Here is a 72,089-nt window from a genome sequence, read left to right on the forward strand (position 1 = left end):
GTCGCTGCAAGGTGAGATCGGCTCTGATGATGGGTGACTTTAGCTGTAAATCTCCTTCAGAATCCAAATGGGGAATAAAGAGCGTAAATGGCAAGAAGGGAGTCAGAGGGGGGAGGAAAACTGGATGATGTGAAGAAGATGTGTTTCTTTCCTTCAGGAGAGAGAGATGCTCGAGAGGAACGCACACAGGAAACGAGGGCCGAATTTCATCGAAGCCTGACCCCTTCTCTTGCACCCCTTTTTATTGAGGGAAGATGATGGATTGGGAAGGTGGGGAGGCCGTTAGGCATCAATGGTTGAGATCATGGCGCGGGAAGGAGTCCATTGTAAATTTTCTTCTTTTTCAAAAAAAGGGTCCCTTTTAAAAAACAAATTTTAAAATGGTTTTAAAATGAGGTTTTTAGCAAAATTAACTTTTAGAAAGCTTTAAAACCATTTGTTTTTCTCGTAAATTTTCGATTTTTTTTTTTGGAGTTTTGTGTTATTTTTTCCATTTTTTGTGTTTTTAGAATAATATCCTAAAGTTTTACGAGAAAATAAAAATTAAAAACTATTTTTTTTTTGTATTTTTGCAAAATATTTACAAAAGGGAGTTTTTCTGAAAACTCAAGGCGATTTTTGGGAAAATTTCTTCAGAAAATGGGTTCATATCCGGATTTTTTTTTAGGAAATATTTGAGGTTTACAACCTCGAACTGAGAAATATAGGGTTGTGGATCCAACAGAGTGCCGGATGAACTGCCCGAGCCATTTAGAACCATTTTTTGGTATTTTTGTAATTTCACTTTGGAAATCGGACAACGAGGCTCAGATTTGGATTTAAAACACTAGGTTCGGATCCGGAATTGAATTTGAATATATCAATAGGGAATTCAATCCAGAAAATCTGAAAAATGACTGAAATTTAGATTTAGTTCTCTCAAAAAATGGAACCAGAGGCAAAAAGGTCATTTTTACAAACCTTTAAAAAAAAATTGGGGTGTTCACAGATGCCCCTCTTTGCTACTAAGCCGGTTTGAAAGCCGAGTTTAGTGGCAAAGATAACACTCCAAATTTTGAAAATGCCCCAGTCAGCAGATCTGAACTGGGTGTGGAAGAATTATTTTGAAAAATATGGCTCTTTAGGCTTAAAACCTTATCCTGAATGGTTTTTGGGAGACAAAATCCTCGAAAATGACATGACTGAATAATAGAGGAGGAGGAAATTGTGATGGGACTTTCGGTGAAGATCCCGAGATGGTGAAAGATAAGAATTTTGATTCAGTCTCATGGGTGAGACAAGATACATTTTTTTTGGAATGGTTCAGATTTAGCCCTTAACCTGGATGTGACAAAGATGTATCAAAATGAATTTGAATGAGGAAAGAAATATATGAGGACCTTAATGGGACATTTTTGAGAAAATGCCTCGTGAGATGAAGCTCAAGTAAAAATCCTTTCTTGGATGGATATATGAAGCATGGATTCCTCGATGCGAAGAACCATGATGGGACTGAAAGAAAATCATCCTGCCAAAATAAGGAATTTTGTAGGAACAAGACTCAGGTTTTATCCAAACCTGAAAAAGGAAGAAACCTTGTGGGGCAAGGTTCAGGCTTAACCCTTAACCTGAAGGGGTCGACCAAAATGGAATCCTCAAATGGAAAAACCATGATGGGACCTTCGGAGTTTGGACAAATAAATCCGAAAGGGGTTTGCGAAAGGAGGAAAATAGGGTTCCCTAAAGCTTTGAAAAGGGGACGAAACGGGGCGTCTCTTTGCTGAGACTGAAATAACTTTTGAAATCAATGACCTCTCACAGAAAATACAGGTTTGACCCTTAATCTAAGTGGGTAATCTACCATACGGATTTCTCAAATGGAGAAACCATGATGGGACAGGAAGAGATACTTCAACTAAATGAGACAACTTTTCCTGGAAGATATAAACAACGCTAGGTTGCATCAAAATGGATATCGAATTTTATTTCATCCTTGGAATAGCTAGAAAATTTTGCCAATAAGATAAAATTATAGTTGGCTCGGACGCTTGAAAAAAAAATGTGCACGTATGTGCAAAAAGATATTCCCTCTTTTACCTAGAGTATTCCCTCCATCGAGGTTAACTCCTTGGTTTTAAGAGTAAAAATTCAAAATTTTAGCACTGATGATTTTCTTCAAGGAAGCTATCCATTTCTCTGATATGAGAAGGAAAGAAAATATTCTTAATTTCATAAAAGCAAGTAATGAAAATATATTGCTAAAAGAATTTTGTATGAGAAAAGATGACTTCTGGAAACTTTGGCGGTCTGATATCTGGGTGTTTTCCCATGATGATCTTTTTGCACTCTTTTTGAGTCATTGCACTTTTCTCGGTTTTTTTTAACATCATCCTTCATTTGGATGTGTCCTGACTTTTCTCTCTTTTTCAGAGAAGGGTAGGTCACAAACTCATTCATCTTGGAGATGTTTTGTTCCTTTTATTGCAGGTATTCTATTGATGATATTGGCTCAAAAGGTCTTTAAATGATAGCAGAAATCAAATATCATTTGGGGTTTGTCGGTAGGTTCATCACACTCGCCTTCATCTTGACGGTGATCTGAACTTTCCCTGGAAGGATCCTTCACAAACTTCTTTATCTCATCTATTTGTCTTCATCTTGACGACAGTTGGCCCCGGGGGTCTAACTCATCTATTTGTCTTCATCTTGACGACAGTTGAGAGATCCCTTTTGCAGATATTTGATTGCTGCTTAAATGGATAAGAAGATATGAGATTGAGTGGATTCTTTTATGGTTAAAGATATTTCCACTGCCTGATTCCCGGATAGTCGTCTTTAAACATGCACCATAGCCATGATCAATATCAATTCACTTCCGGCTTTTCAACATCATTGACTATTTCTTTCACAAATCATATCGAGGACATTTCTTACATCCTTTTGGTTTGATCAACAGGAAAAGATTTGAATTTTATCTCTTTTTCGCAAAAAGTTTCACCTTTTTGGAAAGAATACTAGAGGTAATCTAAGGTAATTCTTTTGGTGCAATAAGAATATTGGAGTCAACAACTGTTTTGAGCAAAGTGGCATGATGCTCCAGAATTCTTTTGTGAAATAATCACTCAATATGAACTTTTGATGAGACCTTTAGTTGAATCTTAGAGAAATGGTGTAAAAATCAGACTTGATTGATGAAAGACATTAGATTTTGGAAATCCCGACCAGTTATGAGAAACTGGATTTTGATAATTCCGACCAGTTATAAGAAACTGGATTTTGAAAATCCCGACCAGTGAAAATACTGAATTTGAAAATCCCGACCAGTTATGAAAACTGGATTTTGAAAATCCCGACCAGTAAAAACACTGGATTTTAAATCCCGACCAGTTATGAAAAACTGAATTTGAATTTGAAAAGGTTTTTTAAAGGTTTGAAAATGATTGAAATTGAGAGATTATGAAATGTTGGGAAACTAATGAATTTGAGAGATTAAAGATTTTGAAGGTTTGGAAATGATAAATTTGAGAAGCTTTCACTCTGAAGGTTTGGAAATGAGAGAATGGAGAAATCGCACCTTGAAGGTTTGATTTGTGGAACAGATTGATTTGGGAGCTCGACACTTGTGAGCTGGGATTTTTTGAAATACATGACCAGCGAGATGCTGGGTCCTTTTGGAATACATGACCAACGGGAGCTGGATCTTTTGGAAGACATGACCAACGAATGTTGGATCCTTTTGGAAATATATGACCGACGAGATGCTGGATCCTTTTGAAAATACATGACCAGCGAGATGCTGGATCCTTTGGAAATACATGATTAGCGAGATGCTGGATCCTTTGGAAATATATGACCGGCAAGATGCTGGATCCTTTTGAAAATACATGACCAGCGAGATGTTGTATCCTTTTGGAAATACATGACCAACGAGATGTTGGATCATTTGGAAGACATGACCAACGAGTGTTGGATCCTTTTGAGAAATACATGACCAACGAGGGTTGGATCCTTTTGAAAATACATGACCAGCGAGATGCTAGATCCTTTGGAAATATATGACCAGCGAGATGCTGGATCTTTTGAAAATACATCAAATTTTGGGAAATTCAAGTCAAAATTTGAATTTTGCAGAAGGAAGGTCTTTGATCAGAAGACTGAATTTAGAAAGTAACCGGTGCGAGGACTAGAATTTTCAAATGAGCTCAATATATGATTGAAAAGTTTTGAGAAATAACCAGTGCGAGGATCAGGTTTTAAAGATGACCTCGATTTTCAAGAAGAATTTAGAAAGCAAAGATTCTTGGTGAAAATTTTGAATTCAATGGGCCATCATAGTTTCACTGTATGTGGTCCGCTTTTAGGATCTATCCCCTTATCTCGAACGGGGAGAATAATAAAAGAATATCTCATTGAAAGGAGGCATCAGGTTTATCCCTTATCTTGAAAGTGTATTTTCTTAAAGATGAAGGTAGATAGAAAATAAGATTGATGAAAAATTGTTAACACTTGACAAGTATTGACAATAATTTGATAAAAACTTGATTTAAGTGAGAAAATAAACCATATGAATGAAATTGGTTTAAAATTACAAGATCATTCAAAAATTAGTAGAATTTGAGAAAAGAGTTTTGTCTAATCCTGCCTACATATGATAAAGGAAGATGATTATAGATCACAAATAAAAATGCCCCAGTATCATGGAGAAGAATGTAAGATTTGATAGAAGATCATTGTTTTATTGAAATGGCTCTTTGAATAGTACAAAAGGCTTTTAGAATGAAAATTCTAAGTATAAAATTTCTTTAGATGCAGAGCGTTGACAGGGTCTGACATTTCCACCCCATCTGCGTTGATTAGACGATATGAATTGCGAGGCAATGCTTCCTTAACCACATAAGGGCCTTCTCAATTGGGTGACCACTTGCCCCGTGGTCGATGCTTGAGATGAGCCATTGATCTGAGCACCAAATCATTAACTCAAAGTTTTCTCTCAATGACGGACTTGGCATAATGTCAGGCTATCCTTTGTCGATAAGCTTGAGCATGCTCTGCTGCCTTGAGCCTCTTTTCATCCAGTAAATCTAACTGCACCAATCTCTGCTGTTGATACTGATCAAGTGACAATTCTATAAGAGAAGCAAATTTGAGAGCGGGATTCTGGACATGAAGAGGCAACGCTACTTCAGTTCCGTAAACAAGTTCTGAAGGAGTGGCATTGGTTGGAGTCCAAATAGTGGTTCGGTAAGCCCAAAACGCATCATGAATTTTCTCATGCCAATCTCGACCTGTTCTCACAGTCCGTTCCAGAATACGAATCAGAATCTTATTGGTAGCCTCTGCTTGGCCATTCCCTTGAGAATAATAGAGAGCTGAGAAATGATGGCAAATTTTGAATTTAGAACAGAAGGTTTTTCATCCTCTCATTTTTAAAATGGCTTCCATTGTCTGAAACAATATCATGTGGTATGCCGAAGCGGCAAAGATTGTTTTTGTGAATGAAAGAAACCACATGGCAGCCTTCTATTATGCGTAGAGTAACAACTTCAACCCATTTGGTGAAATATTCTGTCGCAGCCAGAAAGTATTTGTGGTCGCTTGAAGCAGAAGGGGTAATTGGGCCTACGACGTCGAGCGCCCACATAGAGAACGACCAGGGAGAAACAACTGATTGTAGATAAGTGGCTGGCGCATGAATGGAGGGCGCATGCATTTGGCACTTGACGCACTTCTTCACAAATCGATGACAGTCCTGCTGCATGGTATTCCAGTAGTACCCTGCTCGGACGATCTGCTTGACGAGGGTTTGATAGCCGACATGGCCACCACAAATCCCTTTATGTGCCTCTTGGATAATTTCCATAGCTTCTTCTTTGTCTAAGCATCTTGAATACTCAGAACTGAACCTACAGCGGTAGAGGACATTGGCAAGAATGAAATAACGGGTAGACATATGCTGAATCACACGTTGTTCCCTTTTTGGCATTTCTGGTGGAAATTCACCAGTCTCAATGAAATTTTTGATACTTTGATACCAAGGCTTCTCCTTTTGATTGACCTGGTTTATTTGCATGGTTGAAATGAAAGCAGGTTGCTCAAGTCTGCCAACTTCAAAAGAACGACATGATTCACTGCCTTTAAATGATAAAATGGAGCCCAGACTGGCTAAACCATCAACTATCTGATTGTGCTCTCTTCTGATGTGATTGAGCTGAAATTCCTCAAAGCTGTCTACAAGAGCTAGGACGATCTTCTGATATGGAATCAATTTGGAATCTTTCACCTGCCATTCAGTGTTAACTTGATTGACAACAAGTAATGAATCGCCAAAGGCATGCACTCTCTTGATATTGAAATTTTGGAGAATTTTAAGGCCTTGTATTAGAGCTTCATACTCGGCCATATTATGAGTGCATTGAAAACCAAGTTTGAGAGAATAAGGGATCATTTCTTTTTCTTGAGTGATTAACAAGACTCCAATCACTATGCCAGACATATTTTTAGATCCATCGAAGAATAGTGTGATCATCGCAAAAATTTTCCTCTCTCTTGTGGTTTCTCTCTCTTCCTTCTCTTTTCCTTTTCTAACCTCTATTCTCCTCCTTTTTGAAGGGAGAAGAATAAAAGAAAGAAAAGAAAGAGAGAAGAGAAAAGAAAGAAAGAGAAAGAGAAGAGGAACTCTTTTGCGGGTTTTCACTTGACCTTGATTTGAAAAACATTTAGAAATTTAACTCGCCTCCATTTTGAAAATTTGCGGGAAAATGGAGAGACGGGATTCGCTCGTCGGTACGAGGTTCGACCGTTCCTGACGCCTTTACCAGGGGTAATCGAACCAAGGATCGAATCTATGCCTTTTACTTTGCCTAAATATAATCTAAGAATTTATTCTAACTCTAAAAGATCTAAATGCACAAAAAATCATGCTTGTGCAATGCAAGGATGTATGCTCTTTTTTTTTTTAAATTTGATTTGGAAATTTCCAAGTATTCTGAGAAAAATTTGATAAGGGAGTGAAGAAATGATTAAATCTGACTTAGAACTTGAGATAGATCAGAGAAGTTCTAAGTCTTTGAAGAAAATCAGAGTTTAGGAGAATAAATCTTGATTTTGAGAAAAGAATGATTTGAAGCTTTGAAATGAAAGGAAATGAAGTTTCAAAGTCGGAAATGGACTTTGAATTTAATCATGAATTTAGGAGAAGAAGATGAAATTGTGAAGTGATATTGAATTTGAATCTTAGAATGGATTTGAGAAAATCAAGTGGTATTTAAGAATGGAAATGGATTTAAGAGATTCAAATTAGATCCAAAAATGGATTTGAAATCTAGAATTAGAATTGGATTCCGGATCCTAAACAGAATGGGATCCGAGATTTTAGAATCCAAGATGGACTTGGGTTCTGGATCCTAAAATGGAGTGGATCTGAAGTCTTAGATCCAAATGTAGAACTGGGTTCTGGATCCTAAGATGGATTTGGATCTGAAGTCTGGGATCCAATATAGAGTTGGACTCTGGATCCTAAGATGGATTTGGATCTGAAGTCTGAGATCCAAAGTGAATTTGGAGTCTGGATCCTAAAGAGGAATTGGATCTGAAGTGTGAGATCCATGGTAGAATTGGACTCTGGATCCTAAAATTGGATTTGGATCTGAAGTCTGAGATCCAAGGTAGAATTGTATTTGGAAAACTGGATCAAAATTGATCTAATTTTGGATTTGGAATTTCCAAAATTGACTTGAGAATTGAATTGGGACTATACAAAATGGATTTCAAAGTCAAATGGGACTTTGAATTTGAAGCTTGAATCTGGAATTTAGAAGATGAATCAAGAATTTCCAAATATTTGGAAAATGAGATTTAGAAATTGAATCTTGAATATACAAATGAATCCCAAAGTCAAATTAGACCTCGGATTTGAAGTTTGAATTTGGAATTTAGAAGATGAATCAAGAATTTTCAAGGTTTAATTTGAACTTTTGAAATTTGATTTGAATTAAATATAAGAAATGAATTTGGAATTTAGAAGATGAAAAGAATCTCAAAGTTAAATTGAACTTTGGATTTGATTGAAGTTTTGAATATAAATCAAATATGGAATTTCAAAGTCAAATTGAACTTTGAAATCTGATTTGAATGGGAATTTTTGAATATAAAATGAATTTTAAATCTCAAAGTTAAATTGGATTTTGAGATTGAAAATGAAATAGAATTGAAAATGAACAGATAAATCAGATTATACAAGGATTGAAGATTGATTGAAGAAGATATTAACATCACTTGGATTTTGGAAAAGAATTTTGAAAATATGATATTGTTCTATCTTAAATGATGAATGAATTTAAATAACTTTGAAATTGAATTTTGAAAATCATATTTCATTCTTCAAATGAATTAAAATAAGATTGAAAATATAATACATCCTTGACTATGGTCATTGAATGTATTATATAATTATCTATATTTAGATTCAAGAGAAGAATGAGATACATTTGGTGCTTTTATAGAATTTAAAATGAAATGAACCTTCAATATACCCTGACTATGGCCATTGGTGTATATTTTGAGTTAATTTTAAGTTAAATTCTGATAAAAGGAGAAAATATTTGAGGAAAATATGATGGATTTTGAAAACGGGTCCAGTGTGGATCCAGTATTATTTCTTAAAAGATAAAAACCCTAAGTTTTGTTTACATCCTGACTGTGGCCATTGATGTAAATCATCAACTTAGAATTAATTTACCTCAAATGAAATGGTGCACGTGCCATTCGTGTTCCCATTTGTGAATTTTTGAAAATAAAGGAGAAAATATAAGAACAAGCGATTTATGATATTTATAATGCTCATTCATTCTATCTAAAGCAGAAAATGTAAATTTTCTTTGAGATATAACTATTACAATACATGAAATTGAATTTACAACTCACAATAATGGTCTTCTCCACACATTCCCCTGCAAGACACTCGATTAGTATGAAAAGAGAAAATTTGTACTTATCCTATGGGTGTTAAAGGTAAAAGGATGCTCACATGCCGAGGTATCTAAGATCTAAAAGTGTGGAAACATGATATATACTTATGTACACATATACCTGTATATATATATATACTTATATACATGAATGTATATATATATAGGTGGAATGGTATGGAGTTGGGATGCAACAAAGACTGCAAAAATTATAAAATTTGCAAAATGGTATTACAGCTGTGTATGGATAGTGTGGAGTATTGTATATATGTGGAAGTATGGGCACAAAGTATATGTGACAATGATATGAATGCCTAAGTGGATTGTGTAGTATATAAATGTGATGCTGAACCTAGCAGATGTAACAATAGTGAGTGAAAGTGTGCTGAGGATACATGCAGGGTGGATGACAGGGGATAATCCCCTGCAAAATGGCAACAATAATGTTGCAGTAAAAAGTGGAATTGGTACAGATGGAGAATGGAGGTACTCTAACTGAGATTACATCTGCAGCTGCATCGATCCTTTCGGCTGGGCTTGCTCTCTTCGTTCGGCATGGGACCAACTCCCTGGATCGCTGGATGATGGTAAAAGTAGGTGAAGGTTGTGTTGCAGGACTGGTGACACACATGTGTTATGTGATTTCCACAAAACAGATGGGTTTTGATCTATAGCTTCCTCAACGCCAACCCTTAGAAGTAACAGTGTCACTTATGCCAGAGATTATACCAACAAAAACTTCAGGTGGGAGAGACATTCTGCTTTCAGCACATTGATGCTGTGAAGAAACTGATTTTTAGGAGTTGCCTTGATCTCATGGAAGAGATCGAGCCAACAGCTGGAGATGGAGTTGCTGAAGCAACTGGAGTATACTTCCAGCAACAAGATTTGACATAGTTTGTCCACAAGCAATGATATCTAAAGATGATGTAGGTGCTGGAGTTGTAATGCACAACCCATAGATGGGTACTATCCTGCTACAGTGAGTGTCAAACTGCGGTAGATGGAGCATAACATGGGTGGGATATGGGGCTGGCGCAGCGAGGTATTGATGTGGCTTATGCTGATGCAGAGTGGCATGATGTGCAAGGATTGAAGCTAAAAGATATGCCAGGTGGTGTCGAGATGATGAAGATGCAGGGGTGACTCTAAATCAGATGATGACGTAGAGCCTGTGTAACCTATATGATGAAACAAAACATGCCATGAATAATGCAGATACAGACCAAAGCAGACTTTAGATATCAAGGCATGACGTATGATTACAGTCATCAGATATTTTGAGGTAGAACAGAAGATCATCAGTCAGGAAGAAATATACACAAACAATTGAGTTACACGTTGACTGTCTAAAATAAACTAAAATAGTTACTAAAAAAAAAATAAAAATTAATGAGAGATCTAGAAACATTGGAACTAATGTTATATGACAAAGTCAATACTTTGAAAAGAAACTATCTGATGATACGTAATGTCAAAGATATGAACTCCTGTGGATACAATGGTTAAGACTAACAAGAGAAGGATATTTCTAATTTAAACAGAAGAATCAAAGACATTTTGCAAAATATGATTCCCAACCTTGGAACTACTTACCTTCCGGCCACGCCATAACCAGCCAGATCAGAGAGCAAGATTTCTTGAAGTGATATTCACACGATCCAACGGACCACCATTTCTCCTTTTATATACAGGAACAATGCGCAGAAAATAGACATAAGCTCTTGATATATCCCTGAATAAATTTCCTTATTCCACAGAAATTTTACGATTGCCACAAGATCCAACTGATGAAATTTCCTCTGAATAAGTTTGAAAAAGTCTGGAATCCCTTCTCCAGATATGTAGCCTTTAAATCCAAAACAGCAACATTCAGTATTTGTCATTCTACTAATTCAATCAATTTATGGGCAATATTTTTAAAACAATGAGATGGCCTTAAGATATGACCAAGGGTAGATATGATAGAATCTAAATTAGTGAGGATAGCCTCACACTAATGCCCTGACATGCTATTTCTCAACAGATTTTAGATACAGGTCGCAGGCACTATGAAGCTGTATGGTTAGAAACGGTGGTAGCTGATACAAGTTAAGTGAAGGACATAAGTTGAAGGAACCTGAAAAAAAAAATGTGAGGATGCATACACTAATAATATTGCACAAGCATAGGCATTAACAGGGGAGTTTACTACCAGCGAAATGGCTCCTTGTTTTGCTTGATCTGTTTAGACCATTCGCAATTCTTATGCTGGTTTGGAAATGGCTTTCTGAAGTATTCTCAGAATAGTCATTTTTCATTTTGATCATTTCACTTGACCTCACAATTTTGACTTTGGAATCTGAAGATGAAAGATCGAGTTCCAGCTAAATCGAGAAGCAAGCTGAATGCACCCTTATCTGTAATAAGGGTTGATGCTGGTATGTTTTCCACATAGAACCTCCTTGATGGTCGAGTGGCTTCTGCAAGCTGAACAACATCTTCTGAGGAATTATTTTTCACTGAGGATGCAACATTTGTAATAAATCCATTATGACTGGGTATGAAACAGGAAGAACTCGTTGCCATGGTTGAGAGAATTGTGGGGGCTTTGATGCCCAATGATAGTTTAAACAGACGCCTCTATTGCAAATCCACCTGTAATATAAAATGTCCAATTCACTTAATAAATTCAATTATAGGAATCATTTGAATAGAACAGAATCATACCTGACAGAATTCATTAGTCATCAGTAAGAGTTCTTACTCAAGGCAGCATCTTCTAAACTTGTAGGAAATTGCATTTTCTCTCAGTTCAGCGTCATCCTCAAATCACCAGTACGAACTAAAGAGCATTTTGCCCCTTTCATATGATACAAGTTTTCCAGCAAATTCTTTTTCGAACATAAGAGCTCTAGATTCTCACAGGATTTGACTAAAATGAACATGATTAAGCTGAAACTATTGTGGAATATGAGTTTTGTTACTGCAACCAACAGATTTCTTAGTTGCACTTCATCATTGGTCATTACCATTGGGCGAATGAATTGATCTTGTAACTTCCCGACTAAAATGACTTTTAATGAACAAAATTTTATTCAGGCATATTTAATCTCAAAACTTTTGTTAACTGTGGAAGCCTATTTGAAAAGTGTTACGAGTTTGAGGGTGCTTTTGGAGTATGTGATCTAAAAATTATACCTCAATTTTGAAAATCAATTCGAGAAACAGAACTAACTCGGTTGGTTCTTCGAAGATCTGCAATCTTCAGCAGAGAAGCATATAAATAAATTCACTTGCGCATAGAGATGAAATGGAACAAATGGAAACAAAATCTGGCTATGGTGTAAAATGAAATTAAAAACCTGTTGGTCTCAGCCCTTGCATGAAAGATCTCCAACAACCCATACGGAGCGAGCAAATTAGACTCACTGTGGAATAGTCTTGATACTCTGCTGCTCATTTGACACCAGGGTCGTGGCCCATTACTGCATAATCCCTTTTGCATCGGCAGCATACCTCAATACTGTAATAGAGCAATTTAAAACAGGAAGGGAACACTGATTTGCAATGTAAAACCCAGGAAAACACATTCGACCAGATCATTTATGCGATTCAGAATTTTCCTGTCATAAGCTTTGTCGCATCTTTGAGTAGATGATCATCTTACTCCACAGAATTTTCACCAACACCTTAAAACCCAACTGATGAAGCTTCATCCTCTTCAACATATTGGCCAAGTGCAAGAGATCTTCCACGGTGGACCCCTTTCGTGAATCTAACTAGCTTTAGCAGAGGGGTTCCATCCGCAAAATGAACTTCGGTAATCAATCTTAATTGAAAAGGGTAACTCGACATTGCTTATCGAGCTCTATTTGCACAATGAATGTTTAACATGGATGCCATTTAAATCCTCATTGGATGATATTTTACCAACATCCATGCTCGTATCTATGAGATGCCAGGGAGGAAATATGCATATATGAAAATACAGACACAATGCGATGGTAAACATGAAACAGTAAAATCAAAGATTAGTCAGAAAACTGTATAAATACAGGTAAGCACAATGTTAACGAAGACAGAAGAAAGAAAAGAGAAAAGGGGCATCAAATGACAGTTCAACCAAAATCAAGATGAGACTAAGAGGCAAATGGTGATGAGGCTTAAAATAGAAAGCGAAAATGGGCAAATATGGTGAAGAATCATAAAACAACATTCAAACTAAATATACATAATGTATGAAAACCGAGAAAGAAGCAAAGAAAAAAAGAGAAAAAAAAAATAGAAATATAAAAAGGAAATGTAGGCATGCGAAGATTCCGTCGATATTGCACAGAGGATGGTCGGTGTTGACATAGGCCATCTGACCCTACCTTACGTGCTTTTATAGAATATAGACAGGAAAAGTAGGAAATAAAAAATAAATGATAGAAGAAGGAAGATTACTTACCTTTTTAACTACTGCCGCTGGGGCTGAGCCTCTTTTGATCTTGATTACGTTATTGGACTGAAGCTAAGAAGATGAGGGAGAAGAAGGCGACGTTTTGAAGGAGAGAGCAAGGAGGAAGGGTGGAAATGGTTCTTCGTGAAGGAGAAGAAGGAAAAAGAGGCAGAAGATGGATCTGCTGCTGGAAGAAGAGGGGTGCGGGGGTGAGAAGCGGTCATCTGAAGGAGGAAGAAGAGGTTTTGTTAAATTGGGAAAGAAGGGAGAATTGAGAAGGGGTTTGTTAGCGATGGATGGAGGAGAGCGTGGTGGGCAGAGGAGGTTAGCGATCGGTGGTCGGCCATGGAGGGGCTCAATGAGGGGAAGAATGCCAGAAGCTTCGTGAAGGGTGGCGATGAAGGAACGAGAGTGAGAGAGGGAGAAGCTTCTGGAGTTTGGCCTCCGACCTTTTGCGAGAAAAACCCTAAAAAAATGTTCAGTCCCTCAGATTTACGTAATTTCCAAAAGGAAGGTTCTTTCAACAAGATTTTTTTTGTAAAAAATGGTTTTTAGAATGAGTTTTTTAGCAAAACTTGACTTTAAAACTCATTCATTTTTCTTGTAATTTTTTCAATTTTTTTAGTTTTTATGTTTTTTCATTTTTTTGTATTTTTGGAGTAGAAAACTAAGGTTTTAAAAAGAAAACAAAGTTTTAAACACTAAATTTTTGTATTTTTCTGAGAAATATTTACAAAAGTATTTTTCTGAGAATTTCCAACCATTTTGGAGGAATTTCTTCAGAAGGTGAGTTTGGTCCCAAGTTTTGAGAAAATGTTCGAGTTTTAAAAACTCGAAACGAGGAATTCAACGCAATGGATCCAAACGGATGTCGGATGGACTGTTCGAACTATTTACAAACTATTTTTGATATTTTATGTAATTTTAATTTAAAAACTGGACAACGAGACTCAGATTTGGATCTGGACAATGGATCCAGATCCGAAATCAGTTTAAACATATAAAATGAATTTAATTTCAGTAAAACTTGATAAATGAACTGGAATTTAGATTTAAAAATGACTCGTTTGCTAAAAAAATGAATTTAGGGACAAGAAGGGAATATTTAAAAGATTTTTTAAAAAAAATTGGGGTGTTCACAAATAGGTACCAAACCGACGATTGTTGAATATTGCATATGTGCTCATCTGGAAAATCATCCTCTGCTTTAATTTCTTAGCAAATGATTGAAGGGTTCACATCTCATGGCCAAATTGGAGATGAATATGCAAATAGACTGAATACGCCCTTGAAGGCTTCGCAATTCCCTAAGATTAGTTGGCGGCGACATATCAATAATGGCTTTTGCCTGGGCCGGGTCCACCTCTTTTCTTTTTTTGCTGATAATGGAGCCAAGCAATTTGTCAGACTCAACTCCAAAAATACATTTCTGAGGATTAAGTCTCAACTTGTAGAGAATAAGTCTTTCAAAAACTTGACTAAGGGCATCAAGGTGATCCTCTTCTTCTTTAGACTTGACCAAAATGTCATCCACATATGCATCCATATTTTTGTGCATTTGATCATGGAAAATAATGGCCATTGCCCTTTGGTAAGTTGCCCCAGCATTTTTTAGCCCAAATGACATGACTCTATAGCAGAAGGTTCCCCATGGTGTAGTAAAGGAAGTTTTCGACTGATCGCGAACAACCAGCTTGATATGATTATAGCCTGAGTATCCATCCATGAAAGAAAACATGGCATGACCTGTTGTGCTATCAATCAACAGGTCAATGTTGGGGAGTGGATAATCATCTTTCGGGGTAGCCTTGTTGAGATCTTTGAAATCAATGCAGATCCAAACTTTTCCGTTCTTTTTAGGAACTGCCACGATATTGGCCAACCAATCGGGGTAGTCAATTGCTCGGATGAAGCCTGCTTTCAATAAATCTTCAAGTCCTTCCTTGACTTGCTGCTCAATTCGAGGGTCTAACTTCCTTAGTTTCTGATTGATTTGTCTGGAATCCGGTTTCAACTTGAGTCGATGCTCAACCAGCTTGGGATCTAATCCTGGCATATCTTTATAAGTCCAAGCAAATACTTCTTGATGCTGCTTAAGGAATTTGACGAGTCTTGCCTTTTCAACTTCACTTAGACTCGAACCGATTTTGAGAATTTTCGGATCATCTTCCGAACCAATGTTGATATCCTCGGTTCGATCTTGAACCAAAGACGAGGGTTTATCCTGTTTCTGAATGTGAGCAAATTCTGGCAATTCTTGGATAGTTGAATCAAATTCTGCTAGCTCTTCGGTCTGCTCTACTGACTGGCTAACCTATGCTCTTTTGTCTCAAGAAACCTTGCCAATTTTAAATATTTGGGGTTGATAATGAATTTCTTCATTGATTCAGGAGTTAATGATCCTGAAAACGTCAAGAAAGGTTTTTAAGAGAAAGTACGAGCCAAAACAAATTTTTGTACAAAGCGAAGAATAATGGCATAGACAGTATAAGAAAGAATGATAGATGCCCAAATATGAAGAGAAGATTGATCTTTCATTGATTAAAGTATAATATTTACAAGACATTGACAAAAGATGGGACTGTGTTGTCCCTACAAGTTTTAACTGGAAGAACAGGAATGGAAAAAGCAGGAAAAACTAAGGCATCATCTTCTCATTGGCTTCCTTTGACAAAAACTGTTTCTTGACCGGATGCTTGGCCGGCGAATCTCAACCCTGAATTGTCTGAATGCTGAGTAGGAATGATTGGCTCTACTATGCTATCCTCATTTTTCCCCATGCCTCTGAATGGCTGGTATCCATGTATTATCAATAGATCAAATCTTTTTCTTGCTTTGAAAAATTATGGAAATAAAGGATGATCTCTGAAGGAGGTGTAATTGATGCATCCTCCTAACTTGAAGAAACAAGGTCTCTACCATCGAACCGTGGCTGCAACATTTTCTTCTTCCATGACATCTTTCAACTTCAGCATTTCTAAGCTCTCGCTGAGGTTGATTTCATCCGCTTCCCGGATGCTTGGAATATCTGCTGTAAATGTTGGGCGGGGAATCATAGGTTGTGACAGCTCTCTTCAGGATTTTTGCCTAATATGGTGGTAATCATTCCTCCCTTGGACCATTTTATGCACTGGTGGAGGGTTGATGGAACGGCATTGGCATTATGGATCCATGTTCGTCCTAACAAGAGATTGTAAGTTGGCGTCACATTGACGACATGGAAGAGGACGGTGTGTACTGAGTAGTTAATAAAGATTTCCAAAAAGATTTTGCCCTTGGCAGTATGCCCGTGGTTGTCGAAGCCATAGATAGTAATGGGATCAGGTACGTATTCCTCTTTTTTTAATCTCAGGGCCTTCCCTGTTGTTATCGTCGCGAAATTTTTCCCCGTCTTCCCTTCCTTGTGGAAGAGAAAGAGGAAAATGCTTTCGCGCTTCAAACTTGACCGGATTTTGGAAATTGGTTTTAAAATACTCACCTCCGTTTTGAAAATTGCGGGAAAATCCATGGGATGGGGCTCGACCTGTCGGTACGAGGTTCGACCATTCCTGCCGCCTTTAACAGGGGTAATCGAACCAAGGACCAAAATTGTGCTTGACTTAGCGAAATTATCGAAGTTATGTTCTATCCTATATGCACAGAGAATTCAGGCATGTGCTATGAGATTTTGGAAAATGTAAGTTGGAAAACTATGATGTATGCTTGGAAAATATTTGGAATTGAAATTGAAATCACGAGAAAGTTCATAAAGTTGTGGGAAAATCATGAATGGTTGAAAATCCCGGAAAAATAGAAGTGATTCTTGAGAAAAGGTGAACATTTGAAAAAGGGAAACACTTCTCAAGAAAACTCCAACTTTGAGGATTTTCTTAGGAAAATGATGGAGAATTTATAGGAAAACTCATTTGAGAAGAAAAACTGAACTTGGGAAATTGAAATCCTAGGAATCTTAGCCTTAAACCCCTTTGAAAATTGATTTTTGATTCTCGAGAAAGGTTGGAAGACTCCTTTTGAAAATCTTAAGAAAATAACATTTTCCAAGGAAAACTGTGGGAAACATTGATCTTGGAAATCCAACTTAGAAGTTTCTTGAGAGACTGGTTTCCATGGAAAACTGTGAAAACTTAACTTGGGAAAACCGATTTTGGAAAATACTCATAGTTTCTTGAGAAATCAATTTCTTTGAGAATGAAGTTTTCTTAAGAAAATCATGGGAAAACCAAGGATTTCATGATGCAAATGATATGAGTGAATGAATGCACTTTGAAAGATTTTCTAGGAAAATTGTTGGAAAAGTGTGCATTAAGTCAAAATAAATCCTTCACATATCCTGACTGTGGCCATGAATATGTTCAGAACTTAATTAATTTAATGCGCAATACTTTGAAAATATTAGAAATATGATGTGCATTTTAAGATAGCCTAAGAGTGTAGGCTCAATGTGACTAGTAGAAAGATGATGAATCTGGGTCTCGTCCATATTCTGACTAGGGCCGTAAATATGGATTCCACCGAGTTCATCAACTCCCTAAGAGTTGGTGCACTTTCCATTCGTGAACATCCATAGTGCTTTTGAAATAAAATGCATGAATCACATAAACAGGATATTGCATAAATTTAAACTATATGATATGCATCCTAGTCTAAGTAGGAAATTAAAATCTTATTCCAAGGTTTACATTATTACATCACTAAATAAATGAAATAAAAGAAATTTGCAGACTTCAGCTCCTTCTTTTGAATGTCCCTGCCAAACTTGAAATAGGGTAAGCTCAAATATGTGGGTTTCTCCAAGATTTTTCAATAATATTATGAAATTATTGGATTTAATTGGATATAAACCCTATTCTCATGCTTCCTTGATATTTGAAATTATGAAAATGCAAAACATTCGGTGGAAAATAGTTTGAAATTCGAAATGGTGGTCAAAATGACCAAAATACCCCTATTTATAAAGTTATACCTTTAAAATTAGGGTTTTTTTTTTAAGGAAAACTTGGTGAAATTGAGATTTTGAAATTCAAATTGAATCAAATGATGATGAAATGTAATATGAGGCATAATGACATGCTTCTAACCACATTATGACTGTAAAATCAGAATTTGACATTTTGCAATTTATCCAAAATAACGAATTTCGCTTGTTTTTCGCTTGGATTCGGGTCCTACGGGAACCTGTTTTGATATTATGGCTAAACCGAACCTCAAATGGATTTCAAATTACACCAAATTCGGTATGAAGAATCTACATACTCTGATAAACAGCCTAGAATGCTAAAATTCACGAAATGATATGATTTAATTGCTAAAATTTGAAGGAAAACCTAAAAATGGTGGATTTTGCCTATGGATCCGGACAAAATGCAATGCTTAACATGATAATGCAAGATTTACACCATGAAAACTTTTTATATTTTGCATACTGTTCAAAAACTCAAAATGGAACATTTTTGGTTTTTATAGCTTTGGGATTTGAGCCATGGTGAGTTCGGTAACATGGATTTGGTTCTGACAGAGGTAAAATCGACCTAATCTGCTATAAAATGCTAAAAAACTAGAAAACAGCCATGGAAATTTCTGATATTTAACAGAGCTACTCATGACACCTAAATAAACAACTTTCATGTTTATGACTTTGACATTTGATCAACATAAACACAGATAAAAATATATCTTTTTATGCCTAAAATAATAGAACAGACCAATGTGACAAAACAGAGAACTGACAAGAAAAATTCGAAACAGATATCACAACTATTTTAAAAATAACAGGCTTTCAGATACAAACAGAAGACATCTTGGAAATAACATTCACTTTTTACAGATTTGGATTTGGATCAACACCCAAAGAGAACCCATCGACCTAAGTCGATCCAAAGTCTTAGAGGCCCAAATCAGGCTCTGACACGTGTCCCGCACTCTCGGATTTTTGTCAGACATTAAAAAAAATTCGAAAACTCTGATAAAATCAGGTTAAAAGCTAGACATCCTCCAGAGTTCAGAACATCTTTCGGATTGAAAATCGGATCTTCCATGAGGCAGATATCGATTTTACAAGTTATAAATAAAAATTTAAAATGCATCCCGGGTAGTAAAACCCGACTCACCTTTTTTGAACGTTTACGGCAGTAAACGAATTCAAATGCTTACGAATTTTGGGCACATTTTTAGGGACACCTAAGGGCGCATTCCATGATTTGTTTGAAATTTTTAATAAAACATAAATGCATGAAATGACGTGTGGACTGACTGACAAAAACAGAGAACTACTGAAAATGAGCGGAATTGAAATAAATGCTAAATTAATCCTAATTAATTCATGAAACGTGCTAAATGAATAAAATAAAATGCAAATTAAACCTAGCTAAATGCATGAATGTTAAAAATCATCAAGGAATCATAATCATGTATTTTTATATATGTCATTTTATAAGAATATCTCAATTCATTCCTCGGATGAGCTCTTTCTTCAAACGACAATACGAATCAAATCATGATGAAATCGATTGGAATATGGGCTTACCTTGTGTTCTCCTGCGGTTTTGGAACTCCCGAAATGAACGACTACCTTGACAATGGGCTCCAAAGGGGCATGAATCCAGAGGAAACCAAGAAAGAAAGAAAATGGAATTCTGAAGTTCAATTCTCAAACAGGGCTCTCCCTGAGCTGGGCATGGGCTAGGGTATTTATAGAAATTTTGGAGATTTTCAAGATTCAAACACAGTGAATCTGGACCTTCCATGTGGCGCCATCTCAGAGCATGCCATTTTGATTTTTTGAGAAAATAAAAATAAGAATTTTGTGAGTGAGACACCTCAGCAGGGGAATTTGGAATTTTTCAAAAAGCTTGCTTGATTTTCTCTGCAGGAGTCTCCCAAATGGCGCCACCTCAGAGGATGTCCTCTTGGAGTTTGAAATTCAAAGCTTGGTTTTCCTGGAAGAAGGAGAGATTGCCATGTGGCGCCACCTCAGGGTGGCTCCACACTGCCATGTGTCAAAAGGTAGGAGCAGAAGAAGCAGAAGATGCCACCTCAGAGGGGTTTGAATTCTACTTTTTTTGATGAAAGGAGAGACAGTGGCGCCATCTCAGAGTATCTTCATTGACATGTGTCATAAGGAAAGGCAGAGGATTCAGATGGTGCCACCTTAGAGATAGTTTGAAATTTAAATTTCTGCTTTTTCTAGAGGAAAGAAGAGACTGACATGTGGCGTCATCTCAGGGTGGATCCTACAATGACATGTGGCAAGAGGGAGGAAAAGGAGGGAAAGGGACACGTGGCACCATCTCAAAAAATGAATTTAGGGAGGAGACTTCAGGATTTGCGCCACCTCAGCCTGGAGTTTGAATATTTGAATTGTTGCTTTTTTCTGAAGGAGGCAGAAAATGACATGTGTCATTTGCTTTTTCTAAGAAGAGCAGAGAATGACATGTGTCATTTGTTTTTTTTGAGAAGGGCAGAGAATGACATGTGTCATTTGCTTTTTCTGAGAAGAGCAGAGAATGACATGTGTCGTTTGCTTTTTCTAGGAAGAGCAGAGAATGACATGTGTCATTAGCTTTTTCTGAGAAGAGCAGAGAATGACATGTGTCATTTGCTTTTTCTGAGAAGAGCAGAGAATGACATGTGTCATTTGCTTTTTCTAGGAAGAGCAGAGAATGACGTGTCATTTGCTTTTTGTGAGAAGTGCAGAGAATGACACATGTCACTTGCTTTTCTGAGAAGAGCAGAGGGTGACATGTGTCATCTACTTTTCCTGAGGAAAGGAGAGAGTGACATGTGTCACTTGCAGGAGACATAATTCAAATGGTGCCACCTCAGGGGAGACAAGCTCTACTTTTTGTGAACAGGACAACACATGACACGTGGCATCTCATGGTGACCTTGGAATGACACATGACACAGGGTGAAGATGGTGGACACTGACACATGGCATAAAATGAAGAGGATGTCGAATGACATGTGGAGGCATCTTAAGGTAGCCCCACACTGACACTTGGCGGATAGATGAGAGGAGAGAAAAAAGACAAGTGGCGCCAATCCAGGGGACAAGGCTCCTATATTTTTGGGTTTTTCCAAAATTCAGGTTTTTCAAAAGAAAAGCCTATGTGACACCACCTCAGTGTGGGTCCCACATTGCTTCTTTATTGAAATAAAGACAAGACAATAAACCTCTTTTTAGAATTTTCATAAAATCTGGACTAATTGGTAAAACAGAAATTTTGAAAAGAGTTGGCCCCTGTAGGGCAATTTTGTAAAAGAATGATAGTTGAAATAGCTGACAAAAGGCAAAATCTGAGTTGAAGTGGCTGAAATTCATATTGAAAACTATCCAGATCATTTTCTTGATAAAATATTTTGAAATTCAGAGTCCTGGGGGTATAATGGGAAGAATTGATAATTTTGAAGACCCAGGGTTTTGAAATCAATTTTGAAAAGAGTTGAAATTCAAATCTGGATTGAAAATTTTGAAATCGAGAGTTCTCGACCTCGAAATGACATGCTGTGCAGTGGAGTGCAGTGGTATGAGATGCTCATGCAATGATATGAAATGACATGTCTTATGAAATATAATCTTGAACCAGGACTTGGAGATGTCTCTCTCCTGTCAAGAATAAATTTTTGAACATCTGAGTTAAAAATAGAGAAATTTTGAGAGTTGCAGATGCAATTTAGACTTCTGTAAGGTCCGGGCTCAGAAAATGACCATTTTACCCTTCGGTGATTTCAAAGGCTGAATGATGGTGCTTGGTGGAAATGACGGGGAGGTGAGTAAAAATTTGGGGTGTTTACAGATGCCCCTCTTTGCTACTAAGCCGGCTTGGGGTCGAGCTTAGTGGCAAAGAAAAACACACCAAATTTGGGCTATACGTAAAAAATGCCCCATTTAGAAGGATCTGACTGAGTGTGAAGAAATTAGCCCGAGGAAGATGGTAGATATGGAACAAAGAATGAAGAGGAAAGATTTGCTCTATGAGAGCAAAGTTCAGGTTTATGCCCTTGACCTGGATGGGACAAAAATACCTCGCATGGAACGAAGCTCAGGTTTGACCCTTAACCTGATTGGGGAATGGAATATCTCATCAAAATGAGACTCAGGTTTGTACCCTTAACCTGATCGGGCGGAAAATGAAATAACCTCTTTGAGTGAGGCTCAGGTTTATACCCTTATCCTGATCGGGCGGAAGATGAAATACCCTTTTGAATGAGGCTCAGGTTTATACCCTTATCCTAATCGGGCAGAAAATGGAATACCCCTTAGATTGAGGCTCAGGTTTATACCCTTATCCTGATCGTGCAGAAAATGAAATACCCCTTTGAATGAGGCTCAGGTTTATACCCTTATCCTAATCGGGCAGAAAATGGAATACCCCTTTGATTGAGGCTCAGGTTTATACCCTTATCCTGATCGTGCAGAAAATGGAATACCTCTTTGATTGAGGCTCAGGTTTATACCCTTATCCTGATCGGGCGGAAGATGAAATATTTGGAAGGTGAATAAGACAACTTTTCTTGAAGAGGAACGAGGCGACGGAAATAGAATTGTAAGAGGCAATTTTAGAAGATGATCAAGACGATCTGGTGAATTTTTCATCAGTGTGAAATATGAATAAGGTAAGGAGTACGACGACTCTTTCGACAACGCGAAAGATGGACATGGCAATCTTTTGACTAGAATAAGGTAACTCTTTCGGCAATGCGAAAGGCAGACAAGGCAAACTCTTTCAAAGAAGAGTAAGGCAACTCTTTTGACAACGTGAAAGACAGACAAGGCAAACTCTTTCAGAGAAGAGTAAGACAACTCTTTTGACAACGCAAAAGATGAATAAGGCAACTTTTCCAACGGAGAATAAGGCAACTCTTTCGGCAACGCGAAAGATGAACGCAGGCGATCCAAAGAACAAGGTGATTCTTTCGATAACGTGAAAGATGACAAAGGCAATCCAAAGGAACAAGGCGATTCTTTCGACACCGCGAAAGATGACAAAGGTAATCCAAAGGAATAAGGCGGTTCTTTCGACAACGCGAAAGATGACAAAGGTAATCCAAAAGAACAAGGCGATTCTTTCGACAACGTGAAAGATGATAAGGCAATCCAAAGGAATAAGGTGATTCTTTCGACAATGGAAAAGATGACAAAGGTAATCCGAAGGAACAAGGCGATTCTTTCGACAACACGAAAGATGACAAAGGCAATCCAAAGGAATAAGGCGATTCTTTCGACAATGCGAAAGATGACAAAAGGTAATCCAAAGGAATAAGGCGATTCTTTCGACAACGCGAAAGATGACAAAAGGTAATCCAAAGGAATTAGGCGATTCTTTCGACAACGCGAAAGATGACAAAGGCAATTCAAAGGAATAAGGCGATTATTTCGACAATGCGAAAGATGACAAAAGGTAATCCAAAGGAATAAGGTGATGCTTTCGACAACGCGATAGATGACAAAAGGTAATCCAAAGGAATTAGGCGATTCTTTCGACAACGCGAAAGATGACAAAGGCAATTCAAAGGAATAAGGCGATTCTTTCGACAATGCGAAAGATGACAAAAGGTAATCCAAAGGAATAAGGCGATTCTTTCGACAACGCGAAAGATGACAAAAGGTAATACAAAGGAGCAAGGCAATTCTTTCGACAACGCGAAAGATGATAAAGGCAATCCAAAGGAGTAAGGCGATTCTTTCGACAATGTGAAAGATGACAAAAGGCAATCCAAAGGAACAAGGTGATTCTTTCGACAATGCGAAAGATGATAAAGTCTATCCTTTCGGAGAGAAGGCTAATCTTTCAACAACGTGAAAGATGATAAAGGCTATCCTTTCGGAGATAAGGCTAATCTTTCAACAACGTGAAAGATGATAAAGGAAAATCTCTCGAAGGGGTCAAGATACATCAATATGGACATCAAGCTCTTACTTAACGTCAGGATAGCTAGAAAATATTGTCAAAATGTTGAAAATTTGTTGTTGATTCAAAGTAATTGAAAATGATGCTTATTGTTATGAAAATATTCCTTCTTTTTTACCTGAAATATTACCTTAAAAAAGGATTGACTTCATAGAATCAAGATTTGGGACCCAAATTGCTCGCGATTGACCTTCTTCAAAGAAATTATCAATTTCCTCTATATGAACAGGAAAGAGAATTTGATATTATGAAAGCAATTGATGAGAGAATATTGATAATAGAATTTCACAAGATTAAAGATGATTCTTGATAGATTTGGCAGTTTGACATCCTGGGAGCTTCTCTCATGATAATCTTTATGCACTCTTTTGGCTCTTTTGGTGTTTTGGCTATATTCTCCTTCATTTTGGAGGCGTTCTGACTTTTTCTCTCTTTCTTTTTCCTCTCTTCTTTTTTTTTTGGAAAGGGTACGTCACAAACTCCTTCAACTTGGAGATGTTTCGGTCCTTCTTTGACGGTATTGGCTCATGGGTTAGAGATCTTTGGATGATAGCTGAAATTAAATATCTTTTAGGGATTATCGGGAGGTTCATCACATCTGCCTTCATCTCGACAGTGCTTTGCACTTTTCCTGGAAAGATCCGTCGCAAACTCCGTCATCTTGGAGATGTTTTAAATCTTCTTTGGCCTCGGGGGTCTACTCGCTTAATTCGCCTTCATCTCGACGACAAGTGAGAGATCCCTATTGCGGATATTTAATTGCAGCTTAGGTGATTTTGAGGAGACAGGGCTTGGGTGAATTCTCTCTTTTTCTAGCGCTCAGGATATTTCCACTGCCTCATTTTCACAAGAATGGTCTTTAAAAATGTGCCATTGACTGCAATCAATATCAATCATCTATGGCTTTGCAAAACATTGAATCTTCTTTTCTGGCCATATCGAGGATTTATCCTTCATCCTTTTGGTTGGCCAATAGAAAGAATTTGGATTTCGAATCCTTCTTCACAAAAGCTTTGCCTTTTTGTAAGTGATACTAAGGGTAAACTGAGGTAAAATTTTGTGCCATAAAATTCTGAAATCAACAAATAATTGATTGACAAATTGACAAAGTGTTCTTGAAATCCTTAGTAAAAGAGATCGCTTGACATCCGAGTTGACACATCCATGACGATGATACTCAATTTCAAAGGTAAATCCAATACGAAGTTGGAATTTTGAAGGTAAGTCCTAGCATAATACTGGATTTTGAAGGTAAGTCTAACTCAAAAGCTGGTTTTGAAATACCATCTGAATCAGGACTCAGGTTTTACAGGGAAAGCTGGAAGATTCGAGTCAAAACTCGAGCCTTCGAAGGAAAGCTAGGAAGTTTGGTTTCTAAGGAGATAAAGTTTGGGTCGAAACTCAAATCTTAAAAGGAAAAACTAGGTCAATTCAGATTTTTGAGTCAAAACTCAAATATTCAGAGGAAATTTAAAAAGTTCGAGTCGGGGCTCGAATCTCAAAGGAAAACTAGGAAGTTCAGATTTTGAAGGAAAGAAAACTTGAGTTAAAACTCAAATCTTCGAAGGAAAGCAGGAAAAGTTCGAGTTAGGGCTCGAATCTCAAAAGGAAACTGGAAAGTTTAGATTTTGAAGGAAAGAAAACTTGAGTTAAAACTCAAATCTTCGAAGGAAAGCAGGAAAGTTCGAGTCAGGGCTCGAATCTCAAAGGAAAATCTTTAATCAGAAGATTGAATTTTGAAAATCGACAGTGCGAGGACTGGGATTGAAAGTTTTGAGAATGGCCAGTTCGAGGACTGGATTACTTGATTTGCAATGAAAAAGACCATCACATGTATGTGGTTTGATTTTCACGATTAACCCCTTATCCTGAACGGGGATATGAATAGAAATTGGAAAATCATGGAAAATGATTCAGGTTTATCCCTTAACCTGAAAGGGAAAAAATGGATGCAGATTTAATGCAAAATGAAATGCAAATGCACATGAAATGTGAATGAATGCAAAATTAATGCAAATGGGTGCATATACATGCAAAATGAGAGATTGGTTTATCCTGCCTGCATACAAGATCTTTTGAGGTAAAGATAAATTTTCAAAAAAATGCCCCAGTGTAACTGGGAAGAGGGAATAAAATTTAAAGAAGGCTCTCTGCAGGGCAAAGACAGGATCAAATTTTGAGGAAAATTTTTGGATTTTTGGAGGAAAATATTGAGGAAAATATGGTAGACCATTGGAAGAGTATCCCATTACTAGGGATTGAGTCGTCCTAAGGATTATGACAATTGTGTTGTCATCCTTTTGCAAGGGAAATAAACAACAAAAAATGTGCCTTGTTAGCTAGGCGAGGTCGTCAACCACGAGGAAAACACCATTTTTGAAGAAAAGAGATATCTTTTGGAAAAACAATCTGCAAATGGATTTAGAATAAGAAGAAGGCAAGTGGGTAAACAATTTCCACCACAATAATCAAGGTATGCATGAGGAAAATAATATGAAGAATTTTGCAAATAGACAAAAGGATTGAAAATTCAATGAGAGAAAACATATGATTTTTGAAAATTGCAGGCAGGATAAAAATGCAGCTGAAAATTCGAGATCCAGTAGAAAGGGAGAATAGAAAATCACCTGGAGTTTTGAAAGAAATTGGATATTTGGGAAAATCTTTCAGGGTTTGAGAAAATAAAGGGAAAGGATGAGAATATGGAAATTTGAAAATATTTTTGGAAAAATGTAAGAAAATAGAGGTAATATGATCATGCATATAATTCAGGGTTAATTAACATTGAAATATGCATGATTTTATGAAATAATGTTTCAAAAATTCAATTTTATGTTAGTTTTCGAGTAAATGTGCTAAAATGATTTAAAAATAGAAAATGCATGAAAAATAGTTTTATTTTACATTTTTATGCATATTTTAGTTTTTGTTATATTCATAGTAGTTTAGTTTTAGTTTTCAATTAAAAATGAAATAAAAAAATAAAAAAATAGAGAAAAATATTTTTATATTCATTTTAAGTTTTTTTTTTTAAAAGAAAAAAAAAATTAAATATAAATATAAATTGTTAGAATAGTTTTTTTTTGTTCTTCATAAATAAGTTTTGTTTTTAAATTTTTGAAAATTTTATAATAAACTGGTACATAGTTTTTTATTTTTGAAAATTGCAAAAAAAAAAACACAAACCGGTTTAACCGGTTTGCTTTTCATAATAAAACTGTTTCAAACCGGTGAACCGGTTTGAACTCTTTTAAAATCCCCCAAAAACGCAAAAAACGTTGTCTCTCCCTTCCTGAAGCTACAGCCCTCTCTTCTTCTCCTTCCTCTCCACTTCTCCTGAGTTTTTCTTCCCCTTCTTCCTCTTTCTCTCTTCTTCCTTGTTTTTCGGTGGAGAGACTTCCAGCAACGGCGGCGGCGTACGGGAGGAGGCCGGCCATTCTCCTCTAACCCCTCAGGTTCACGGTGAGTGTTCTGCAACTTCTTCTCTTCTTCTTCTTCTTCTTCTTCTTCTTCTTCTTCTTTTTCTTCCTATTCTTCTTCTTCTTCTTCATTTTTATTTCTTTCTTTCTGAATGATAATCTGCATAATGTTTGAATCTCAATTTGGAAAATAAATAAAAAAAAAGAAAGAAGAAAACATAAAAAGAAAAAAATGGCTGAAGAGGAATCCGGCGATTGACAGGGACCTACCGGAATAGTGTTTTGATGAAGGATTCCGATCACTTCTTGCATTAATCTTTGATAAAAAAAATTCTTGATCGGAATCTGCTGAAGGAGTTTCTGTATAATGAATCTAAATCAATATTAGGAGCAGATGACTTGTGACTAAAATTCTGTCGATCATATGAATTAAAAGGCTGAGTTCCGGCAGATGCAGTCCAGCTGAATGAGTTTTTCGGTGATGGATTATTTGAGTGTGAATGATTAGATGTTTGGATCAAATAGCTTCAAGTGATTCTTGATTTACTTTGTTTGATCTTCAAATTGAAAATATCGGATTAATGATCAGCCGGAATCTCCTGATTTACATTGCTTTGCTGTTTTTACATTGTTTTTCTGATTTACATTGTTTTTTTGTTTTTGAACCAGTAATTGAAAATGTCGGATTAGAATTTTAGTCCTGATGTAAAAAGGAATTTAGTCATGCTGTAAAGAGGAATCAGGATTCATTTAGGCTAATCATGAGTACATCGGCATGTGAACAAGTGAATTTTTACTGCTATCAGTAAAATTCAAATCTGATTACCATAAATTTTTCTTACTCATATTCACTATATCAGATTTGAGTTTTGTTGATTATTAAATGGATTTTGATTAAAGTTGAAAATCTAAAGTTTATTACAGTTTGATACTAGTATCATCTATGGAATGTTAAAGTTCATTGATTGAACTTCATTGATTGGATTGCTGAATTTCACTGAATTTTACATGTATTTTTCTAAGTGTCTCACTGATTCTTATGAAGTGTTTTGATAATAGTGGTTAAGTTATCTGTTAGTGTAATTAGATTCCTCAGTTAATTAGCAGTTAGTATTACGTAGTTAAGAATTCCTTAATGAATTGTCATTTCAGTATTAACATTTAGTTAGTTAGTTTTTGTTTTTCTTTCGTGTACTGCTCGTGTTTCGTTGGACTTGTGCAGGATTGCACGAGAGTGGAGCGGAAGAGATTACGTGACACGAAGTACGAAGATAGAAGATTTTTACTTTTCAGTTTAGAATTAGAATTTTAATTGGGTTTGTAAATATTGCACTTTACGCCCTCTACGAAGGGTATTCATTTGTTGTAATAGCTAGTTGTTTTTACTTTTCTTAAACATTTTACATTTCAATAATTCAGCAATAAAGAATAGTTTAGAATTGTGTGCTTGAATACAAAATATTCTCGTTCCCTGAGTTCGACCTGGTCTCATCCACTAGTGAGAACCGGTTTTTATTATTTGATGTCTGGTTTTCACATGTTTTTCAGAAAAAATCTTTTCAAAATTACAACGATTTAAAAGAAGACATCATAATATACGAACAATCACATCCTGCACAAACATTCATGCACATACAGCACTCCCTAAAAGGCTGACTCTAGATGCATCATTTTGAAAACAGTTGTAGGACCCTAATCCTAACTCTAGGTTCAGATCATCTTTGTCCAATCCAGTTATGCCGATATACCCGAATCGAAATCTGAGGTACGTGGCATATAATTTCAACTCTGGTTCTAAGGTAAGGTTTTCCAACATCCTTGAGCGCCTACCGATATACTTCAGACTGTGGCCCGCGGTACGTGGTAGGGGGGTGTAAACCCAAATATGTGGCCCAGTTGTGAGGCTCTATCCCGAACTAGGGTTCTGGAAGAGAGCCCAGCAACGTGAAGACCGGGTAATGATAGGTAATGGAGGTTTTGAAAAATGATCACATGCAAGAAATAGATGGCTCTAAAACCTAGAGAGATAGATTTTGAAAATCTTTGAAGAAGCATACATTGTTTGCATTCAGATCCTAAATTGAGGAGAATTGTATTTAGACCTAAGTCTATGTGAGCATGAAAATTTCTCCTCAATCTGGTCCTACCAAACCATGCCTAGTCTATATGCAGTCAATGTCAGCTAGGTCAGAATCTAGGCTCCTAGGTTCGCATGATATCAAAAGTAAATAGCTGACATGTTGTGAACATAATTTCGATAATTGAACTAAGTCAAGCACAATTTAGGTCAAACAAGGACAGGTCCCATCACGGTCGCCAAACCTGTTATCGTCGCAAAATTTTTCCCCGTCTTCCCTTCCTTGCGGAAGAGAAAGGGGAAAATGCTTTCGCGCTTCAAACTTGACCGGATTTTGGAAATTGGTTTTGAAATACTTGCCTCCGTTTTGAAAATTGCGGGAAAATCCATGGGATGGGGCTCGACCTGTCGGTACGAGGTTCGGTCGTTCCTGCTGCCTTTAACAGGGGTAATCGAACCAAGGACCAAAATTGTGCTTGACTTAGCGAAATTATTGAAGTTATGTTTTATCCTATATGCACTGAGAATTCAGGCATGTGTTATGAGATTTTGGAAAATGTAAGTTGGAAAACTATGATATATGCTTGGAAAATATTTGGAATTGAAAGATATTTTTGAGGGAAAGTCAATTTCTCAGGAAACTCAGATGAAAGGAGTTTTGAAAACACGAGAAAGTTCATTGGGGAAAATCATGAATGGTTGAAAATCCCGGAAAAATAGAAGTGATTCTTGAGAAAAGGTGAACATTTGAAAAAGGGAAACACTTCTCAGGAAAACTCTGACTTTGAGGATTTTCTTAGGAAAATGATAGAGAATTTATAGGAAAACTCATTTGAGAAGAAAAACTGAACTTGGGAAATTGAAATCCTAGGAATCTTAGCCTTAAACCCCTTTGAAAATTGATTTTTGATTCTCGAGAAAGGTTGGAAAACTCCTTTTGAAAATCTTAAGAAAATAACATTTTCCATGGAAAACTGTGGGAAACTTTGATCTTGGAAATCCAACTTAGAAGTTTCTTGAGAGACTGGTTTCCATGGAAAACTGTGAAAACTTAACTTGGGAAAACTGATTTTGGAAAATACTCATAGTTTCTTGAGAAATCAATTTCTTTGAGAATGAAGTTTTCTTAAGAAAATCATGGGAAAACCGAGGATTTCATGATGCAAATGATATGAGTGAATGAATGCACTTTGAAAGATTTTCTAGAAAAATTGTTGGAAAAGTGTGCATTAAGTCAAAATAAATCCTTCACATATTCTGACTGTGGCCATGAATATGTTCAGAACTTAATTGATTTAATGCGCAATACTTTGAAAATATTAGAAATATGATGTGCATTTTAAGATAGCCTAAGAGTGTAGGCTCAATGTGACTAGTAGAAAGATGATGGATCTGGGTCTCGTCCATATTCCGACTAGGGCCGTAAATATGGATTCCACCGAGTTCATCAACTCCCTAAGAGTTGGTGCACGTGCCATTCATGAACATCCATAGTGCTTTTGAAATAAAATGCATGAATCACATAAACAGGATATTGCATAAATTTAAACTATATGATATGCATCCTAGTCTAAGCAGGAAATTAAAATCTTATTCCAAGGTTTACATTATTACATCACTAAATAAATGAAATAAAAGAAATTTGCAGACTTCATCTCCTTTTTTTGAATGTCCCTGCCAAACTTGAAATAGGGTAAGCTCAAATATGTGGGTTTTTCCAAGATTTTCCAATAATATTATAAAATTATTGGATTTAATTGGATATAAACCCTATTCTCATGCTTCCTTGATATTTGAAATGATGAAAATGCAAGAAATTCGGTGGAAAATAGTTTGAAATTCGAAATGGTGGTCAAAATGACCAAAATACCCCTAATTATAAAGTTATACCTTTAAAATCAGGGTTTTTTTTTTGAAGAAAAACTTGGTGAAATTGAGATTTTGAAATTCAAATTGAATCAAATGATGATGAAATGTAATCTGAGACATAATTACATGCTGCTAAACACATTAGGGCTGTAAAATCAGAATTTGACATTTTGCAATTTATCCAAAATAACGAATTTCGCTTGTTTTTCGCTTGGATTCGGGTCCTGCGGGACCTTGTTTTGATATTATGGCTAAACCGAACCTCAAATGGATTTCAAATTACACCAAATTCGGTATGAAGAATCTACATACTCTGATAAATAGCCTAGAATGCTAAAATTCACGAAATGATATGATTTAATTGCTAAAATTTGAAGGAAAACCTAAAAATGGTGGATTTTGCCTATGGATCCGGACAAAATGCAATGCTTAACATGATAATGCAAGATTTACACCATGAAAACTTCTGATATTTTGCATACTGTTCAAAAACTCGAAATGGAACATTTTTGGTTTTTACAGCTTCGGGATTTGAGCCATGATGAGTTCGGTAACATGGATTTGGTTCTGACAGAGGTAAAATCGACGTAATCTGCTATAAAATGCTAAAAAACTAGAAAACAGCCATGGAAATTTCTGATATTTAACCGAGCTACGCACGACATCTACATGAACAACTTTCATGTTTATGACTTTGGCATTTGATCAACATAAACAAAGATAAAAATATAACTTTTTATGCCTAAAATAATAGAACAGACAAATGTGACAAAACAGAGAACTGACAAGAAAAATTCAAAACAGATATCACAACTGTTCTAAAAATAACAGGCTTTCAGATACAAACAGAAGACATATCAGACATAACATTCACTGTTTACAGATTTGGATTTGGATTTGGATTTGGATTTGTATTTGGATCAACACCCAAAGAGAACCCATCGACCTAAGTCGATCCAAAGTCTCATAGGCCCAAATCAGGATCTGACACATGTCCCGCACTCTCGGATTTTTGTCTAACATTAAAAAAAATCTGAAAATTCTGAGAAAATCAGGTTAAAAACTAGACATCCTTCAAAGTTCAGAACATCTTTCGGTTCGAAAATCGGATCTTCCATGAGGCAGATATCGATTTTACAAGTTGGAAATAAAAATTTAAAATGCATCCCGGGTAGTAAAACCCGACTCACCTTTTTGAACGTTTACGGCCGTAAACGAATTCAAATACTTCAGAATTTTTGGCACATTTTTAGGGACACCTAAGGGCGCATTCCATGATTTTTTTGAAATTTTTAATAAAAAATAAATGCATGAAATGACGTGTGGACTGACTGACAAAAACAGAGAACTACTGAAAATGAGCAGAATTGAAATAAATGCTAAATTAATCCTAATTAATTCATGAAACGAGCTAAATGAATGAAATAAAATGCAAATTAAACCTAGCTAAATGCATGAATGCTAAAAATCATCAAGGAATCATAATCATGTATTTTTATATATGTCATTTTATGAGAATAGCTCAATCCATTCCTCAGATGAGCTCTTTCTTCAAACGACAATACGAATCAAATCATGATGAAATCGATTGGAATATGGGCTTACCTTGTGTTCTCCTGCGGTTTTGGAACTCCCGAAATGAACGACTACCTTGACAATGGGCTCCAGAGGGGCGTGAATCCAGAGGAAACCAAGAAAGAAAGAAAATGGAATTCTGAAGTTCAATTCTCAAACAGGGCTCTCCCTGAGCTGGGCATGGGCTAGGGTATTTATAGAAATTTTGGAGATTTTCAAGATTCAAACACAGTGAATCTGAACCTTCCATGTGGCGCCATCTCAGAGCATGCCATTTTGATTTTTTGAGAAAATAAAAATAAGAATTTTGTGAGTGACACACCTCAGCAGGGGAATTTGGAATTTTTCAAAAAGCTTGCTTGATTTTCTCTGCAGGAGTCTCCCAAATGGCGCCACCTCAAAGGATGTCCTTTTGGAGTTTGAAATTCAAAGCTTGGTTTTCCTGGAAGAATGAGAGATTGCCATGTGGCGCCACCTCAGGGTGGCTCCACACTGCCATGTGTCAAAAGGTAGGAGCAGAAGAAGCAGAAGATGCCACCTTAGAGGGGTTTGAATTCTACTTTTTTGATGAAAGGAGAGACTGCCATGTGGCGCCATCTCAGAGTATCTTCATTGACATGTGTCATAAGGAAAGGCAGAGGATTCAGATGGTGCCACCTCAGAGATAGTTTGAAATTTAAATTTCTGTTTTTTCTAGAGGAAATGAGAGACTGACATGTGGCGTCATCTCAGGGTGGATCCTATAATGACATCTGGCAAGAGGGAGGAAAATGAGGGAAAGGGACACGTGGCACCATCTCAAAAAATGAATTTAGGGAGGAGACTTCAGGATTTGCGCCACCTCAGCCTGGAGTTTGAATATTTGAATTGTTGCTTTTTTCTGAAGGAGGCAGAAAATGACATGTGTCATTTGCTTTTTCTAAGAAGAGCAGAGAATGACATGTGTCATTTGTTTTTTTTTAGAAGAGCAGAGAATGACATGTGTCATTTGCTTTTTCTGAGAAGAGCAGAGAATGACATGTGTCATTTGCTTTTTCTAGGAAGAGTAGAGAATGACATGTGTCATTTGCTTTTTCTGAGAAGAGCAGAGAATGACATGTGTCATTTGCTTTTTCTGAGAAGAGCAGAGAATGACATGTGTCATTTGCTTTTTCTAGGAAGAGCAGAGAATGACATGTGTCATTTGCTTTTTGTGAGAAGAGCAGAGAATGACATGTGTCACTTGCTTTTCTGAGAAGAGCAGAGGGTGACATGTGTCATCTACTTTTCTTGAGGAAATGAGAGAGTGACATGTTTCACTTGCAGGAGACATAATTCAAATGGTGCCACCTCAGGGGAGACAAGCTCTACTTTTTGTGAACAGGACAACACACGTGGCATCTCATGGTGACCTTGGAATGACACATGGCACAGGGTGAAGATGGTGGACACTGACACGTGGCATAAAATGAAGAGGATGTCTAATGACATGTCACGGCATCTTAAGGTAGCCCCACACTGACACTTGGCGGATAGATGAGAGGAGAGAGAAAAGACAAGTGGCACCAATCTAGGGGACAAGGCTCCTATATTTTTGGGTTTTTCCAAAATTCAGTTTTTTCAAAAGAAAATCCTATGTGACACCACCTCAGTGTGGGTCCCACATTGCTTCTTTATTGAAATAAAGACAAGACAATAAACCTCTTTTTAGAATTTTCATAAAATCTGGACTAATTGGTAAAACAGAAATTTTGAAAAGAGTTGGCCCCTGTAGGGCAATTTTGTAAAAGAATGATAGTTGAAATAGCTGACAAAAGGCAAAATCTGAGTTGAAGTGGCTGAAATTCATATTGAAAACTATCCAGATCATTTTCTTGATAAAATATTTTGAAATTCAGAGTCCTGGGGGTAGAATCGGAAGAATTGATAATTTTGAAGACCCAGGGTTTTGAAATCAATTTTGAAAAGAGTTGAAATTCAAATCTGGTTTGAAAAATTTGAAATCGATAGTTCTCGACCTCGAAATGACATGTTGTGCAGTGCAGTGCAGTGGTATGAGATGCTCATGCAATGATATGAAATGACATGTCTTATGAAATATAATCTTGAACTAGGACTTGGAGATGTCTCTCTCCTTTCAGGAATAAATTTTTGAACATCTGACTTAAAAATAGAGAAATTTTGAGAGTTGCAGATGCAATTTAGACTTCTGTAAGGTCCGGGCTCAGAAAATGACCATTTTTCCCTTCGGTGATTTTAAAGGCTGAATGATGGCGCTTGTTGGAAATGACGGGGAGGTGAGTGAAAATTTGGGGTGTTTACAGCTGTCAGTTCTGGGCAAATGTTGAGGTTGCTGCCTCCATCAACAATTACATGTGGGACAGTCATGCCCCTGGTCCTTACCACGATATACAGTGCATTGTTGTGAAAAGAATGAGGCCTTGGCAGGTCCTCGTCTGAAAAGGTGATAGGCGCGTTAGTCATCGCCTGATTCACAATCTGTGCCATATTTTTGGGCGTAGTGCCCGACTTCACCTTAATCTTTCTCAGTAAATCATCTAACTTCTCTTGATGCTTAAAAGAATCATGTGTTAATTCAAAGATGGAAATGTTGGAGAGCGCTGTGATCGGCTTTTGGAGACTTTTGGCCCGCTCTTCTGCTTCTTTAGAGGTTTCTGCTTTCTCTGTGTAGGCTTCTTTCTTAAGAAATCTTTTCGGAAAAACTTGAGTTTTTCCGTTCTCAACTGACATATTCCTTAGGTTTAAAAATGAGAGAATGTTCATCCTATGAGATGTAGGCTGATCCTGATGTAGGACCATCACCTGATGCTGGAGACTTAGTTCTTCTGTGGAACATGGATGTATATGGCTTTGCGGAAGAAATGCATGTTCTGAAATGGTTGATGTTGAATGTTTTGGGAATGGGGCGGACATGATTTCCTTTTTGCCTTCCTCTTCATCTTCTATGAGGATACTTTTATTGATGCTGTCATGGATCAAATAATTCAGAACGAAGCAATATTCTATATCATGGCATGTTGCCCTGTGAAACTTGCAGTATTGCTCCTTGAACCTTCCCATGATCACCGGCGGATCTGCAACTTTTGGAAGTTTCACCATTCCGTGGGATAGTAAATATTCCAGAACTTTTTCTAGAGGCTGGTCTAAGGGAGTAAATTTTCGATCTCTGCTCCAGTTTATGTGCTTGGGCTTTTCCTGAAGATCCCCTTTTTGTTGAGGACCGTTTGAGAGAGCCTTATCATTGTTCTTGAAGAACTTTTCTTTTCTACCTCTATTCTGCTCAGGCTTCGTGCCACTGCCATTGCCGTTCTTGCTGCTACTTGTGAACATTCCAAATTTTTCAAAGTTTTGTAAAAATAACTCTTTTGCCCCTGGTTCCATTTTCTGAGAAAACCAAAGCTAAATTTCAATCGTTCTTCAGATTCTCTGGATTGGATTCCATAGTGATATATTCAAATTCAAATTTCGGGTCCAAATTCACTTTCTGAAGAAAGTTTTTCAAAGAAATAGCTTTGAATTCTCAGAAGAACTCTCTTTTGTAAATATTTCGCAAAAATACAAAAAAAAATCAGTTTTAAATCTTTATTTCCTTGCAAATCTTAGGATTTTATTCTAAAAATGCAAAAAAAAAATGAAAAATTAACACAAAAATTGAAAAAAAAATGGAAAAACTATGAGAAAAACAAATGGTTTTAAAGCTTTTTAAGTTAATTTTTCTGAAAACCTCATTTTTAAACCATTTTTCAAAAATTTTCCTAAAAGACGACCTCCTTTATGGAAAAAGGGGAAAATTCCAACGGTTTGCTCCCGCGCCTCCCTCTTCTCCTCTCTCCATCGTCGATCTCAAACCGACCCCTCTATTCTTCACCTTCCATCTTCAACAGTTTTCTCTCAAATCATCCATTGCTCCTTTAAGAGAAGGCCTCCACCGCTTCTCAAGATCATCCATTATGAACATCTTTTCATCCCAATCATCGAGTTTTTCTCTGCAAATATCCATAACAACCCACCACCATGGCAATATCGATTAGCAACATCCAATTTTTCGATCGATATTTCTTCTCATCGAGGTTTTTTTCTCAGAGGCATCAATTATCAACATCCATTTGCAATCCACCTTCACGCAACAACCATCCTTCGGCACCATCGATTTTTCCTTTGGAATCACCCATTATCGACCATTGTTAAGCATTACCTATCCTTCACCCATGGTTTTTACTGGCATCCATCTTTTTCCTCTCGATTCCGTTACAAATCCCCATCTATAAGCACCATCGATTCTTCGCTTCTCATCATCCGGATCCCAACATAGCCAGAAGATCTCATAGCAAAGGACTCAATCACCTTGCCCCTTCTGATCGATTGTAAAGGATCAGGTTGATTTCCTCCGTCAGAAGCTTCCTGCAAAGCCAAGAACCACCATCAATCTTCAATCGAGTTCCCTTCGGAGGAAGCCGACTACGAAGCACCCGCAATTACAGGTGAGTGACTCCTGTCTCTTTGATTTTAGAAATCCTCTTCCCCCTTCACAGCATTGTCTGGTTTTCTTTTGGGTTGTCATTTTTCTTTTCTTTGTAAGGCGAAATTGGTGGGATCGACCTGCCTATAGCAGGATCGACCCACCCTATGCAAACATCTATGGAACATTCAGGTTCCTACAAATTTTGATTTTATTATCTTCTTTTACTCAGTATTTTACAATTCATTATTGTTATCAATCTGTATATTCCCATCTATAGATAACTTCATTTTCTAATTTCCTCTGATTTTCAATGTTATGGTGGTACTTCGATTCCTGTTGCTTTCTTACTGCTTTTATTCAATCAAGATTATTCATGATATCTCATTCCGTTAGCGTGATTTCATTGTAGCAATCGACATTATTTAATGTTCATTCTGATTTACCATATGCCTTGATCCTCTGTGTTTTACTGAATCATGAAGCATTTTTGACAATCTCTATAGTATGGTCCTCATCTGCATATTACACCTGGAACAAGGAGAGAGCTATTTCTTAAATCTGCGCCATTATTCATAACACAGTGCTGCTAAATACCTGCGAGTCATTGTGGGTCATTATGGCAGTAACGACCAAACTAATGATTCTTGAAATGTTTATGTGTTCCTTTAGTGACTTGTTTTTTTTGTAGGTACATCTCACGATTGTTTCATAGTGAGGATCGAAAGTATTCCTCATATTCGAAGGTGCCTTAAAGGAAAATAAAATTTCGTTCTATGTTTCTGCGAAGGTGTTTATGCATTGCATCCACAAGATAAAAAAAAAAGATCAAAATCAAAACTGTTGTCAATCACAAGAATGAATCTCATACATTTAGAATTCTTTTTTTTTTTTCTTGGAAAACACTCTTATCAATGCTAAACAAAAGAAATTTTGAGGAGGGCACTCTGAATTTTACTAGCGCAGAACATATTATAGGGAGTAATGAAAGAATGCTCTGGTTCGGCCACAGAGAATTGCCTTTTTGCTCTAGCGTGTCACTACCGCATCAATGGGAGCTTGGAGAACATTTGTTCAATCTTATCAACAAGGTTGCTGCAAAATTATCCTTGCTGAAGACGCCGTTATGTCTACAGAACTACCCAATACCCTATTGATATCCCTCATAGTGTGCCACCAATTCATTTGTGTATTCACCAGCCCTTCACTATCCCCACTCACTGCTACATGTAACCTAGGCATTTCACAATACAGTCTCACGCATCACTTCACCAGGCTGCTCCAGCCACAGTTCATATGCAACACCATGCTAATTTTTCTGTAATTATGCACCTTTCCTGGCAGCATGACCATCACACATTTCTCACCTTTGAACCTATAATCATCATTACATTTCCACTATGCCACTTATATGTAGTATCTTTCATCTGTATTTCCTGCAAAACCCCACTGCCATCTCTTCTTTCTTGGTTTTAATTAGCCTTATGAGTTGCGGGGTGAATCCTCATATTTAACTTATGTGTCTTATTTGATCTGATTTTCATTTTTTGCTTTTCTATAGCATCAGTTAAATCCTTTTCAACTCATCTGCTGCATCCATCTTACATTGTGCGTAATTTCTGCAAGATGCACTATTCACCCCACTATCATGTGTACATTCAACGTCACTTTCCTGTGTATATTCTACTTGCTATGTCACTTGTCTTCAGCTATTATCACATATGCACTTTACTATTACATCTACTCACTAAATAATATTCCCAGCATTATCATCCTCTTATAGCATAACGCACACTTCCATGTCTGTTGTGTTTACAGTAGTGCTTAGGCACTATTGTGACTTCGCTTTCAGACATTCGTGGAGGTGCTGGTCATCTGCAACATCTATGTGGCCCAACATTCATTTGTTAGCCACCTTTCAATGCTATCAGTCCCTACTACAAGCTTCAGCTATCTCCCCACACTTCCCTCCTAAACCAGTCATTCTACATCCCTTCATCCCCATCACATGCTCTCATTAGCTATACAGCAACACTTTGTTTGCTTTCACCTCAACTCCCTTCATAAAATTCTTACACTCCACAAGGTTGTTGAATCATCAATTGTGTCTCTTTCACCAACAATTACATTCATCTTACACCTCATGATGCACCCAGCCTGCCACTTTCCCTATTCACCACTTAACTGCCCTTCCTCTGTACATCTTCTCTTGCAGCATCAGAAGTACTACATATCTACTTGTCACTTACAACCACTTCCAGCTCCACACTCTTCATCATACATCTCCGCACATGTCTGTTGCAGCAGCCTGCTGCGTCTCCCACCTTGCAGTTCCTGCAAATATGTCCAGCTGATCAGATACACTCACCACCTATTGCACTGGATCTAATTTGCAAAGCCAGTTCATTGCTACTGAATATATGAGTATTTTTCCCCTTGACATTCATCTCAATACCTGCATATCCTCTGCATATGGCCTAACTTATTAGTCATTCTGCTATATAGGAGTATAACACCATTCACCTACATAGTCTCTTCACATTCACCATTTCACCTGTATACATATGTATATATATATTCATATATGTATGCAAACCTATATACGTATATAGATATACATATATATGCATGTATATATATAAATATATATCATTTTCATCACTTCCACACTTTTAGAGCTTAGAATATTTTGACATATGAGCATTCTTTTACCATTAACATCTATATGTGTAATTTTTCTTCTCCTTTCATACTAACCAAATATTTTGCAGGGGAATATGTGGAAAAAGATCATTATTGGGAGTTGTAAATTCAATTTTCTGTACTATAATAATTAGATCTTAATGAGAATTTACATTTCCTGTTTTAGATAGAATGAATGAGCATTGTAAATATCATAAATTGCTTATTTTCATGCTTTTATCTTCATTTTCCAAAATCTCACAATGGTGAAACATGAATGGCACGTGCACCATTTCGTAAGAGGTAATTGATCCTAAGTTGATGATCTACATCAATGGCCATAGTCAGGATGTAGACAAAACTTAGTATTTTTATCTTTTATAAAATAACATTGGATCCACACTGGATCCCTTTTCAAAATTCATCATGTTTTCTTTAAACATTTTTTTCTTTTATCAGAGTTTAGTTTAAAATTGATTCAATACGTATACCAATGGACATAGTCAAGGTATACTGAGAGTTAATTTCTTTCTAAACTCTATAAAAGCACCAAAATATGTTTGATTCTTCATTTGGATTTAGATATGATTATTATATAATACATTCAATGACCATAGTCAAGAGTGTATTATATCATTAATCTTATTTACATTCATTTTAAGAATGAAATATGATTTTCAAAATCCAAATTCAAATCTTTTAAATTCATTCATCATTTAGGATAGAATTGCACCATATTCTCAAAATTCCCTTTTCAAAATTTCCAAGTGATTGTTTTTCTTCATTTCTCGGATCAAATCTTATTTATAAATTCCAATTCAATTCTATCTCATTTCAAAATTCAAAAATTCAATTTTAAAGTCTAATTTGACTTTGAAATTTCAAAATCATGTTTATATTCAAATTTTAATTTTCAAATCAACATTCAAACTTCAAAGTTCAATTTAACTTTGAAGTTATCTTCTGTTTTAAAATCAAGTTTATCTCTCTCATCTCCAAATTCAAAATCAAAGTTTGAGATTGATTTTGAATCTCAGAACTTGACTCTTTTCAAAATTTAAATTCAATTTGGGTTTTAAAAAACCCTGATCCATCTTCAAAAGTCCCATTTGGAATTTCAAAACCCAAAGTTAGATCCTAATCCCAACTTGAATCCAGATTTCCAAGTACAATCCCCACCTTTGGATCTCAGATTATTAGATCCAATTCTATTTTAGGATCCAGAATTCAACTTCCATCATTGAATCTCAGGCTTCAGATCCACAATCCATTTAGGATCCAGAAATCCAATCCCACCTTGGATCTCAGACTTTAGATCCAAAATTCCATTTAGGATCCAGAATCCAATTATATTCTGGATCTTAGATTTCAGATCCAAATCCATTTTAGGATCCAGAACCCAATTCTACTTTGGATCTCAGATTTCAGATCCAAATCCATTTTAGGATCCAGAACCTAATTCTACTTTGGATCTCAGACTTCAGATCCAAATCCATTATAGGATCCAGAACCCAATTCTACTTTAGATCTCAGACTTCAGATCCAATTCCATTTAGGATATAGAATCCAATTCTATTTCATCCCAAATTTCAAATCCAATTCCCATTTTCGGATTCTAAATCCAGAATTCAATTTTGATTTCAATTTAAAATCCAGACTTTGGATTCAAATTCCATCTTGAAATTCCAAATTTCAGATCAATCTCATTTCTCAATTCTATTTAGATTTCCCACATTTCATTTTTCAAACTTCAAAACTAGAATTCAATTCCATTTCAAACATTAAATCTAGGTTCAAAATTCTAAAAATTCAAAATCCATTTATGACTTTGAAGTTTCCTTTCCTCTTCCTTTTTATCTCGTCTTCAAAAATCATTCCTTTCAAAGTCCAGATTTATTATTCCAAAAACTTAGAACTTTGAATCTCAAGTTTTAAGTTAGAAACCATTTCTTCACTCTATTATCATATTCATCTTAGAAATACTTGGAGATTTCCAAACCATTCTAAAAAATAGCATACATCCTATAACTTTATTCTTGTTCACCATCGCATTATTTTTTTTTACTATAATATTGAAATTTTACCAGATACCATATTGATCGGCATCCCTGCTGGTGATGCAATGATTTTCAGCATATCCGATGAATCAATTGTTCCTATATTTAGATTCGTTTCTGCAAACTTCAGTATCTCTGTGTATGCTATGATCGGTAATTTGACAATTCAGGTTTGTTAGGCTATGTTGGAAAATTCCATATCTGTTTAAGGTTAAGTTGCCTCATATGATGTTGTTGTTAAACTCTTTAAATCAGTGCTTAATGCCAATTGGTAGCAACCTGGTCACGACCGGGGAGCGAAGTTTCTTATTCTCACGAATTCTGTTCTTAGAAATCTAAGCATCAGCTTCAATTGTAATACAGTTATCTTTGGTTCTTGGCAACCAGTTCTGTTACAGATTAAATTCTCATGTGTTCTAGCATTTCCAAAATGAAGAGTCTGTCTTCATGGGAGCTCAGTGTGCAACAAATAGCCGTGATAAGGTAACAAAGGCACGTCTCCACCTATTAAGCTAGAGCTAACATTTGCCCAAAGAAATTTAGAGCGTATACCTGTAGAATTCAAGGTGACATTGACAACAATCGTTCGGATGATGGCTATGAAAATAGTTTCAACAACTTCAAGATGGTGTTGTCTCCAGCTCGTCCAGGTGATGATTCCTGTCAACTGTTCAACCATCATGGAAACAGAGGTTAGTACCCCATTCGATCCCCTGCACATTTTCGCTTTCCACTGTTTCTGCAATTGCCTGCATATCATAGTACATATTCAATGCTTTGCTCATATTTCATTATAGCATGCCAGCATTTCAATTTCAGCTATATAGCATATTAGAGCCGTTAGTTGAATACATCATCTCATGACTTAGTGTTAGCAAAACCATACTGTGCATCACCATTTTTTTTGCACCTTCATAACAGCCAGCTCACCATCATCTTCCACTACTACTGTCACATATCTACACTCTAACATCACCACAGCAGCAGTATATCCAACCCATAATATATTCAAAATGGGAGATTCCCAAGCCTGAGATCACCTCAATATGAACAAGTAGCTCACTTGCAGGACATGCACACAAAGCAAATCCTATCTGGGGCAATCAGGTGGAAAAATTGAATCAACAACAACAAAATTTCATATGTAGGGCAACCCTACAGAAATTTTCACCATACTTATAGTATATATCACTTTGCACTTTCCCTCATGTTATATATATATCATTCTTACCTTACCTTTTAGCATTTAGACACCTCTCTCATCACCCTTTTCATTTTCATGTATCACATAATGTGTATATATATGTATATATGTGATTTTCCATTCATAGCAGTTCTTCCTTCATTGTCTATATGATGTATCAATGTCTTCACCATCCACTTAGGATTAGCTTTATGCATACATGATCATATGTTTCCTTTGGACCTAAGTATTAAGCCATATAGGCATCCTCACACGCATAGCACATAGGTGTATATATGAACCCTTTTATCATTCCCATCTTTAGATTCAACACAAATTTTGCAGTTTTTTCTTCCATAAGCTTCTTTGTGCTAACTCTTGTTTTGCAGGACTTTTCCCTTGGCTTAGAAGCTTTGACATTTTCAAATTCAATTCAAATAATGTAACAGATAGAGCATAATGAAAATTCTATGTTTTCAGTTTTAGATAGAATGAATGAGCATGGTAAATATCATGAATTTCTTATTTTTCATGCTTTTACCTTTATTTTTCCCAAATTCTCACAAATGGAAACACGAATGGCACGTGCACCATTTCGTAAGAGGTAAATTAATCCTAAGTTGATAATTCACATCAACGGCCATAGTCGGGATGTAAACAAGACTTAGTATTTTTATCTTTTATAAAATAACACTGGATCCACACTGGATTCTTTTCAAAGATCATCATATTTTCTTTAAATTAATTTTCTCTTTTATCAGAATTTAATTTAAAATTAATTCAATATATATACCAATGGCCATAGTCAGGGTATATTGAGAGTTAATTTCATTTTAAATTCTATAAAAGCACCAAATGTATTTTATTCTTCTCTTGAATTTAAATATAGATTATTATATAATACATTCAATGACCATAGTCAAGGATGTATTATATTTTCAATCTTATTTCAATTCATGTAAAGAATGAAATACGATTTTCAAAATCCAATTTTAAAATTTAAATTCATTTAGGATAGAACTGCATCATATTTTCAAAATTCTTTTCAAAATCCAAGTGATCTCAAATATCCTTCTTCAATTTCTATTTCAATTCATTCTTCTATCTTATTTCAAAGATTTAGATTTCAATTTCAAAGTCCAATTTGACTTTGAAATTTCAAAAATTCAATTTTATATTCAAAAAATTCCAATCAGATTTCAAAGTTCAATTTGACTTTGAAATTCCAAAATTCATCTTATATTCAAAACTCCAATCAAATTCAAAGTTCAATTTAACTTTGAGATTCTTGGTTCATCTTCTAAATTCCAAATTCAAGCTCCAAATTCGAAGTCCAATTTGACTTTGAAATTCATTTGTATATCCAAAACTCAAATTCTAAATTGAAATCAAATTCAAATTTCAATTTAACTTTGAAAATTCTTGATTCATTCCAAAATTCAAGTTTTCAAATTCAAAATCCAATTTGACTTTGAAATTCATTTATATATCCAAAGTTCAAAATCTCAAATCAAATTTAAAATTCCAAATCCAAAGTTAGATCCAAAATTCATCGCGGATTCCAAATTTCGGATCCGATTCCTATTTAAGATTCTAGATCCAGAATCCAACTTCACCTTGGATCTCAGATTTCAAATCCAAAATACATTTTAAGATCCAGAACTTAATCCACTTTTTGGATCTCAGACTTCAGATCCAAATCCATTTTAGGGTCCAGAATCCAATTTCACTTTGGATCTCAGACTTCAGATCCAATTCCATTTTAGGATCCAGAACCCAATTCCACTTTGGATCTCAGACTCCAGATCCAATTCCATTTTAGGATCTAGAATCCAATTCTACTTTGGATCTCGAATTTCAGATCCAAATCCATCTTAAGATCCAAACCTCGGATTTAAATTTCAACTTTCAAATCCAATTCTATTTTTTCAAATTCCAACTTTCAAATCCAAATCCAAATCCACTTCATTTCCATATTTCTAATCTAAATCCATTTTTTAGATCTCATCTGAACTTCCTAAATCCATTTCTATTTTTAATACCATTTGGATTTCTCAATTCCATCCTGATTGCAAATTTTAAATTCAATTCCATTTCAAGTTTATCTCTTCTCCTAAATCTAAGTTCAAAGTCCATTTTCTGACTTTGAAATTTCCTATTCTTTTCCGTTTATCTCATCTTCAAATCATTCTCTCTCAGAAATCAAGATTTATTCTTCCAACTCTAAAATTACTTCAAAGATTTAGAACTTTTCTGATCTATCTCAAAGTTCTAAGTTAGATTCAACCATTTCTTCACTCCATTATCAAGTTCATCTCAAGAACACTTGAGAATTTTCAAAACATTTTCAAAAGAGCATACATCCTTGCATTGCACAAGCATGATTCTTTGTGCATTTAGACTTAGGATAAATTCTTAGATGATATTTAGGCAAAGCAAAAGGCATAATTTTGATCCTTGGTTCGATTACCCCTGGTAAAGGCGCCAGGAACGGTCGAACCTCGTACCGACGAGCAAATCCCGTCTCTCCATTTTTCCTGCAAAATATTTTCAAAATGGAGGCGAGTAATTTTCTAAATATTTTCAAATCAAGGTCAAGTGAGACCCCGCAAAAGAGTTCCTCTTCTCTCTTCTTTTCTTTTCTCTTCTCTCTTCTTTTTCGTCTTTTATTTTTCTCTCTTCAAAAAGGAGGAAAATAGAGGCTAGAAAAGGAAAAGAGAAGGAAGAGAGAGAAACCACAAGAGAGGAAAAATTTTGCGATGATCACAGACATCAAACGGGAAAGATCAAAAAGAGAAAGAAAGAAAAAATCGAAATCACAAAGGAAAAGAGAGTACTCACCGTGAGTTCGATGATATGAGAGAAAGAGAGAGGTAACTGTTGTAGGTCGCTGCAAGGTGAGATCGGCTCCGATGATGGGTGACTTCAGCTGTAAATCTCCTTCAGAATCCAAATGGGGAATAAAGAGCGTAAATGGCAAGAAGGGAGTCGGAGGGGGGAGGAAAACTGGATGATGTGAAGAAGATGTGTTTCTTTCCTTCAGGAGAGAGAGATGCTCGAGAGGAATGCACAGAGGGAACGAAGGCCGAATTTCATCGAAGCCTGACCCCTTCTCTTGCACCCCTTTTTATTGAGGGAAGATGAAGGATCGGGAAGGTGGGGAGGCCGTTAGGCATCAATGGTTGAGATCATGGCGCGGGAAGGAGTCCATTGTAAATTTTCTTCTTTTTCAAAAAAAGGGTCCCTTTTAAAAAAAAAATTATAAAATGGTTTTAAAATGAGGTTTTTAGCAAAATTAACTTTTAGAAAGCTTTAAAACCATTTGTTTTTCTCGTCAATTTTTTATTTTTTTTTTTGGTTTTTGTGTTATTTTTTCCATTTTTTGTTTTAAGAATAATATCCTAAAGTTTTACAAGAAAACAAAAATTAAAAACTATTTTTTTTGTATTTTTGCAAAATATTTACAAAAGGGAATTTTTCTGAGAACTCAAGGCGATTTTTGGGAAAATTTCTTCAGAAAATGGGTTCATATCCGGATTTTTTTTTTAGGAAATTGTAAACACCCCAATTTTTCACCCTCATCCAGTGTTTGTCCATTTCATATGTAATTGCATATCACTGCATACATTTTTGCATATCATTTCATCGCATTGCATAGCATTGCATGTCATTACATCTCATTTTCGAGATCCAGCACTCCTGTTTTCAAAACATTCAATCCAGATTTGAGTTTTAAAACTTTTCTTTCAAAAACAATTTTAAAACCTGGGTTTTTATTCAACATTCTGTCATTTTCCAACCCCCGGGACGTTATATTTTGAAATACTTTCTTAGAAAATGATCTGGATTCATTTCAAACTCAATTTCAATTGATTTTAATTCTCAGATGAGACCCATTTAGGTGGTGTCGCTTCTGGATTCCTTCACTTATCAAAAATCTCAAAAATCTTAAAGTCCTAGTTGGATCAGGACTCTTTTTCCAGAGTCTTAGTCGGATCAAAACTCTACTTTTCACTACCTTTTTACCTATCTTTGAAGAAAACCTTTTAAAATCTGTTGTTTTGGCCAAAATTTCAAAGTCCTAGTTGGATCAGGACTCTTCTTCAAGAGTCCAGTCAGATCAGGACTCTTCTTCAGAGTTTCAATTGGATTGGGACTCTAATCTTTTACAGCTATTTTTATCCATTTTCAATCAAATCTTTCAAAATATTTCAAAATGAGTCAGAAACTCAGAATTTCAGTCAAAGCAGGACTTTGTTCAGAGAGTCCTAGTTGGATCAGGACTCTGATCCTGATTTCAATTTTGAGAGAATCTTTAATAAATCTTTCAATCTACCAAAACTATTACACTTTTATCAAAGAATTTCAAAATTCTGAGATTTTATCTCAGAGTCCTGATCAAATCGGGACTCTACCCCAGAGTCCTGATAGAAGTAGGACTCTATCCAAAATTGATGTTCTCGCTTCATTTTCACTGGTTTTCAAAAGCTTTGCCCAAGTTTCATCATTTGCTCATCAAAAAATCAAAATTCTTAGAGTTCTGATTGAATCAGGACTCTTTCTTAGAGTCCTAATCAGATCAGGACTCTGAACCAAAATTCAATTTCATCCTGTTTTCACTTGTTTTTCAAAATTCTCTCATTTGTTTTCTCTGAAAATCCAAAAATCTGAGAGTCCTAGTTCAATCAGGACTCTGTCCTTAGAGTCTCAGTTGAATCAGAACTCTCTTTTATTTTAATATTTGTTATTGTTTTCACTGTTTTGACAAGTTCTTTTATTTGTTTTTTAAAAAATACCAAAAAAAAATCTAGAGTTTCAGTCTGATCAGGACTCTGTCCCAGAGTCCTAATCCAGTCAGGAGTTTGTTCTAGAGTCTGTTTTTACTTCTATTTTTATTTATTTTCATTTGTTTTTCAAAAATTAGGTCATTTTGTAGAGTCCAGTTAATTCAGGACTCTATTTCAGAGTTCTGATTGAGTTAGGAGTCTAACCCTGATAGTATTTTCTGACGTATTTCATCATTTTCGATTAAATCTTTTCAAAAACTCCTTCATTTGGCTTTTAAAAACTAAAATCTCAGAGTTCTATAAATCCATGACTCTAGCCCAGAGTTCCAGTTCGCTTAGAACTCTATTTTTAAAACTTTGATTTTCAACTGTTGATTTTAACCCTTTTTTAAAGCCATTTTTAGTATTTATTTCATGTTTTTCAAAACTTCGATGTGGGGCCCACCCCATTGGCGCCGTATCTAGAGGAGTTCTAACTCAGTCAAGACTCTGTACCATTTCAAAACTTTCAATCTCAAAGTCTACTTTTGAATTTCTTTTCAAAAACCTCTCATTTTCAAGTTTTAAAATCATTTTTTGAAAATTCAAGTGGAGCCCACTCGGGGTGGCGCCACATTTGAATAAGTCAAGGTTAGACTAGAGTTAGTCATTGTCCTAGTTAGGTTAGGGGTTTAGAGGAGTCAAAATCAATTTTAAAAATCCATTTTATTTAAGTTTTAAACCATTGGTTTTTAAAGGTTTTAAATTCAGGTTTTAAAAACCAAATGTGGGTCCATACTAGGTGGTGTCACATTTGGGCTTTTTAGGGTTTAATTAGGTATTAATTAGAGTTTAATTAGAGTTCATTTAGGGTTAGAAAACCACAAAAAATCGTTGCCCTTAGTGGATTTATTAGAAAGAGTCCTAACAAAAAGAAAAACCTCTTAATTAACCCTATTTAAGTGACTTTTTGAAAAGCTATAAAAAGGGACCTAAAGGGGGTCAAAAGAGGGCTCTTTTTCTCTCAAATTTTTGTGGTTTCTCTCTCCTCTCCAGCACCTCCACCTTCCTCCATTTCAGCTGCAGCCCCAAGATTTAACCATGGATTTCATCCAAGAACCCCAAAATCGACCCAAAAAGATGATCTAACTCAGTTTGAGAGTGATTTCAAGAATTCTAATCCATTAGAATCGATGAGAGGTACGTTTTTTATGTTCTTAACCGACGAAACGTGAGATTTACCCGTTAAATGGGTTAAATTCATGATTTCAAAGGTGAAAGCAATTTCCAGCCATGGATTCCCTGTATTTTATTTATTTATTTGTTTATCCATGTTTATTACACGTTTTCCAGCATAGAAATAATTTTTATTTTACTATTTTAGTGTTTATTTTATTATTTTTCATTATTTAATGCATGTTTTCTCAAGTTTATTAGATTTCTGTGTGTTTTTAGTTTAGAACAGAAAAGAGCATGCTGTTTCGGATTGAAATATGTTTTGTTAATTTCTGATTTTTTTATATGTGATGCATGCATATGTTATTGAACTACTGTAAAAAAAAAAGAGATTTTGGATTTCGGGAACACTGTCAGAAAAATCCGACATCAAATCGGGTTGTTAAATCTTTAAAATCGTTCTTAAAATTAAGAAGGTAACTTGCTGTGATGATATTTTTCTCATCCTATATCTGATTTTAGATCTGTAAAGTGCCATAGATTCACATTGAATAGATCTGTATACTGTGAAATTTTCAGAATTTTTGATTACTGTTTAGTATTTTTCCTCTGTCAGAGACTCTGATTTTTAATTTAAAACTCGTTAGGGTTTATCAAAACCCTAATCAGACGTGTGTTGTTTATAAATCCCAAACTACAGATCCGATTCATGATCTGTAAAAAGTGAGTATTGTTATTTTTCTGTCAAATATTCACTATTAAAATCTCAGATATTTTGAATGAGTTCTGCTATTTATCCCGAAATTTTCAATTGAAAGTATCAGTTAGGACCAAAGTTAAAATCAATGTATTCAAGTCCGGAATGTTGGAAGGGGATCTCCTTGATCCTAAGTGCTTTTTCAAATTTGTAAAAAAGAAGAGTTCTGTTTTTCTGTCTATTTGGTTTCTGTAAAATTTCATAGATTTCCATGGAGGTTTGACTCCTGGTTCGGGTCTTGGACTGAGACTGGTTGGTGAACTAGGTCAAAAATAGCATATTTTTAGGGTTTGATGCTATTTTCGGATTAAATTAATGCCAAAAAATTATTTTTATAATTTCAATCCACTATTAGGGTTATAATAAGTGTAGGTATCAAATTTGATGAATTTTAGAATCTGATTGATGGCTGAATTAAGCAAATTGCAAAACAGGGTACCCGAAGAATTCCAAAACACTGCAAAAATCACAAAATTTGTGATATTCTTGGATTTTCGTGTATAAGCATATATGTTTAGGGTTTAATCATGTTCATAATCATATTAGGATGCTTTAGGTTTAATTTGATGTTCATTTGATTTCATTTAGTGCATAAAACCTAAGTTTTACCAAAATATTTTCTAAAAACCCTGATTTCAAGGCCATAGTCTTGCTATCGGGGGCAATTTGGTCATTTGACCTAAATTTCGAAATCCCTAACCCTAATTTTCATATTTTTAATCATGTCATAGCATATTTAGTTTGATTTATTTTCATTTGAACCTCAAAACTTGCATTTTATCAAATATCTTTCTGAAAACCCTAATTTCAAGGCCATAGTCTTGTTATTAGGGGTATTTTGGTCATTTTGACCCCAATTTCATATTTTATCTTTATTATTTCTTCATATTTTATCATTTTTTTAAGGGAATCATGGAAAAGACTTATATCTAGCAAAATCCAGTAATTTCTAGATATTATTGGATAAACCTAGAAAAGCCAACATATTTTCATTAACCAAGTTTTCTAGTTTTGCAGGTACATTGAAGACTTTATTTTTCATTTATTTAAATTTCAATAATGATGTAAATTAAATTAAATTTGGAATAAGAATTTAAATTTCAGCATAGATTAGGATTTGCATTTCATATAGTTTAAACTTTGATATATGACTGTCATGTATGCCAATTCATGCACATTTTAATAATTCACTATGGTCTACACGAATGGCACATACACTAGCTTTTATGAAGTTTATAAACTTGATGGAATTTGTATTTATGGACATAGTCAGAATACGAATGATACCCAGATTTATGATATTCACATTAGCCACATTCAGCCTACATTCTTAGGCTAACTTAAAAAATGCACTGCATTTCTCAAAAATACAAAAAGTATTTCTCAATTCCTCAAATCCATTATCATTCATTTCATGCATTTGCCAATTCCAATTCAAAGAAGTTCATTTTCTCAAATTTTCCTAAGTCTTATTTAAAATCAATTTTCTCAAAATATGGATTTGCCAATGACATTTCAAGTATTTTCCAAGTTTCAAATTCGATTTTTCTAAGTTATATTTTTCAATTTCAAAGTTTGAATTCAAAGAAATCAAGTTTTCCAAAGTAATTTCACATTTCTTAAAATCGATTTTCACAAAATCCTTATGTTTCTTCAGAAATCGATTTTCACTTTCTCAAATACAGTATCTCAATCATGATTCACGATTTTCAAAGAGTTCATTTTCCAAATATTTTCCAATCTTTCAAGCAAACATCATGTTTTAAAATATGCATTTTTAGAAATTCATAGCACATGCCTGATTCTATGCGCATTTAGAAATTAGAATATGATTTAGATTAGTTGAACAGAGCAAAGCAGTAGATTGATCCTTGGTTCAATTACCCTTGTTAAAGGTGGCAGGAACGGTTGAACCTCGTACCGACAGGCGAGTCCCATCCTTCGGAATTATCCCGCATTTTAAAAACGGAGGCGAGTTATTTTCAAAATCTTTTTCAAAGGTCAGTTTGACTCGCAAAAAGTTAAATTTTTTGCGATGATAACAGGTTTGGCGACCATGATGGGACCTGTCTTTGCCTGATCAATTTAATGCTCTACTTAGTTCAAATTGTCAAAATCGATTTCCATGGAATGTCAGCTTTTAATTTATGCTATCATGTGAACCTAGGAGCCTAGGCTTGAACCCAGCTGACATGGACTGCATGTAGACTAGGTATGGTTTGGTAGGACCATATTGAGGAGGAAATTTTCATGCTCACATAGACTTAGGTCTAATACAACCCTCCTCAATATAGGTTTGATTGAAAACAATGTTTGTTTCTTCAAATATTTCAAAATTTCTATCTCTTTAGGACTTAGAGCCTTCTGATTTGATTGCATGTGCTCATATTTTTCAAAAACCACCCTACCTATATTGTCCCGGTCTTCACGTTGCTGGGCTCTCTTCCAGAACCATAGTTCGGGATAGAGCCTCACAACTGGGCCACTTATTTGGGTGAAAACCCCCCTGCCACGTACCAAGGGTCATAGTCCAACGTATATCGGCAGGTGCTCAAGGATGTTGGAAAACTTGAACCTAGAACCGGAGAATTTGATTTTATGCCACGTACATCGGGCCTTGGCTCGAGTATATAGGCATAACTGGATTGCAAACAGTTGATCTGAACCTTAGAGTTAGGATTAAGATCCTACAGCCATTTCAAAATTTGTGTATCTAGAGTAAGCTTTTAGGGAATGTTGTATGTGCATACTTGTTTGTGCAGGATGTGATTAAATGTGTTGTAGTCATGTCCTTTTTATTTTCCATATTTTCCCAATTTTCTAAAAAAATACTGGACGATTTTTCCAAAAATCCCCAATCCATGTCCATGTACTGTCCATGTTTTAAACCCTGGACGATTTTCAAAATACTTCGTTTTATGAAGTACTTCCTTATATTTCATTAAACCCTGGACAATTTTCATAAAATTCCTCCATTTTCCTCAAAACTCCAGGTGATTTCCCATCTTTCCTGTCTTCTGGATCTCGAATTTCCTGCTTTATTTTTATCCTGCCTGCATTTTCCTCAAATTTCCTGTATTTTCCCAAGTCTTATTTCAATTTTCCATGATTTTCAGTCCGATGGCATCCAGTCAGCTTGATTCAGTCTTCCCTGAGGGTCACATCTCCTACGAGGTGCGACAAAGTCTTCCTGAACATCGAGTCCTCAGCACCGGATCCTTCTTTCCCCGGTGGTACTATTTATGGTTCAAGAATTTCTCCCATATGTTTCCGGACCACTTGGACGATTGTGGGTTAGAACTGGCGTCCGCAGTGGGAAAGCAGACAGTCAACGACAACTTGATCCATGCACTAGCAGAACGGTGGAATCCGAGCACTTCTACCTTCTGGTTCCCGTGGGGCGAGATGACAGTACTGATAGATGAATTTTCAGAGATTATGGGATTGCCCGAGCCAGCCGGTCAGCCTGGAGATCCATTGGAGAAACAGTTTTTGATCAATGTCAAGGGTCTGGATCCCCGAGACGCTTTAGCTCGCATGACAGGACGCAAGTCTTGGCCATTGATAGAGGAGGATGGAAACGAATATGTGGACCTGCTCAAAATCTACAGACAGTATGGGATATTTGTAGAAGTCATCTCGTTGTCCAGGACAGCTCGAGAAAGAATTCAGCATGCGATGGTTCTGTGCACGATGGGATTGGCTTTCTTTCCCGATGGACAGAATTATATGGATATCAGAATAGTTCAGTTTCTAACGAGGTGGGGAAGTCGACAGACCAGCCACCTCTCGATAGCCATAGCCGCACTCGCCTTTCTATACCAAGGGTTGACTCGTTTCGCACTCGGAGAATCAATTCTAGTCGAAGGGTGCACCTACGTGTTGCAATCTTGGTTCCTCCGGCATGTACTAGCCCGAGCCAGTTCATTCAGATACAATGGTGAAAAGCTTCTTCTAGTTGCGCGATACCGGTTCTTGATCGACAACCTTTAGGAGGAAGAAGTCGTATGAGACTACTTTGATCGTCAGGAATCACCTCCCAGATATACTTATGCATATGGCAAGCGATTCAGGCTACTTGGCCCATTCTTCTGCGCATACTATCATCCAGAGCGGTGTGTCAGGCAGTTCTCTTAGAGGCAGAAGCGCGTAGAGATTCGTCCACTAGCAGGGGCTCTGCCAGAATTCGACCTCGCATCAGATCAATGGTCCGGAGCATACCATTCTGCCAGACATGACTGGGATTCCTTTGTCAATCTTACTATTTTTCCTGGTCCTCGTGTGTCTTCTGATTATTCGGAGTGGTGGAAAATTGTTTGTCCCCCTCCCCTCTGTCAAGTGTATTATTAAAATCATATTTTCGATAAAGTTCCTTTAATCTTCATTTCACTTTGGTTTGAAGACCTCGCCTAGGTAACAAGGCATATTCTCAGTTGTTTATTTTGCAAAGAATAGCAGTGCAATTGTCGTAAACTCCAGCGACGACTCAATCCCTAGTAATGGGATATTATTTCAATTGTCTACCAAAATTCTCAACAAATATTCTTCTCCAACCAAATTTCCTTCAAAAGCCTAACCATCAGTTCTACCTTGCAGAGAGCATCAACAACATCTAAAAGAATACTCGTGATACTCGATGGTTCATACAAGGTTCGGAAAGAAAATTCTATCAGTTGAAGGCATTGCATACTCAGTCGCTTCAGAAGAGGAAATGGACTCACCCCGTAGTCAAGGTCAGCAAGCAGAAGATGACGTAGATCCCCAGATGTACGTCATGTTCAAAAAGATGATGAGTAAGATGCTGGCAGAGCAAGCCGAAGCCAGTACTAAGCAGATTCAGATAAAGCAGAAGGAAAATGAGAAGGCCAGGGATTTCATTCATAGATGGAGATCCGCTTGCAATAAGATGCGTGAGCCAATAGCAGAAGGACACGCACTATCTTTGATCCTGAGCAACTTCTCGCAACCCCTGAGAGGACTAATTTCTACATCTTCATCAAAGAGATTCATAGAACTGACAGAACGAGTTGAATGGATTGAGTTGAGTATGGAAAATGGATCTTATGAAGGTTTCATGTTCACCAAAAGCAGCAGTCAGCGGGAATCTAACAAGAAAACCCATTTTACCTACTCTACCAGCAACAACAAGAACCATTATAAGGGAAATGTGAAAGATCACATCTCTGGCCCAGGGGGACCAAACCTCAGCAAAAATGAACAAAAAGGTGAGTCGATTCCCCAGTATGATAAGCAACCTCAGCGATCTTTTGAGCAAGGGTCGAGACCTCAAGAAAAGTCGAAGCACGACAACTGGAGTTTTAAACGTGACTTTACTCCCCTAGATCAACCGCGTGAAGAAATCCTTGAATATATGTTGGCCAAGGAGATGATTAAGCTCCCAAGAGTCGATGATCCTCCTATCATTAGGAAAAGATTTAAAGATCAATTCTGCAAGTTTCATCGGGCCATGGGGCACGATACCGAGTACTGCTTCGTTCTCAGGAATATTATTCAAGACTATATCGATAAAAATATCCTTGTGGAAGGCAAAGAAGAAGATAAAGCAGCCAGCTCATCAGCACCCTAAGAGCGACAAGGCCATCACTCTTTCATTCTTGCATTTTGCTTTCGTTATTTTGTATGGATGGTATGGTCTCATCTCTTTCATCAATAAAATTATCAATCTTCCTCATAGTCTGGCATCATCTTTTGTATTTCTCCTTTATAAAATGTCTTTTTACAAGGAGTAACCTCTTTCAGAGTGTCTCCCGAATTCATCAAGAAGCACATCGTCAATCTTTCCACTGTTATCTTTAGAGAACATTCCTCAAATATCAATTATTTATCCTTTCATCCAATATCTTACTCCCCCATTACACTAGGGCATTATTTTGAAAATTGTCTTCAAAACATCCTGTATGCAGGCAGGATCAAACAAATCTCTCATTTTGCATACATGTGCACCCATTTACATTCATTTGCATTTGCATGCATTCATTTGCAATCATCTGCATTCATCTGCATCGATTTGCATTTGCATCGAACTCCCCATTCAGGATAAGGGATAAATCTTGAGGCCCCGACAGTTGTCCAAGTTGTCGTAAGGGTGAAGACTGAAAATCTTCCATCAAAATCAATTAGTAATTCTTCAAAATCCAGTGTTCATGCTGGTAATTTTTTTAAAAAAATCCAGTGTTCGTGCTGGTAAACTTTCAAAACCCAGTGCTCATACTGGTAACCATTTAAAACCCAGTACTCGTACTGGTAACCATTTAAAATCCAGTGCTCGTACTGGTAATCTTTCAACATCCAGTGCTCGTACTGGTAATCTTTGAAAATCCAGTGCTCGTACTGGTAATTTTCCAAAATCCAGCGCTCGTACTGGTAATCTTCCAAAACCCGGTATTCGTACTGATAATTTTTCAAAACATAATTCTTGTATTGGCACATTTTCAAAATCCGGTGTTTGCACTGGTACACTTTAAAATTCAGTGTCCACTAATTTAGTTTTCCTCCGAGATTCGAGTTCTGACTCGAATTTCCTTTCCCTCTAACTGGTTTAAGTTTCCCTGCGGGATTCGAGTTCCGACTCGAATCCTCTTTTCGTTTTGGTTAACATAGTTTTCCTTCAGGAATTCGAGTTCCGACTCGAATTTCTTTTCCTTCTAACCGGTTTAGTTTTCCTTTGGGATTCGAGTTCCGACTTGAATTTCCTTTCCTTTTAATCGATCGAGTTTTCCTTCAGGAATTCGAGTTCCGACTCGAATTTCTTTTCCTTCTAACCGGTTTAGTTTTCCTTTGGGATTCGAGTTCCGACTCGAATTTCCTTTCCTTTTAATCGATAGAGTTTTCCTTCAGGAATTCGAGTTCCGACTCGAATTTCTTTTCCTTCTAACCGGTTTAGTTTTCCTTTGGGATTCAAGTTCCTACTCAAATTTTCTTCTAATCGATCTAGTTTTCCTTCGGGAGTTCGAGTTCCGACTCGAATTTCCTTTCCTTCTAACCGGTTTAGTTTTCCTTTGGGATTCGAGTTCCGACTCGAATTTCCTTTCCTTCTAATTAACCTAGTTCTCCTTTGGAATTCGAGTTCCGACTCGAATTTCTTTTCCTTCTAACCGGTTTAGTTTTTCTTTGGGATTCGAGTTCCGACTCGAATTTCCTTTCCTTCTAATTGATCTAGTTTTCCTCAGGAATTCGAGTTCCGACTCGAATTTCTTTTCCTTATAACTGGTTTAGTTTTCCTTTGGGATTCGAGTTCCGACTCGAATTTCCTTTCCTTTTAATTGATCTAGTTTTCCTCAGGAATTCGAGTTCCGACTCGAATTTCTTTTCTTTCTAACCGGTTTAGTTTTCCTTTGGGATTCAAGTTCCGACTCGAATTTCCTTTCCTTTTAATCGATCTAGTTTTTCTTCAGGAATTCGAGTTCCGACTCGAATTTCTTTTTCTTCTAACCAGTTTAGTTTTCCTTTGGTATTCGAGTTCCGACTCGAATTTCCTTTCCTTCTAATCGATCTAGTTTTCCTTCAGGAATTCGAGTTCCGACTCGAATTTCTTTTCCTTCTAACCGGTTTAGTTTTCCTTTGGGATTCGAGTTCCTACTCGAATTTTCTTCTAAACGATCTAGTTTTCCTTCGGGAGTTCGAGTTCCGACTCGAATTTCTTTTCCTTCTAACCGGTTTAGTTTTCCTTTGGGATTCGAGTTCCGACTCGAATTTCCTTTCCTTTTAATTGATCTAGTTTTCCTCAGGAATTCGAGTTCCGACTCGAATTTCTTTTCTTTCTAACCGGTTTAGTTTTCCTTTGAGATTCAAGTTCCGACTCAAATTTTCTTTCCTTTTAATCGATCTAGTTTTTCTTCAGGAATTCGAGTTCCGACTCGAATTTCTTTTTCTTCTAACCGGTTTAGTTTTCCTTTGGGATTCGAGTTCCGACTCGAATTTCCTTTCCTTCTAATCGATCTAGTTTTCCTTCAGGAATTCGAGTTCCGACTCGAATTTCTTTTCCTTCTAACCGGTTTAGTTTTCCTTTGGGATTCGAGTTCCTACTCAAATTTTCTTCTAATCGATCTAGTTTTCCTTCGGGAGTTCGAGTTCCGACTCGAATTTCTTTTCCTTCTAACCGGTTTAGTTTTCCTTTGGGATTCGAGTTCCGACTCGAATTTCCTTTCCTTCTAAATAACCTAGTTCTCCTTTGGGATTCGAGTTCCGACTCGAATTTCCTTTCCTTCTAAATAACCTAGTTCTCCTTTGGAATTCGAGTTCCGACTCGAATTTCTTTTCCTTCTAACCGGTTTAGTTTTTCTTTGGGATTCGAGTTCCGACTCGAATTTCCTTTCCTTCTAATTGATCTAGTTTTCCTCAGGAATTCGAGTTCCGACTCCAATTTCTTTTCCTTATAACCGGTTTAGTTTTCCTTTGGGATTCGAGTTCCGACTCGAATTTCCTTTCCTTTTAATTGATCTAGTTTTCCTCAGGAATTCGAGTTCTGACTCGAATTTCTTTTCTTTCTAACCGGTTTAGTTTTCCTTTGGGATTCAAGTTCCGACTCGAATTTCCTTTCCTTTTAATCGATCTAGTTTTTCTTAAGGAATTCGAGTTCCGACTCGAATTTCTTTTTCTTCTAACCAGTTTAGTTTTCCTTTGGGATTCGAGTTCCGACTTGAATTTCCTTTCCTTCTAATCGATCTAGTTTCCTTCAGGAATTCGAGTTCTGACTCGAATTTCTTTTCCTTCTAACCGGTTTAGTTTTCCTTTGGGATTCGAGTTCCTACTCAAATTTTCTTCTAATCGATCTAGTTTTCCTTCGGGAGTTCGAGTTCCGACTCGAATTTCTTTTCCTTCTAACCGGTTTAGTTTTCCTTTGGGATTCGAGTTCCGACTCGAATTTCCTTTCCTTCTAACTAACCTAGTTCTCTTTTGGAATTCGAGTTCCGACTCGAATTTCTTTTCCTTCTAACCGGTTTAGTTTTCCTTTCGGATTCGAGTTCCGACTCGAATTTCCTTTCCTTCTAATTGATCTAGTTTTCCTCAGGAATTCGAGTTTCGACTCGAATTTCTTTTCCTTCTAACCGGTTTAGTTTTCCTTTGGGATTCGAGTTCCGACTCGAATTTCCTTTCCTTTTAATTGATCTAGTTTTCCTCAGGAATTCGAGTTCCGACTCGAATTTCTTTTCTTTCTAACCGGTTTAGTTTTCCTTTGAGATTCAAGTTCCGACTCGAATTTTCTTTCCTTTTAATCGATCTAGTTTTTCTTTAGGAATTCGAGTTCCGACTCGAATTTCTTTTTCTTCTAACCAGTTTAGTTTTCCTTTGGTATTCGAGTTCCGACTCGAATTTCCTTTCCTTCTAATCGATCTAGTTTTCCTTCAGGAATTCGAGTTCCGACTCGAATTTCTTTTCCTTCTAACCGGTTTAGTTTTCCTTTGGGATTCGAGTTCCTACTCGAATTTTCTTCTAAACGATCTAGTTTTCCTTCGGGAGTTCGAGTTCTGACTCGAATTTCTTTTCCTTCTAACCGGTTTAGTTTTCCTTTGGGATTCGAGTTCCGACTCGAATTTCCTTTCCTTTCCTTTTAATCGATCGAATTTTCCCTCAAGAATTCGAGTTCTGACTCAAATTTCTTTTCCTTCTAACCGGTTTAGTTTTCCTTTGGGATTCGAGTTCCGACTCGAATTTCCTTTCCTTCTAATTAACCTAGTTCTCCTTTGGAATTCGAGTTCCGACTCGAATTTCTTTTCCTTCTAACCGGTTAGTTTTTCTTTGGGATTCGAGTTCCGACTCGAATTTCCTTTCCTTCTAATTGATCTAGTTTTCCTCAGGAATTCGAGTTCCGACTCGAAATTCTTTTCCTTCTAACCGGTTTAATTTTCCTTTGGGATTCGAGTTCCGACTCGAATTTTCTTTCCTTTTAATTGATCTAGTTTTTCTCAGGAATTCGAGTTCCGACTCGAATTTCTTTTCTTTCTAACCGGTTTAGTTTTCCTTTGGGATTCAAGTTGCGACTCGAATTTCCTTTCCTTTTAATCGATCTAGTTTTTCTTCAGGAATTCGAGTTCCGACTCGAATTTCTTTTTCTTCTAACCGGTTTAGTTTTCCTTTGGGATTCGAGTTCCGACTCGAATTTCCTTTCCTTCTAATTGATCTAGTTTTCCTTCAGGAATTCGAGTTCCGACTCGAATTTCTTTTCCTTCTAACCGGTTTAGTTTTCCTTTGAGATTCGAGTTCCTACTCAAATTTTCTTCTAATCGATCTAGTTTTCCTTCGGGAGTTCAAGTTTCGACTCGAATTTCTTTTCCTTCTAACCGGTTTAGTTTTCCTTTTGGATTCGAGTTCCGACTCGAATTTCCTTTCCTTCTAATTAACCTAGTTCTCCTTTGGAATTCGAGTTCCGACTCGAATTTCTTTTCCTTCTAACCGGTTTAGTTTTTCTTTGGGATTCGAGTTCCGACTCGAATTTCCTTTCCTTCTAATTGATCTAGTTTTCCTCAAGAATTCGAGTTCCGACTCGAATTTCTTTTCCTTATAACCGGTTTAGTTTTCCTTTGGGATTCGAGTTCTGACTCGAATTTCCTTTCCTTTTAATTGATCTAGTTTTCCTCAGGAATTCGAGTTCTGACTCGAATTTCTTTTCTTTCTAACCGGTTTAGTTTTCCTTTGGGATTCAAGTTTCGACTCGAATTTCCTTTCCTTTTAATCGATCTAGTTTTTCTTCAGGAATTCGAGTTCCGCCTCGAATATCTTTTTCTTCTAACCAGTTTAGTTTTCCTTTGGGATTCGAGTTCCGACTTGAATTTCCTTTCCTTCTAATCGATCTAGTTTTCCTTCAGGAATTCGAGTTCTGACTCGAATTTCTTTTCCTTCTAACCGGTTTAGTTTTCCTTTGGGATTCGAGTTCCTACTCGAATTTTCTTCTAATCGATCTAGTTTTCCTTGGGGAGTTCGAGTTCCTACTCGAATTTCTTTTCATTCTAACCGGTTTAGTTTTCCTTTGGGATTCGAGTTCCGACTCGAATTTCCTTTCCTGTCCTTTTAATCGATCGAGTTTTCCCTCAAGAATTCGAGTTCCGACTCGAATTTCTTTTCCTTCTAACCGGTTTAGTTTTCCTTTGGGATTCGAGTTCCGACTCGAATTTCCTTTCCTTCTAATTAACCTAGTTCTCCTTTGGAATTCGAGTTCAAATCGAATTTCTTTTCCTTCTAACCGGTTTAGTTTTTCTTTGGGATTCGAGTTCCAACTCGAATTTCCTTTCCTTCTAATTGATCTAGTTTTCCTCAGAAATTCAAGTTCCGACTCGAATTTCTTTTCCTTCTAACCGGTTTAGTTTTCCTTTGGGATTCGAGTTCCGACTAGAATTTCCTTTTCTTTTAATTGATCTAGTTTTCCTCAGGAATTCGAGTTCCGACTCAAATTTCTATTCTTTCTAACCGGTTTAGTTTTCCTTTGGGATTCAAGTTCCGACTCAAATTTCCTTTCCTTTTAATCGATCTAGTTTTTCTTCAAGAATTCGAGTTCCGACTCGAATTTCTTTTTCTTCTAACCGGTTTAGTTTTCCTTTGGGATTCGAGTTCTGACTCGAATTTCCTTTCCTTCTAATCGATCTAGTTTTCCTTCAGGAATTCGAGTTCCGACTCGAATTTCTTTTCCTTCTAACCGGTTTAGTTTTCCTTTGGGATTCGAGTTCCTACTTGAATTTTCTTCTAATCGATCTAGTTTTCCTTCGGGAGTTCGAGTTCCGACTCGAATTTCTTTTCCTTCTAACCGGTTTAGTTTTCCTTTGGGATTCGAGTTCCGACTCAAATTTCCTTTCCTTCTAATTAACCTAGTTCTCCTTTGGAATTTGAGTTCCGACTCAAATTTCTTTTCCTTCCAACCGGTCTAGTTTTTCTTCAGGATTCGAGTTCCGACTTGAATCTTCTTTCCTTCTAGTTAATCTAGTTTCCTTCGGGATTCGGGTTTCGACTCAAATTTCTTCTCCTTCCAAATTGATCTACCTTTCCTTTAGGATTCGAGTTCCGACTCAGATTTCTTTTCCTTCCATAATGGACTTGGTTTTCCTTCGAAGATTCGGGTTCCGACTCGAGTTTTCTTTTCCTTTAGAGTTGGTCTAGAAAATCCAAGTTCTGACTTGAATTTTCTTTCCTTCTGAGTTGGTCTAGAAAATCCAAGTTCTGACTTGAATCTTCTTTCCTTCTAGTTAATCTAGTTTCCTTCGGGATTCGGGTTTCGACTCAAATTTCTTCTCCTTCCAAATTGATCTACCTTTCCTTTAGGATTCGAGTTCCGACTCAGATTTCTTTTCCTTCCATAATGGACTTGGTTTTCCTTCGAAGATTCGGGTTCCAACTCGAGTTTTCTTTTCCTTTAGAGTTGGTCTAGAAAATCCAAGTTCTTTCTAACCGGTTTAGTTTTCCTTTGGGATTCAAGTTGCGACTCGAATTTCCTTTCCTTTTAATCGATCTAGTTTTTCTTCAGGAATTCGAGTTCCGACTCGAATTTCTTTTTCTTCTAACCGGTTTAGTTTTCCTTTGGGATTCGAGTTCCGACTCGAATTTCCTTTCCTTCTAATTGATCTAGTTTTCCTTCAGGAATTCGAGTTCCGACTCGAATTTCTTTTCCTTCTAACCGGTTTAGTTTTCCTTTGGGATTCGAGTTCCTACTCAAATTTTCTTCTAATCGATCTAGTTTTCCTTCGGGAGTTCGAGTTCCGACTCGAATTTCTTTTCCTTCTAACCGGTTTAGTTTTCCTTTGGGATTCGAGTTCCGACTCGAATTTCCTTTCCTTCTAATTAACCTAGTTCTCCTTTGGAATTCGAGTTCCGACTCGAATTTCTTTTCCTTCTAACCGGTTTAGTTTTTCTTTGGGATTCGAGTTCCGACTCGAATTTCCTTTCCTTCTAATTGATCTAGTTTTCCTCAGGAATTCGAGTTCCGACTCGAATTTCTTTTCCTTATAACCGGTTTAGTTTTCCTTTGGGATTCGAGTTCCGACTCGAATTTCCTTTCCTTTTAATTGATCTAGTTTTCCTCAGGAATTCGAGTTCTGACTCGAATTTCTTTTCTTTCTAACCGGTTTAGTTTTCCTTTGGGATTCAAGTTCCGACTCGAATTTCCTTTCCTTTTAATCGATCTAGTTTTTCTTCAAGAATTCGAGTTCCGACTCGAATTTCTTTTTCTTCTAACCGGTTTAGTTTTCCTTTGGGATTCGAGTTCTGACTCGAATTTCCTTTCCTTCTAATCGATCTAGTTTTTCTTCAGGAATTCGAGTTCCGACTCGAATTTCTTTTCCTTCTAACCGGTTTAGTTTTCCTTTGGGATTCGAGTTCCTACTTGAATTTTCTTCTAATCGATCTAGTTTTCCTTCGGGAGTTCGAGTTCCGACTTGAATTTCTTTTCCTTCTAACCGGTTTAGTTTTCCTTTGGGATTCGAGTTCCGACTCAAATTTCCTTTCCTTCTAATTAACCTAGTTCTTCTTTGGAATTTGAGTTCCGACTCAAATTTCTTTTCCTTCCAACCGGTCTAGTTTTTCTTCAGGATTCGAGTTCCGACTTGAATCTTCTTTCCTTCTAGTTAATCTAGTTTCCTTCGGGATTCGGGTTTCGACTCAAATTTCTTCTCCTTCCAAATTGATCTACCTTTCCTTTAGGATTCGAGTTCCGACTCAGATTTCTTTTCCTTCCATAATGGACTTGGTTTTCCTTCGAAGATTCGGGTTCCGACTCGAGTTTTCTTTTCCTTTAGAGTTGGTCTAGAAAATCCAAGTTCTGACTTGAATTTTCTTTCAAAATCCAATTCATCTAGTTTTCCTTGAAGAATTGAATTCTGCTTCGAATCTTTCCTCAAAAATCCAGTTTAGCACCTGGTCCATTCAAAGCTCACAAGTTGGAATCATTCTTTCTTGAGATATGATCCTAAGGTTGAATTCCTATGGAATTGATAGTTCGTAGGTCGAACCCCTACGGGACCAATGTCGTTCTCAATAGAACCAATGTCGTTCTTAGGCTGAATCCCTATAGAACCCATGTCATTCTCAGTAAACCAATTCACAATTTCGACCTTCGGGTCAATCAATTTTCAATTTCCAATTATCAATTTCCAATTATCAATTTCCAAATTTCCAATTTCCAATTTCCAATTTCAAATATCAAATATCAAATTTCAAAATTCCAATTTCCAAAATTTGACCCTTTTGGTCATCCAATACCAATTTCAATCATTTTCTCTTGCGAGAGACCCTTTTTATAGGGAGAGTTCGAGGGAGCTCGCTCTTTTCGCATGCTATCCAATTCGTTCACTTAGCCCCTTTTCAGGGAGAGTTTGAAGGGACTCGTGTCTTTGTGAACCGTTTGCAAAACAAAATTCCAAATTTCACACAAGGAACCCTTTTTATATGGAGAGACTCGACGGAGACTTGCTTTCCTTGTGGCCCCATAATTTCAGACTAGGCCATTTCATCATGAAGGACCCTCTTTTCAGGGAGAGTGTGATGAACTTGTTCCTTCATGACCAATTTACCAACCTCACCAATTTCGGCCTCCTTTCCATAAGAGAAGCCTAATGTTAGGAAGTTTTGACGAAAGCTTAATTTCTCTTCGAAAGTTCGTTTTGCAAACACCTCCTCTTCAGGGAAGAGAGGAGTAATTCCCAATTCCAATTTCTGAATCTTCTCCTTTGGGAAAAGAAAAAGAGAATTTCTGTCATGGATGTGTTGCGTTGTGCTTCGAATGCTCGCTTTCACAAAGGATTTCAAGAAAATTTTGCCAATTTGTCATTAAATATTTGTTGATTTCAAAAATCTTTATTGCACAAAATTATTAGCTCAAAATACCTTCAGTATTACTTCCGAAAGGGCAATGATTTCACGAAAAAGGATTCAAAGTTCAAAATCTTTCTATTGGCCAACCAAAAGGATGAAGAGTAAATCCGCGATATGGCCAGCAAAGAGAATTCAATGTTGTTGCAAAGCCATGAGTGATTGATATTGATCGCAGTCAATGGCACATTTTTAAAGACCATTCTTGATGAATAAAGCAGTCGAAATATCCTAGGTGATACAAAAAAATCCACTCAATTTCCATATCTCCTCAATCACCTAAGCTGCAATTAAATATCTACAAAAGGGATCTCTCAATTGTCGTCAAGATGAAGGCGAATTAAGCGAGTCGACCTCCAGGGCCAAAGAAGATTTGGATCATCTCCAAGATGATGGAGTTTGTGACGGATCCTTCCAGGGAAAGTTCAGATCACCGTCAAGATGAAGGCGAGTGTGATGAGCCTACCAAAAACCCTAAAAGATATTTAATTCCAGCTATCATCAAGAGATTTCCTACCAAAGAGCCAATAATCATCATGATAATCCCTGAGAGAAAAGAAGGATCGGAACATCTCTGAGATGAAGGAGTTTGTGATGTACCCTTCCAAAAAAAAAGAGAGAGACAAGTCAGGACATCTCCAAAATGAAGGATGATGTAATTCCCAAAAAATCCAAGAGAGCTCCAATCTGCTAAAAAAAGAGTGCAGAAAGATCATCATGAGAAAAGAATCCCAGGATATCAGCTGCCAAATCTATCAAGAATCTTCTTTAATTTTGTGAAATTCTTTTATCAATATTCTTTCACTAATAGCTCTCGCAATATCAAGAATACTTTCTTTCCCGTCCATATCAAGGAAATTGATAGCTTCCTTAAAAGAAAGTCAATCGCAAGCAGTTTGAATTCGAATCTTGATTCTACGGAGTTAAGCCCAGTCGGAGTTAATACTTCAGGTAGAAAAGAGGAAATACTTTCACATCAATGTGCATCATTTTCAATTATTTTGAATCAACAAACAATTTTCAACATTTTGACAATATTTTCTAGCTATCTTGGCGTGAAGCGAGAGTTTGAGGTTCATCTTTTGCGCATCCTGACACCATCCCTTTTTAGGACTTGATAACGGGAGTTTTCAAGATTCCTTTCCTTCTTTGGTATAATCTAAGCGCACGGGCTCTCAGATTCGCACACTTCCCTGTGTCCCCACTGTCCCACCATAGACAGTCCAATTTCGGCTTGAGGTTAAGCCACCAATTTCAGCAAAAGGCAATTTTAAAAGTTAATTAGTCTCAGCAATAAGGCGCCCAAAATCAATCCCTTTTCAAGCTGTAGGGACCCCAATTTCCTTCCTTTTGCAAAACCCCTATCGGATTCATTGTATGGAAATCCGAAGGTTTCATCACGGTCTCTTCTTTCGAGGATTCCGTCCATTTTCTGCCCAATCAGGTTAAGGGTATAAACCTGGGCCTCCTTTGATGAGGTATTCCATTTTTCAGCCCAATCAGGTTAAGGGTATAAACCTGGGCCTCCTTTGATGAGGTATTCCATTTTTCAGCCCAATCAGGTTAAGGGTATAAACCTGGGCCTCCTTTGATGAGGTATTCCATTTTTCAGCCCAATCAGGTTAAGGGTATAAACCTGGGCTTCATTCTGATGAGGTATTCCATTTTTCACCCAATCAGGTCAAGGGTACAAACCTGAGCCTCCTTTGATGAGGTATTCCATTTTCAACCCAGTCAGGTTAAGGGTTAAGCCTGAGCTTCGTTCCATACGAGGTATTTCCCGTCCCATCCAGGTTAAGGGCAAAACCTGAATCTCATTTCTTTTTGAAGTAAAATTTTCTCCTTATTCTCCATTTCATATCTACCATCATCATTTGAATTAATTCTTTCATACCCACTCAGATTTATCTAACTGGGGCATTTTTATGGTTCAAATTTGGTATGTTTTCTTTGCCACTAAGCTCGGCTTACAACCGGCTTAGTAGCAAAGAGGGGCATCTGTAAACACCCCAAATTTTCACCCTCATCCAGTGTTTGTCCATTTCATATGTAATTGCATATCACTGCATACATTTTTGCATATCATTTCATCGCATTGCATAGCATTGCATGTCATTACATCTCATTTTCGAGATCCAGCACTCCTGTTTTCAAAACATTCAATCCAGATTTGAGTTTTAAAACTTTTCTTTCAAAAACAATTTTAAAACCTGGGTTTTTATTCAACATTCTGTCATTTTCCAACCCCCGGGACGTTATATTTTGAAATACTTTCTTAGAAAATGATCTGGATTCATTTCAAACTCAATTTCAATTGATTTTAATTCTCAGATAAGACCCATTTAGGTGGTGTCGCTTCTGGATTCCTTCACTTATCAAAAATCTCAAAAATCTTAAAGTCCTAGTTGGATCAGGACTCTTTTTCCAGAGTCTTAGTTGGATCAAAACTCTACTTTTCACTACCTTTTTACCTATCTTTGAAGAAAATCTTTTAAAATCTGTTGTTTTGGCCAAAATTTCAAAGTCCTAGTTGGATTAGGACTCTTCTTCAAGAGTTCAGTCGGATCAGGACTCTTCTTCAGAGTTTCAATTGGATTGGGACTCTAATCTTTTACAGCTATTTTTATCCATTTTTAATCAAATATTTCAAAATGAGTCAGAAACTCAGAATTTCAGTCAAAGCAGGACTTTGTTCAGAGAGTCCTAGTTGGATCAGGACTCTGATCCTGATTTCAATTTTGAGAGAATCTTTCAGAAATCTTTCAATCTACCAAAACTATTACACTTTTATCAAACAATTTCAAAATTCTGAGATTTTATCTCAGAGTCCTGATCAAATCAGGACTCTACCCCAGAGTCCTGATCGAAGTAGGACTCTATCCAAAATTGATGTTCTCGCTTCATTTTCACTGGTTTTCAAAAGCTTTGCCCAAGTTTCATCATTTGCTCATCAGAAAATCAAAATTCTTAGAGTTCTGATCGAATCAGGACTCTTTCTTAGAGTCCTAATCAGATCAGGACTCTGAACCAAAATTCAATTTCATCCTGTTTTCACTTGTTTTTCAAAATTCTCTCATTTGTTTTCTCTGAAAATCCAAAAATCTGAGAGTCCTAGTTCAATCAGGACTCTGTCCTTAGAGTCTCAGTTGAATCAGAACTCTCTTTTATTTCAATATTCGTTATTGTTTTCACTGTTTTGACAAGTTCTTTTATTTGTTTTTTAGAAAATACCAAAAAAAAATCTAGAGTTTCAGTCTGATCAGGACTCTGTCCCAGAGTCCTAATCCAGTCAGGAGTTTGTTCTAGAGTCTGTTTTTACTTCTATTTTTATTTATTTTCATTTGTTTTTTAAAAATTAGGTCATTTTGTAGAGTTCAGTTAATTCAGGACTCTATTTCAGAGTTGTGATTGAGTTAGGAGTCTAACCCTGACAGTGTTTTCTGACTTATTTCATCATTTTCGATTAAATCTTTTCAAAAACTCCTTTTGGCTTTTAAAAACTAAAATCTCAGAGTCCTATAAATCCATGACTCTAGCCCAGAGTTCCAGTTCGCTTAGAACTCTATTTTTAAAACTTTGAATTTCAATTGTTGATTTTAACCCTTTTTTAAAGCCATTTTTAGTATTTATTTCAAGTTTTTCAAAACTTCGATGTGGGGCCCACCCCGTTGGCGCCGTATCTAGAGGAGTTCTGACTCAGTCAAGACTCTGTACCATTTCAAAACTTTCAATCTCAAAGTCTACTTTTGAATTTCTTTTCAAAAACTTCTCATTTTCAAGTTTTAAAATCATTTTTTGAAAATTCAAGTGGAGCCCACTCGGGGTGGCGCCACATTTGAATAAGTCAAGGTTAGACTAGAGTTAGTCATTGTCCTAGTTAGGTTAGGGGTTTAGAGGAGTCAAAATCAATTTTAAAAATCCATTTTATTTAACTTTTAAACCATTGGTTTTTAAAGGTTTTAAATTCAGGTTTTAAAAACCAAATGTGGGTTCATACTAGGTGGTGTCAAATTTGGGCTTTTTAGGGTTTAATTAGGTATTAATTAGAGTTTAATTAGAGTTCATTTAGGGTTAGGAAACCACAAAAAATCGTTGCTTTTAGTGGATTTATTAGAAAGAGTCCTAACAAAAAGAAAAACCTCTTAATTAACCCTATTTAAGTGACTTTTTGAAAAGCTATAAAAAGGGACCTAAAGGGGGTCAAAAGAGGGCTCTTTTTCTCTCAAATTTTTGTGGCTTCTCTCTCCTATCCAGCACCTCCACCTTCCTCCATTTCAACTGCAGCCCCAAGATTTAACCATGGATTTCATCCAAGAACCCCAAAATCGACTCAAGAAGATGATCTAACTCAATTTGAGAGTGATTTCAAGAATTCTAATCCATTAGAATCGATGAGAGGTACGTTTTTTATGTTCTTAACCGACGAAACATGAGATTTACCCGTTAAATGAGTTAAATCCATGATTTCAAAGGTGAAAGCAATTTCCAGCCATGGATTCCCTGTATTTTATTTATTTATTTGTTTATCCATGTTTATTACACGTTTTCTAGCATAGAAATAATTTTTATTTTACTGTTTTAGTGTTTATTTTATTGTTTTTCATTAGTTAATGCATGTTTTCTCAAGTTTATTAGATTTCTGTGTGTTTTTAGTTTAGAACAGAAAAGAGCATGCTGTTTCGGATTGAAATATGTGTTGTAAATTTCTGAATTTTTTTATGTGATGCATGCATATGTTATTAAACTACTGTAAAAAAATCAGAGATTTTGGACTTAGGGAACTCTGTCAAAAAAATCAGACATCAAATCGGGTTGTTAAATCTTTAAAATCGTTCTTAAAATCAAGAAGGTAACTTGCTGTGATGATATTTTTCTCATCCTATATCCGATTTTAGATCTGTAAAGTGCCATGAATTCACATTGATTAGATCTATATACTGTGGAATTTTCAGAATTTTTGATTTCTGTTTAGTATTTTCCTCTGTCAGAGACTCTAATTTTTAATTTAAAACTCGTTAGGGTTTATCAAAACCCTAATCAGACGTGTGTTGTTTATAAATCCCAAACTACAGATCCGATTCATGATCTGTAAAATGTGAGTATTGTTGTTTTTCTGTCAGCTGTTCACTATTAAAATCTCAGATATTTTGAATGAGTTCTGCTATTTATCCCGGAATTTTCAATTGAAAGTATCAGTTAGGACCAAAGTTAAAATCAATGTATTCAAGTCCGGAATGTCGGAAGGGAATCTCCTTGATCCTAAGTGCTTTTTCAAATTTGTAAAAAAGAAGAGTTCTGTTTTTCTGTCTATTTGGTTTCTGTAAAATTTCATAGATTTCCATGGAGGTTTGACTCCTGGTTCGGGTCTTGGACTGAGACTGGTTGGTGAACTAGGTCAAAAATAGCATATTTTTAGGGTTTGATGCTATTTTCGGATTAAATTAATACCAAAAAATTATTTTTATAATTCCAATCCACTATTAGGGTTATAATAAGTGCAGGTACCAAATTTGATGAATTTTGGAATCTGATTGATGGTTGAATTAAGCAAATTGCAAAACAGGGTACCCGAAGAATTCCAAAACACTGCAAAAATCACAGAATTTGTGATAATCTTGGATTTTCGTGTATAAGTATATATGTTTAGGGTTTAATCATGTTCATAATCATATTAGGATGATTTAGGTTTAATTTGATGTTCATTTGATTTCATTTAGTGCATAAAACCTAAGTTTTACCAAAATATTTTCTAAAAACCCTGATTTCAAGGCCATAGTCTTGCTATCGGGGGCAATTTGGTCATTTGACCTAAATTTCGAAATCCCTAACCCTAATTTTCATATTTTTAATCATGTCATAGCATATTTAGTTTGATTTATTTTCATTTGAACCTCAAAACTTGCATTTTATCAAATATCTTTCTGAAAACCCTAATTTCAAGGTCATAGTCTTGTTATTAGGGGTATTTTGGTCATTTTGACCCCAATTTCGAAATTTCATATTTTATCTTTATTATTTCTTCATATTTTATCATTTTTTTAAGGGAATCATGGAAAAGACTTATATCTAGCAAAATCCAGTAATTTCTAGATATTATTGGATAAACCTAGAAAAGCCAACATATTTTCATTAACCAAGTTTTCTAGTTTTGCAGGTACATTGAAGACTTTATTTTTCATTTATTTAAATTTCAATAATGATGTAAATTAAATTAAATTTGGAATAAGAATTTAAATTTCAGCATAGATTAGGATTTGCATTTCATATAGTTTAAACTTTGATATATGACTGCCATGTATGCCAATTCATGCACATTTTATTAATTCACTAAAGTCTACACGAATGGCACATACATTAGCTTTTATGAAGTTTATAAACTTGATGGAATTTGTATTTATGGCCATAGTCAGAATACGAATGATACCCAGATTTATGATATTCACATTAGCCACATTCAGCCTACACTCTTAGGCTAACTTCAAAAATGCACTGCATTTCTCAAAAATACAAAAAGTATTTCTCAATTCCTCAAATCCATATTCATTCATTTCATGCATTTGCCAATTCCAATTCAAATTTCAATTCAAAGAAGTTCATTTTCTCAAATTTTCCTAAGTCTTATTTAAAATCAATTTTCTCAAAATATGGATTTGCCAATGACATTTCAAGTATTTCCCAAGTTCCAAATTCGATTTTTCTAAGTTATATTTTCAATTTCAAAGTTTGAATTCAAAGAAATCAAGTTTTCCAAAGTAATTTCACATTTCTTAAAATCGATTTTCACAAAATCCTTATGTTTCTTGAGAAATCGATTTTCACTTTCTCAAATACAGTATCTCAATCATGATTCACGATTTTCAAAGAGTTTATTTTCCAAATATTTTCCAATCTTTGAAGCAAACATCATGTTTTCAAATATGCATTTTTAGAAATTCATAGCACATGCCTGATTCTATGTGCATTTAGAAATTAGAATATGA

The sequence above is a fragment of the Nuphar pumila genome, chromosome 7, assembly GCF_984573655.1.
Source record: "Nuphar pumila chromosome 7, dmNupPumi1.hap1.1, whole genome shotgun sequence".
Lineage (NCBI taxonomy): Eukaryota > Viridiplantae > Streptophyta > Magnoliopsida > Nymphaeales > Nymphaeaceae > Nuphar > Nuphar pumila.